Below are 72,089 nucleotides of genomic sequence, written 5' to 3' on the forward strand. Positions count from 1 at the left end.
GGGTGACTAGAGGAGAAGACATGATGTAACAGCAGAATAGTGACTGCAGCTCTGGAGTTAACTGGAGGATAAGACATAATGTAACAGCAGAATAGTGACTGCAGCTGTAGAAGTGATTGGAGGATAAGACATGATGTAATAGCAGAACAGTGAGTGCAGCTCTGGAGGTTACTGTAGGATAAGACCTGACGAAACAGAATATTAATTGCAGCTCAGGGGGTGACTAGAGGATAAGACCTTATCTAACAACAGAATACTGACTGCAGCACTGGAAGTGACTGGAGGAGAAGACAGGATGTAACAGAGTAGTGAATGCAGCTCTGGAGGTGACTGGAGAAGACATGGTGTAACAGCAGAATAGTTACTGCAGCTCTGAAGGTGACTGGAGGATAAGGTATAGTGTAACAGAAGAACAGTGACTGCAGCTCTAGAGGTGACTGGAGGATAAGAAATGGTGTAACAACACAATAGTGACTGCAGCTCTGTAGGTGACTGCAGGAGAAAACATGATGTAACAGCAGAAGAGTGACTGCAGCTCTGGAGGTGACTGGAGGATATGACATGGTGTAACCGCAGAATACTGACTGCAGCTCTGGAGGTGACTAGAGGATAAGACATGATGTAACAATAGAATAGTGACTGCAGCTCTAGAGGTGACTGGAGGATATGACATGGTGTAACAGCAGAATACTGACTGCAGCTCTGGAGGTGACTGGAGGATAAGACATGATGTAACAATAGAATAGTGACTGCAGCTCTAGAGGTGACTGGAGGATGAAACATGATGTAACTGCAGAATAGTAACTACAGCTCTGGAGAAGACTGGAGTGGAAGCCAGGATGTAACATCAGAATAGTGACCACAGCTCCGGAGGTGACTGGATGAGAAGACAGGGTGCAACAGCAGAACAGTGACTGCAGCTCTGAAGGTGACTGGAGGATAACACATGGTGTAGCAGCAGAGTAGTGACTGCAGCTCTGGAGGTGACTGAAGGAGAAGACAGGATGTAACAGCAGAAGAGTGACTGCAGCTCGGGAGGTGACTGGAGGAGTAGACAGGATGTAACAGCAAAATAGTAACTGCAGCTCTGGAGGTGAGGGGAGGATGAGACATGATATAACAGCAGAATAGTGACTGCAGCTCTAGAGGTGACTGGAGGAGAAGACACTGTAACAGCAGAATAGTGAGTGCAGCTCTGGAGGTGACTGGAGGATGAGATGATGTAACAGCAGAATAGTAACCGCAGCTCTGGAGGATAAGACATGGTGTAACAGCAGAATAGTGACTGCAGCTCTTGGGGTGACTAGAGGAGAAGACATGATGTAACAGCAGAATAGTGACTGCAGCTCTGGAGTTAACTGGAGGATAAGACATAATGTAACAGCAGAATAGTGACTGCAGCTGTAGAAGTGATTGGAGGATAAGACATGATGTAATAGCAGAACAGTGAGTGCAGCTCTGGAGGTTACTGTAGGATAAGACCTGACGAAACAGAATATTAATTGCAGCTCAGGGGGTGACTAGAGGATAAGACCTTATCTAACAACAGAATACTGACTGCAGCACTGGAAGTGACTGGAGGAGAAGACAGGATGTAAATGCAGAATAGTGACTGCAGCTCTGTTTGTGACTGGAGGATAAGACAGGATGTAACAGAGTAGTGAATGCAGCTCTGGAGGTGACTGGAGAAGACATGGTGTAACAGCAGAATAGTTACTGCAGCTCTGAAGGTGACTGGAGGATAAGGTATAGTGTAACAGAAGAACAGTGACTGCAGCTCTAGAGGTGACTGGAGGATAAGAAATGGTGTAACAACACAATAGTGACTGCAGCTCTGTAGGTGACTGCAGGAGAAAACATGATGTAACAGCAGAAGAGTGACTGCAGCTCTGGAGGTGACTGGAGGATATGACATGGTGTAACCGCAGAATACTGACTGCAGCTCTGGAGGTAACTAGAGGATAAGACATGATGTAACAATAGAATAGTGACTGCAGCTCTAGAGGTGACTGGAGGATATGACATGGTGTAACAGCAGAATACTGACTGCAGCTCTGGAGGTGACTGGAGGATAAGACATGATGTAACAATAGAATAGTGACTGCAGCTCTAGAGGTGACTGGAGGATATGACATGGTGTAACAGCAGAATACTGACTGCAGCTCTGGAGGTGACTGGAGGATAAGACATGATGTAACAATAGAATAGTGACTGCAGCTCTAGAGGTGACTGGAGGATGAAACATGATGTAACTGCAGAATAGTAACTACAGCTCTGGAGAAGACTGGAGTGGAAGCCAGGATGTAACATCAGAATAGTGACCACAGCTCCGGAGGTGACTGGATGAGAAGACAGGGTGCAACAGCAGAACAGTGACTGCAGCTCTGGAGGTGACTGGAGGATAACACATGGTGTAGCAGCAGAGTAGTGACTGCAGCTCTGGAGGTGACTGAAGGAGAAGACAGGATGTAACAGCAGAAGAGTGACTGCAGCTCGGGAGGTGACTGGAGGAGTAGACAGGATGTAACAGCAAAATAGTAACTGCAGCTCTGGAGGTGACTGGAGCATAAGACAGGATGTAACAGCAGAATAGTGACTACAGCTCTACAGGTGACTGGAGGATGAGACATGATGTAACAGCAGAACAGTGACTGCAGCTCTGGAGGCGACTGGAGGTGAAGACAGGATGTAACAGCAGAATAGTGACTACAGCTCTAGAGGTGACTGGAGGATGAGACGATGTAACAGCAGAATAGTGACTACAGCTCTAGAGGTGACTGGAGGATGAGACATGATGTAACAGCAGAATAGTAACTGCAGCTCTGGAGGTGACTGGAGGATAAGACGATGTAACAGCAGAATAGTGAGTACAGCTCTAGAGGTGACTGGAGGATAAGACATGATGTAACAGCAGAATAGTGACTACAGCTCCGGAGGTGACTGGAGGATGAGACATGATGTAACAGCAGAATAGTGACTGCAGCTCTGGAGGTGACTGGAGGATGAGACATGATGTAACAGCAGAACAGTGACTGCAGCTCTGGAGGCGACTGGAGGTGAAGACAGGATGTAACAGCAGACTGGTGACTGGAGGATAAGACAGGATGTAACAGCAGAATAGTGACTACAGCTCTACAGGTGACTGGAGGATGAGACATGATGTAACAGCAGAACAGTGACTGCAGCTCTGGAGGCGACTGGAGGTGAAGACAGGATGTAACAGCAGACTGGTGACTGGAGGATAAGACAGGATGTAACAGCAGAATAGTGACTACAGCTCTAGAGGTGACTGGAGGATGAGACGATGTAACAGCAGAATAGTGACTACAGCTCTAGAGGTGACTGGAGGATGAGACATGATGTAACTGCAGCTCTGGAGGTGACTGGAGGATAAGACATGATGTAACAGCAGAATAGTAATTGCAGCTCTGGAGATGACTGGAGGATAAGACGATGTAACAGCAGAATAGTGACTACAGCTCTGGAGGTGACTGGAGGATGAGACATGATGTAACAGCAGAATAGTGACTGCAGCTCTGGAGGCGACTGGAGGTGAAGACAGGATGTAACAGCAGAATAGTGACTACAGCTCTAGAGGTGACTGGAGGATGAGACGATGTAACAGCAGAATAGTGACTACAGCTCTAGAGGTGACTGGAGGATGAGACATGATGTAACAGCAGAATAGTAACTGCAGCTCTGGAGGTGACTGGAGGATAAGACGATGTAACAGCAGAATAGTGAGTACAGCTCTAGAGGTGACTGGAGGATAAGACATGATGTAACAGCAGAATAGTGACTACAGCTCCGGAGGTGACTGGAGGATGAGACATGATGTAACAGCAGAATAGTGACTGCAGCTCTGGAGGTGACTGGAGGATGAGACATGATGTAACAGCAGAACAGTGACTGCAGCTCTGGAGGCGACTGGAGGTGAAGACAGGATGTAACAGCAGACTGGTGACTGGAGGATAAGACAGGATGTAACAGCAGAATAGTGACTACAGCTCTACAGGTGACTGGAGGATGAGACATGATGTAACAGCAGAACAGTGACTGCAGCTCTGGAGGCGACTGGAGGTGAAGACAGGATGTAACAGCAGACTGGTGACTGGAGGATAAGACAGGATGTAACAGCAGAATAGTGACTACAGCTCTAGAGGTGACTGGAGGATGAGACGATGTAACAGCAGAATAGTGACTACAGCTCTAGAGGTGACTGGAGGATGAGACATGATGTAACTGCAGCTCTGGAGGTGACTGGAGGATAAGACATGATGTAACAGCAGAATAGTAATTGCAGCTCTGGAGATGACTGGAGGATAAGACGATGTAACAGCAGAATAGTGACTACAGCTCTGGAGGTGACTGGAGGATGAGACATGATGTAACAGCAGAATAGTGACTGCAGCTCTGGAGGTGACTGGAGGATAAGACAGGATATAATTTGGGGTTTGTACAAGCTAACGAGCTGCAGTACAGTGATGTGAGTTATTTGGCCCTTCATCCTGTTATTACATGGGGGGGAGGGGGGACTATTTAGGGGTAATCAGGTGGACTGGTTAATAGTTAATTACATCACATAATCTTCGTATCTCAGGAGAGGCTGTAAATGGTTAACTACTAGTCACATGACTGTTCCCTCCCACCTGTGCCCTTCACCTGGATGCCTCGCCCTACCAGGAGGAGCCGCCCCCGGCAGCTCCAGAGAACAGAGCAAGGCTCGTCCCATCTGATTAGGCGGTATCACTGCTTGCTGTGGATGGGGGCTGATGAACGCTCACGATGGACGTGGAGGTGCAGGAACATGGCTAAGAGGGGGCTGATGGCTAAGAGGGGGCTGATGGCTAAGAGGAGGCTGATGGCTAAGAGGGGGCTGATGGCTAAGAGGGGGCTGATGGCTAAGAGGGGGCTGATGGCTAAGAGGGGGCTGATGGCTAAGAGGGGGCTGATGGCTAAGAGGGGGCTGATGGCTAAGAGGGGCTGATGGCTAAGAGGGGGCTGATGGCTAAGAGGGGGCTGCGTCCCCAAAACGCGTAACGGCTGCCGGCCATAATATAATCAGTAAAGATGCATTTGGGATAATCCATTTGCTTTTCTGCGCTTCACACTCCAAGATCCTGGCCGGCCGTGCGCCAAAACACTGAGCGGAGCTGCTGGGCATCCACACGGGGCAGACCATCCTGGGAAAGAGCAGGTGCGCCGCAGAGAAGCCCACCACTAGGTGGAGTAAGAGCAGGTGCACCACAGAGAAGCCCACCACTAAAAGGAAGAGCAGGTGCACCACGGAGAAGCCCACCACTAGGTGGAGTAAGAGGAGGTGCACCACAGAGAAGCCCACCACTAGGTGGAGTAAGAGCAGGTGCATCACAGAGAAGCCCACCACTAGGTGGAGTAAGAGGAGGTGCACCACAGAGAAGCCCACCACTAGGTGGAGTAAGAGGAGGTGCACCACAGAGAAGCCCACCACTAGGTGGAGTAAGAGGAGGTGCACCACGGAGAAGCCCACCACTAGGTGGAGTAAGAGGAGGTGCACCGCAGAGTAGCCCACCACTAGGTGGAGTAAGAGGAGGTGCGCCACGGTGAAGCCCACCCCTAGGGGGAGTAAGAGGAGGTGCACCGCAGAGAAGCCCACCACTAGGTGGAGTAAGAGGAGGTGCACCACGGAGAAGCCCACCACTAGGTGGAGTAAGAGGAGGTGCGCCACGGTGAAGCCCACCCCTAGGGGGAGTAAGAGGAGGTGCACCGCAGAGAAGCCCACCACTAGGTGGAGTAAGAGGAGGTGCACCACGGAGAAGCCCACCACTAGGTGGAGTAAGAGGAGGTGCACCACGGAGAAGCCCACCACTAGGTGGAGTAAGAGGAGGTGCACCACGGAGAAGCCCACCACTAGGTGGAGTAAGAGGAGGTACACCACGGAGAAGCCCACCACTAGGTGGAGTTAAAAAATTCAATGCGCTTTTTTTCCCCGCAAGCTTGTGGGAAGATAAACGCATTGGATTTTTTTGCACCATTGGATGCTGCCACTTTAATTCTATTGCTGCTGCTTTTGGGGTTGGATCCGTACCCTGGTGGCTGTTGCATCCCAAGACAGTGTCCCAGCCTTATGGCAATAGGAGTGCTGCTTCTGTGCATATACTTCTACTAGGTGGAGTAAGAGGAGGTGCACCACGGAGAAGCCCACCACTAGGTGGAGTAAGAGGAGGTGCATAACAGAGAAGCCCACCACTAGGAGAAGTAAGGGCAGGTGCACCACAGAGAAGCCCACCACTAGGAGAAGTAAGATGAGGTGCACCACGGAGAAGCCCACCGCTAGGTGGAGTAAGAGCAGGTGCACCACAGAGAAGCCCACCACTAGGTGGAGTAAGAGCAGGTGCACCACAGAGAAGTCCATCACTAGGAGGAGTAAGAGCAGGTGCACCACGGAGAAGCCCACCACTAGGTGGAGTAAGAGGAGGTGCACCACGGATAAGCCCACAACTAGGTTGAGTAAGAGGATGTGCACCGCAGAGTAACCCACCACTAGGTAGAGTAAGAGGAGGTGCACCGCAGAGTAGCCCACCACTAGGAGAAGTAAGAGGAGGTGCACCACAGAGAAGCCCACCACTAGGAGAAGTAAGATGAGGTGCACCACGGAGAAGCCCACCGCTAGGTGGAGAAAGAGCAGGTGCACCACAGAGAAGCCCACCACTAGGTGGAGTAAGAGCAGGTGCACCACAGAGTAGCCCACTGCTAGGAGGAGTAAGAGCAGGTGCACCACGGAGAAGTCCATCACTAGGAGGAGTAAGAGCAGGTGCACCACGGAGAAGCCCACCACTAGGTGGAGTAAGAGGAGGTGCACCACGGATAAGCCCACAACTAGGTTGAGTAAGAGGATGTGCACCGCAGAGTAACCCACCACTAGGTAGAGTAAGAGGAGGTGCACCGCAGAGTAGCCCACCACTAGGTGAAGTAAGAGGAGGTGCACCACAGAGAAGCCCACCACTAGGAGAAGTAAGATGAGGTGCACCACGGAGAAGCCCACCACTAGGTGGAGTAAGAGGAGGTGCACCACAGAGAAGCCCACCACTAGAAGTAAGAGCAGGTGCCCCACGGAGAAGCCCACCACTAGGTGAAGTGGGAGGAGGTACACCGCAGAGGAGCCCACCACTAGTAGAAGTAAGAGCAGGTGCACCACGGAGAAGCCCACCACTAGGTGGAGTAAGATGAGGTGCACCATGGAGAAGCCCACCACTCGGTGGAGTAAGAGGAGGTGCACTATTGAGAAGCCCACCAGTAGGTGGAGTAAGATGAGGTGCACCACGGAGAAGCCCACTACTAGGGGGGACTAAGAGGAGTAGCGCCACGAAGAAGCCCACCACTAGGTGGAGTAAGAGGAGGTGCGCCACGGAGAAGCCCACCACTAGGGGGAGTAAGAGGAGGTGCGCCACGGAGAAGCCCACCACTAGGGGGAGTAAGAGGAGGTGCGCCACGGAGAAGCCCACCACTAGGTGGAGTAAGAGGAGGTGCACCACGGAGAAGCCCACCACTAGGTGGAGTAAGAGGAGGTGCGCCACGGAGAAGCCCACCACTAGGTGGAGTAAGAGGAGGTGCGCCACGGAGAAGCTCACCACTAGGTGGAGTAAGAGGAGGTGCGCCACGGAGAAGCCCACCACTAGGTGGAGTAAGAGGAGGTGCGCCACGGAGAAGCCCACCACTAGGTGGAGTAAGAGGAGGTGCGCCACGGAGAAGCCCACCACTAGGTGGAGTAAGAGGAGGTGCGCCACGGAGAAGCCCACCACTAGGTGGAGTAAGAGGAGGTGCGCCACGGAGAAGCCCACCACTAGGTGGAGTAAGAGGAGGTGCGCCACGGAGAAGCCCACCACTAGGTGGAGTAAGAGGAGGTGCACCGCTGAGAAGCCCCCCACTAGGTGGAGTAAGAGCAGGTGCACGGCAGAGTAGCCCACCACTAGGTGGAGTAAGAGGAGGTGCACCACGGAGAAGCCCACCACTAGGTGGAGTAAGAGGAGGTGCACCACGGAGAAGCCCACCACTAGGTGGAGTAAGAGGAGGTGCACCACGGAGAAGCCCACCACTAGGTGGAGTAAGAGGAGGTGCACCACAGAGAAGCCCACCACTAGGTGGAGTAAGAGGAGGTACACCACGGAGAAGCCCACCACTAGGTGGAGTTAAAAAATTCAATGCGCTTTTTTTCTCCGCATGCTTGTGGGAAGATAAACGCATTGGATTTTTTTGCACCATTGGATGCTGCCACTTTATTTCTATTGCTGCTGCTTTTGGGGTTGGATCCGTACCCTGGTGGCTGTTGCATCCCAAGACTGTGTCCCAGCCTTATGGCAATAGGAGTGCTGCTTCTGTGCATATACTTCTACTAGGTGGAGTAAGAGGAGGTGCACCACGGAGAAGCCCACCATTGGTGAAGTAAGAGGAGGTGCATAACAGAGAAGCCCACCACTAGGAGAAGTAAGAGCAGGTGCACCACGGAGAAGCCCACCACTAGTAGAAGTAAGAGGAGGTGCACAACGGAGAAGCCCACCACTAGGAGAAGTAAGGGCAGGTGCACCACGGAGAAGCCCACCACTAGGTGGAGTAAGAGGAGGTGCACCACAGAGTAGCCCACCACTAGGAGAAGTAAGAGCAGGTGCACCACAGAGAAGCCCACCACTAGGAGAAGTAAGATGAGGTGCACCACGGAGAAGCCCACCGCTAGGTGGAGTAAGAGCAGGTGCACCACAGAGAAGCCCACCACTAGAAGTAAGAGCAGGTGCCCCACGGAGAAGCCCACCACTAGGTGAAGTGGGAGGAGGTACACCGCAGAGGAGCCCACCACTAGTAGAAGTAAGAGCAGGTGCACCACGGAGAAGCCCACCACTAGGTGGAGTAAGAGGAGGTGCACCACGGAGAAGCCCACCACTGGAAGTAAGAGCAGGTGCCCCATGAAGAAGCCCACCACTAGGTGGAGTAAGATGAGGTGCACCATGGAGAAGCCCACCACTCGGTGGAGTAAGAGGAGGTGCACTATTGAGAAGCCCACCAGTAGGTGGAGTAAGAGGAGGTACACCGCAGAGTTGTCCACCACTAGTAGAAGTAAGAGGAGGTGCACCACGGAGAAGCCCACCACTAGGAGAAGTAAGAGCAGGTGCACCACGGAAAAGCCCACCACTAGGTGGAGTAGGAGGTGGTGCACCACAGAGAAGTCCACCACTGAAAGTAAGAGCAAGTGCACCACGGAAAAGCCTACCGCTAGGTGGAGTAAGGTGAGGTGCACCACGGAGAAGCCCACCACTAGGAGTAAAAGGAGGTGTACCGCAGAGTAGCCCACCACTAGTAGAAGTAAGAGCAGGTGTACCACGGAGAAGCCCACCACTAGGAGAAGTAAGAGCAGGTGCACCACAGAGAAGCCCACCAATAGGTGGAGTAAGATGAGGTGCACCACAGAGAAGCCCACCACTAGGAGTAAAAGGAGATGCACCACGGAGAAGCCCCCCTCTAGATGAAGTGAGAGGTGGTACACTGTAGAGTAGCCCACCACAAGTAGAATTAAGAGCAGGTGCACCACGGAGAAGCCTACCACTAGAAGTAAGAGCAGGTGCCCCACGGAGAAGCCCACCACTAGTTGAAGTAAGATGAGGTACACCGCAGAGTAGCCCACCACTAGTAGAAGTAAGAGCAGGTGCACCACGGAGAAGCCCACCACTAGGTGGAGTAAGAGGAGGTGCACCACAGAAAAGCCCACCACTAGGTGGAGTAAGAGGAGGTGCACCACAAAGTAGCCACCGCTAGGTGGAGTAAGAGGATATGCACCACAGAAAAGCCCACCACTAGAAGTAAGAGCTGGTGCCCCATGGAGAAGCCCACCACTAGGTGAAGTGAGAGGAGGTACACCGCAGAGTAGCCCACCACTAGTAGAAGTAAGAGCAGGTGCACCACAGAGAAGCCCACCACTAGGTGGAGTAAAAGGAGGGGCACCATGGAGAAGCCCACCACTGGGTGGAGTAAAAGGAGGTGCACCTCTGAGACGTCCACCACTAGAAGTAAGGGCAGGTGCACCACGGAGAAGCCCACCACTAGGTGGAGTAAGAGGAGGTGCAGAACAGAGAAGCCCACCACTAGGAGAAGTAAGGGCGGGAGCACCACAGAGAAGCCCACCACTAGGTGGAGTAAGAGGAGGTGCGCCACGGAGAAGCCCACCACTAGGTGGAGTAAGAGGAGGTGCGCCACAGAGAAGCCCACCACTAGGTGGAGTAAGAGGAGGTGCACTGCAGAGTAGCCCACCAGTAGTAGAAGTAAGAGCAGGTGCATCACAGAGAAGCCCACCACTAGGTGGAGTAAGAGCAGGTGCACAACGGAGAAGCCCACCACTAGGTGGAGTTAGTAGAGGTGCACCACAGAGTAGCCCACCGCTAGGTGGAGTAAGAGGAGGTGCACCGCAGAGTAGCCCACCGCTAGTAGAAGTAAGAGCCAGTGCACCACGGAGAAGCCCACCACTAGGTGGAGTAAGAGGAGGTGCACCACGGAGAAGCTCACCACTAGGTGGAGTAAGAGGAGGTGCACCACGGAGAAGCCCACCACTAGGTGGAGTAAGAGGAGGTGCACCACGGAGAAGCCCACCACTAGGTGGAGTAGGTGGAGGTGCACAACAGAGTAGCCTACCACTAGGTGGAGTAAATGGAAGTGCACCACAGAGAAGCCCACCACTAAATGGAGTAAGAGGAGGTGCACCACGGATAAGCCCACCACTATGTAAAGTAAGAGGAGGTACACCACGGAGAAGCTCACCACTAGAAGTAAGGTCAGGTGCACCACGGAGAAGCCCACAACTAAGTGGAGTAAGAGGAGGTACACCGCAGCGTAGCCTACCACTAGGTGGAGTAAATTGAGGTGCACAACGGAGAAGCCCACCACTCGGTGGAGTAAGAGGAGGTGCACTATTGAGAAGCCCACAAGTAGGTAGAGTAAGAGGAGGTGCACCGCAGAGTTGCCCATCACTAGTAGAAGTAAGAGGAGGTGCACCACGGAGAAGCCCACCACTAGGAGAAGTAAGAGCAGGTGCACCACGGAGAAGCCCACCACTAGGAGAAGTAAGAGCAGGTGCACCACGGAGAAGCCCACCACTAGGAGAAGTAAGAGCAGGTGCATCACAGAGAAGCCCACCACTAGGTGGAGTAAGAGGAGGTGCACCACGGAGAAGCGCACCACTAGGTGGAGTAGGAGGAGGTGCACCACAGAGAAGCCCAACACTAGAAGAAAGAGCAGGTGCACCACAGATAAGCCCACCACTAGGTGGAGTAAGAGGAGGTTCACCGCAGAGTTGCCCATCACTAGTAGAAGTAAGAGCAGGTGCACCACGGAGAAGCCCACCACTAGGAGAAGGAAGAGCAGGTGTACCACGGAGAAGCCCACCACTAGGTGGAGTAAGAGGAGGTGCACCACAGTAGCCCACCCCTAGGTGGAGTAAAAGGAGGTGCACCACAGAGAAACCCACCACTAGGAGATGTTAGAGCAGGTACAACACAGAGAAGCCCACCACTAGGAGAAATAAGAGTATGTGCACCACGGAGAAGCCCACCACTAGGTGGAGTAAGAGGAGGTGCACCATGGAGAAGCCCACCACCAAGTGGAGTAAGAGGAGGTGCGCCACGGAGAAGCCCACCACTAGGTGGAGTAAGTGGAGGTGCACCGCAGAGTAGCCCACCACTAGTAGACGTAAGAGCAGGTGCACCACGGAGAAGCCCACCACTAGGTGGAGTAAGAGGAGGTGCACCACGGAGAAGCCCACCACTAGGTGGAATAAGAGCAGGTGCATCACAGAGAAGCCCACCACTAGGTGGAGTAAGAGGAGGTGCACCACGGAGAAGCGCACCACTAGGTGGAGTAAGAGGAGGTGCACCACGGAGAAGCGCACCACTAGGTGGAGTAAGAGGAGGTGCACCACGGAGAAGCGCACCACTAGGTGGAGTAGGAGGAGGTGCACCACAGAGAAGCCCAACACTAGAAGAAAGAGCAGGTGCACCACAGATAAGCCCACCACTAGGTGGAGTAAGAGGAGGTTCACCGCAGAGTTGCCCATCACTAGTAGAAGTAAGAGCAGGTGCACCACGGAGAAGCCCACCACTAGGAGAAGGAAGAGCAGGTGTACCACGGAGAAGCCCACCACTAGGTGGAGTAAGAGGAGGTGCACCACAGTAGCCCACCCTTAGGTGGAGTAAAAGGAGGTGCACCACAGAGAAACCCACCACTAGGAGATGTTAGAGCAGGTACAACACAGAGAAGCCCACCACTAGGAGAAGTAAGAGTATGTGCACCATGGAGAAGCCCACCACCAAGTGGAGTAAGAGGAGCTGCGCCACGGAGAAGCCCACCACTAGGTGGAGTAAGAGGAGGTGCACCGCAGAGTAGCCCACCACTAGTAGACGTAAGAGCAGGTGCACCACGGAGAAGCCCACCACTAGGTGGAGTAAGAGCAGGTGCACCACGGAGAAGCCCACCACTAGGTGGAGTAAGAGCAGGTGCATCACAGAGAAGCCCACCACTAGGTGGAGTAAGAGGAGGTGCACCGCAGAGTAGCCCACAACTAGGAGATGTAAGAGGAGGTGCACCGTGGAAGAGCCCACCACTAGGAGGGGTAAGAGGAGTTGCACAACGAAGAAGCCCACCATTAGGTGGAGTAAGAGGAGGAGCACTACAGAGAAGCCCACCACTAGGTGGAGTAAGAGGAGTTGCGCTGCGGAGAAGCCCACCAATAGGTGGAGTAAGAGAAGGTTCACCGCAGAGTTGCCCATCACTAGTAGAAGTAAGAGCAGGTGCACCACGGAGAAGCCCACCACTAGGAGAAGTAAGAGCAGGTGCACCACGGCGAAGCCCACCACTAGGTGGAGTAAGAGGAGGTGCACCACAGAGAAGCCCACCACTAGGTGGAGTAAAAGGAGGTGCACCACAGAGAAGCCCACCACTTAGGAAAAGTAAGAGCAGGTACACCACAGAGAAGCCCACCACTAGGAGAAGTAAAAGCAGGTGCACCACAGAGAAGCCCACCACTAGGTGGAGTAAGAGGAGGTGTACCACGGAGAAGCACACCACTAGGAGAAGTAAAAGCAGGTGCGGCATGGAGAAGCCCACCACTAGGTGGAGTTAGAGCAGGTGTACCACAGAAAAGCCCACCACTGGGTGGAGTAAGAGGAAGTGCACCGCAGAGTAGCCCACAACCAGGAGATGTAAGAGGAGGTGCGCCGCGGAAGAGCCCACTACTAGGAGGAGTAAGAGGAGGTGCGCCGCGGAAGAGCCTACCACTTGGAGGAGTAAGAGCAGGTGCACCACGGAGAAGCCCACCACCAGGAGAAGTAAGAGCAGGTTCACTGCAGGGTAGCCCACCACTAGGAGAAGTAAGAGGAGGTGCACCGCGGAAAAGCCCACCACTAGGCGGAGTAAGAGGAGGTTGCGCCGCGGAATAGCCCACCACTATGAGAAGTAAGAGGAGGTGTACCGCGGAGTAGCCCACCACTAGGCAGAGTAAGAGCAGGTGCACCACAGAGAAGCCCACCACTAGGAGAAGACGGAGCAGGTGCACTGCAGAGTAGCCCAACACTTGGAGAAGTAAGAGCAGGTGCACCACGGAGTAGTCCACCACTAGGAGGACTAAGAGAAGGTGCACCGTGGAGTAGCCTACCACTAGGCGGAGTAAGAGCAAGTGCACCGTCGAGTAGCCCACCACTAGCCGGAGTAAGACCAGGTGCACCACGGAGAAGCCCACCACTAGGTGGAGTAAGAGCAAGTGCACCATGGAGTAGCCCACCACTAGGAAAGGTAAGTGCAGGTGCACCGCAGAGTAGCCCACCATTAGGAGGACTAAGAGAAGGTGCACCGTGGAATAGCCCACCACTAGGCGGAGTAGGAGCAAGTGCACCGTGGAGAAGCCCACCATTAGGGGGAGTAAGAGCAGGTGCATCGCAGAGTAGCCCACCACTAGGCGGAATAAGAGCAAGTGCACCGTGGAGTAGCCAATCACTAGGAGAAGTAAGAGCAGATGCACCGTGGAGTTGCCCACCACTAGGCGGAGTAAGAGCAAGTGCACCACGGAGAAGCCCACCACTAGGCGGAGTAAGAGCAAGTGCACCGTGGAGTAGCCCACCACTAGGCGAAGCAAGAGGAGGTGCACCGTGCAGAAGCCCACCACTAGGCGGACTAAGAGCAGGTGCATCATGGAGTAGCCCATCACTTGGAGAAGTAAGAGCAGGTGCACCGCGGAGTAGCCCACCACTAGGGGGAGTAAGAGCAGGTGCACCACGGAGAAGCCCACCACTAGGGGGAGTAAGAGCAGGTGCATCCCGAAGGGAATTAGAAGCCATTAAAAACAACTGATGACTTTATCCAACGAAGCCCAGCAGCTGGGATATTTAACCCAATGCAGCCCAACGGCTGGGATACTAAACTGAATGCGGCCCAACGGCTTGAATACTTAACCTAATGCAGCACGGCGGCTGGGGTACTTAACAGAATGTAGCCCAACGGCTGGGATACTTAACCCAACGCGGCCCAACGGCTCGGGTACTTAACCCAACGCGGCCCAACGGCTGGGATACTTAACCCAACGCGGCCCAGCGGCTGGGATACTTAACCCAACGCGGCCCAACGGCTGGGATACTTAACCCGACGCGGCCCAACGGCTGGGATACTTAACCCGACGCGGCCCAACGGCTGGGATACTTAACCCGACGCGGCCCAACGGCTGGGATACTTAACCCGACGCGGCCCAACGGCTGGGATACTTAACCCGACGCGGCCCAACGGCTGGGATGCTTAACCCGACGCGGCCCAACGGCTGGGGTGCTTAACCCGACGCGGCCCACCGGCTGGGGTGCTTAACCCGACGCGGCCCACGGGCTGGGGTGCTTAACCCGACGCGGCCCACGGGCTGGGGTGCTTAACCCGACGCGGCCCACGGGCTGGGGTGCTTAACCCGACGCGGCCCACGGGCTGGGGTGCTTAACCCGACGCGGCCCACGGGCTGGGGTGCTTAACCCGACGCGGCCCACGGGCTGGGGTGCTTAACCCGACGCGGCCCACGGGCTGGGGTGCTTAACCCGACGCGGCCCACGGGCTGGGGTGCTTAACCCGACGCGGCCCACGGGCTGGGGTGCTTAACCCGACGCGGCCCACGGGCTGGGGTGCTTAACCCGACGCGGCCCAGTGATTGGGATACCTAACTCGATGCTGCCCAGTGGCTGGGATACCTAAGCCAATGCAGCCCAGCGGCTGGGATACTTAACCCAAGCACTGCTGGTGTGCCGTCACATTGCATGATTACACAGTTGTTGTTGTGGTTCTGGCAGCCATTATATCCATATCCTAGGAGCAGATCTTCCCTGGACACCTCACATTCCCCCTATATCCCAGGTTTCATGCATAAACCGAGCCCAGAAAGCACAAAGATCTCGCACTGTAGTGAAGCGCCGAGTGCCGCTCCGATAAATACCAGTTTTACAGCGCACGGGAGGAAAGAAAATAAAAGTGTGCGTACAGTGTGAGGGGACAGTGGAGCTACGGAAGAGGGAAGGAGGTCGTGTCCTGAGCGAGGGGAGTGTCCTGAGAGAGGGGAGTGTCCTGAGAGAGGGGAGTGTCCTGAGAGAGGGGAGTGTCCTGAGAGAGGGGAGTGTCCTGAGACTGGAGCTGCAGCAGAGCGGACCAGATGCCCGCCGGATGGGAGAAGACTTGCTGCCGGGGATGTTGCTGAATAACCGGAGCGAGACTGGCTATTGTGTGGACAATACTGGATGCCGCTGAGGAAGTGAGGAACGGCTCTCTGTGGTACCGCACGCTGCTCTGGAGGGGCCCCTCGTCTGTCAAGGCTTTCTGGCTGATCATACAGCAGACCGGTCTATGTGCATGCAAGACACCATATTTAGGGCCAAGTTACTTGGGACTGCGCTTTGGCCTGTAGTTAGACCAGATAGGGTTATGGACCGCGTCAGGCCACATCCAGCCGTCAGTAAGAAGCTTCTGGGACCATTCCCCTGGCTATATGGCCGCTGTCCTTTATACACGTCCCTTATTGTATTGGGTCTGGGGGGATAGACTCAGTGTGGGTAAGTCTGTAAGCTGTTGTGCTCACCGCCCGTACTCAGATCACTCTCCCTTCGAGTAACGGTATTAATAGGTAACAAGGGGCCGGTTTATTTAGGCCTGCCCGTTAGGTAAAAGCATAGTCTATTATAGTAGCGCCCTTTGGGGAGTACAGCGCTGTACAGCACAAGGGCCTCCGCCATCTGGCTGAGTGTATGTGAGTTTTGTCGGGTTACCCATTGTTTGTGGTCACGTGGGCCACAGTGCTTTAGTAAAATTCGGTTTGCGCCTGAACTGGTGTCGGAGACGTTTTCCTTGTCCGTGACTTCGCTGTATCCTGGGGAGCCCACCCCGCTACACGGCTTACACTTATGCTCCCAGTTCTCTTTCAGCTGCCATCAAAAGGGAAATACACATCTTCTCTGATGCATCGATGGAAGCCTTAGCCGCAGTGGCCGATCTGAAGATCTCAGGAGCCAACAATGAGCTACACTGTGGATTCGTACTAGGTAAGGCCAAACTAACCCCAAAACCTGCGCATTCCATACCAAGACTTGAACTCTGTGCTGCCGTGCTAGCAGTAGAGATTGCCGAAGTGATAAGGGATGAAATGGACGTCGCATTTGATTCATTCACCTTTTACACAGACAGTAAGGTTGTTCTCGGTTATATACACAACCAAACAAAACAATTCTACGTGTATGTAGGACACCGAGTAGAAAGGATCAGAAGGTTCTCCACCCCTAACCAGTGGCATTACATCCCTACAGAACTTAATCCAGCCGACCGGGGAACAAGAGCCGCACCAACATCAGATCTGCTAGACCACATATGGTCTTCACCGCCAAGATTTCTATACGAAGATCCTTGTTTGTTACCTACCAATGCCATCTATGATCTGGTGGACCCTGCGTCTGACAAGGAGCTCAGAGCCCAAAGTTCTACATTTAACACTTCTGAAACGTCTAAGGTGAAGCTGGAGTCACATCGCTTCGAACGTTTCTCGACATAGAGGTCTCTTGTGCGAGCCATTGGCTGACTAATTCATTTTGCCCAGCGTTTTGCAAGTCACAGAGTTTGAACTTGCTGAACAAATCATCATCCAGTGTACACAACAAGACGTGTATCACTCAGAGATAGACAATATCTCGAAGGGCATCAGTCCACCCAAGAGCAGCGCACTCTATAAACCCAATCTCCAGGTTAGTGATCTTGTTCTTCTGAAAGACAAAGAGGCTCATCGGAGTGAATGGCCCATGGGTCTCGTCACCAAGGTCGTCCCTAGCAACGATGGGAAAATTCAAAAGGTGGGAGTCAAGGTGACAAAATGAGGCGCTGTACGAGTTTTCTTCCATTCAATCAGTGAACTAGTACTTCTTCCAAGGAAGGAAGTCACCTAAGGAAGCTATGATTAACCTACACAGCTCATGGCGGGGAGCATATCACCGCAGACTGCATCTGAGAGAACCTGAAGACGTCCACCTGTGGATTACTTCGCCACAACAGTTGGTTCGTTCATTTATTATTGCTTTGTATTTGTTTATTTGTTTTTTAGGTTGAACAAGAATTTCTGGACTTTGAAGGACATTATGTCACAACAGTCTTCAGTGAAATCTAAAGATTTCAGACGGGGAGTGTCATGTCTCATCTACCTGACTCTATTCATTGACATGTATAACCTGTACTGTATCTGCAAGTGTTTGCCTTCTTTAGTTTGTCCCTTCTGGTTCTCTGTACCCCCTGTGTTGTATAGCTCCTCCCCTTCCTCCTGCTAGGGAGTTTCCTGTCTATAGCCCACCTGTTAGGTCTCCACTCTGTGCCTTGGCTCATCATTCTTTTTACCTACTGCTGAAAGTGCATTCTACAAGATTTCTTCCTGAATCAACCCTGGAATCTTCTCACATGCCTCTGCCGTCGAGTTGGATGCTGTCTGACAACATATATCTTCTGTGAGTACTGGTCCATAACTACAAGAGCAGTTACCTCAACCAATACGCTTGCAACCATGTTATTGAGTAAGAATACTAATAGATCATAGACTGAACATGAGTCAACAAAGTGATGCAGCCGCCAAAAAGGTAAACACAATTCTGGGACTTTCCAACTCTACCACTCTATGATTCTACAATATAAGTGGTCCATCCTCCAATAATCAGAGTCTCCTCTCCATCACCTGCTCCATGCCGGAAGCCTTTACAATCTTCACTTCTCTCTGGTCACCAAGGAGTCAGACGCCAGTTTAGAAGTGAGATGTTAAAGGTTCTGTCTTGTTCTGTGCCATGTGACCATTGTAAATGGCCCCCATGGTCCAGACAAGATTTGTTGTGGTGATGCTCGGAGCAAGTGGGGGTAATTTAACCCGGCACTCTTCATCTGTGCTGTAGTCCCCTGGTTCCTTGTGCCCTTCTTCTGTATTCCAACATGGTGGTCATGCTCCTGTCCCCGGCTGGTGCATAACTTAGTCTCAGATGCTTCACATTGATGACTGGACAGCTCACTTCTCGTAGATGAGTCCAGGATGTCACCAGTCCTTGTATGGCACCTCGTAGTGAGTGTGTTCTATCTCTACGGCCGCAACCTTGTACAGCATGTACCTTCTCGTGGGACTTTATCTAGTGGTGTTGATCTCACACTGTTGGATGCCGAGAATTTGTTCCATTTGAACATCTGCTGTTTTTCCTGTGACGTCCGTTATCAGTCTGTATATAAGTAACCTTTGAGGTCTTCGGGTCTTTATGTTCCAGTATGGACAGTCTCCAGACGGTTCTCGTTGTCCTCCTTCTCTGCTCTGGGGCATACTGTGTGGTGCTGAAAAGCTTCACTGATGTCCCAGCTTGCCAGAACTTCTTCTATGAGGGGCAGGAACCATTGGGCTTGGCCTCCAACACTACTGCCAACATCTGTCAGCTCCTGAACGGGGCTTACCACTATGCCACACTCTACCATCGCCTGGCGCGTGTGCCCATCTACTCAGCATACATCTTGGAGGTTTCCACAACGTCTCGCCCTGATCTCTCCTCTAGCAAATGGTACTTGGAGCCAATGGTAAGAATGGGACCTTCCTAAAGACCTTCCGACCCGCTGCTGCGTCTTCTCATCTGACTGCACTGCTCTTAGTATTGTTGTTACCGGGGGCGGTTGAATATGGGGAAGTTTATACAAGTCTTTCTACAACCCCATTGTTGGGCAGCTGTGTAAAATATAGAGAAAAAGAATGTAATGATTTGTAGATCTTATGTCCCCATATTTTATTCCCACACAAGTTGGGGGGGGGGGGGGGGGGTTCGTTTCTATTTCATTTAAAGAATTAACTCATTTGGAGGTTAACGGCAGCAACCAATCCCACAAAACTTGGAACAGGAGTAACAAGAGGTTGGAAAAGTAAGCAATACCAATGATAAACAGCTGGAGGGTCAGTTTTCTACTAAGTCACATGACTGTGGATAGAAAGGGCATGATAGAGAGGCCGAGTCTCTCAGAAGCAGAGCTCATCAGAGGTCACCAATCTGGGAAAACTGCGGAACAATTTCAGAAATATATTCTTCAGTGTTAGAGCCCTTTTACATGCAAAGAAAATCACCCAAACGTCCTAACTAGAGCTGAGCGAACATACTCTGCTGAGCTTGATGCTCGTTCGAGTATTAGTGTACTAGATGGTGCTCGTTACTCGAGCCGTGTTCGGCCCCGCCCCAGTTTTTGGCTCCTACCCGCTGTGATGTGCCTGTTTTGGCCCCTCCCCACAGCAATGCAGCGCACATCATTGTCAAATTTTTTTTGAGAGAGAGAGAGACCGAGAGAGACCCGTAGGGAAAAAAAAAGAAAAAGCTCGGCCCCCGGCGTCCCACATACTAAAATGCTCGAGTCTCCCATTGGAGTCAATGGGGTTCGTTACTCGAGTAGAGCTCTCGAATTTTATGAAAAGCTTTTGGGCGCTCGCTCACCTCTAGTCCTAATGACTGAACGAATCAACGACGTTTCTAAATAAAATTACTTGCGCCTAATGATCTGTATTTTCCCTCATTAGCTAAAGTAAACTCCGTAGCAGCTGGGCAAGAGATTATCTGGCCAGCAGAGTCCATTGTCTTTTCCCCAATGAGTTCATTCTTCTCTCTGCACTCTATGTACAAATTCATCCTTAAACTGCTGAAAAGACTGAAGGAATTCTCAGCGGCTGCACAATGGATTTTATGCCGGTTAAAAACCAGCGCTGAACGACAATAGAACGGATGGTGCGTGACTGCCTGCCTTTACACGCAATGATTATCACTCACGTTCGTCTGTTTACACGCAATGATTATCACTCACGTTCGTCTGTTTACACGCAATGATTATCACTCACTTTCGTCTGTTTACACGCAATGATTATCACTCACTTTCGTCTGTTTACACGCAATGATTATCACTCACTTTCGTCCGTTTGAATGAATTTTGAGTGATAATTGTAACATGTAAAAGGGTCTTACAATTGACAAGTGACAAGGCCGATGGACAATACTGAATGCTGAAAATCTATGGGCCCTCAGGTGGTACTGCATTATATACAGACATGATTCTGTGATACCAATCACTGCAGGGCTCAGGAATGTTCCAGAAATCCCTGTTTGTGAGCACAGTTCTCTATACAGTCCACAAATAGAAGTTACGTCTGTATCATGCAAAGAAGAAGCCGTATATCAACACAATCCAGAAGCGCCGGCGTCTTCTCTGGGCCAAAGCTCATTTACAATGGACAGAGGTAGAATAGAAAACTGTTCTGTGGTCGGAGGAATCACAGAAATTCTGTTAGGAGACCAGAGACGCCGTGTCCTGCAGACCCCACAGGGACCATCCAGCTTGTTAGCATGTTGTACTGCTGACTCTCTGACTCTTTGGATGATATTTTGTGCTGTACTTGGTGGATATTTGAAGTTTTCACCGTTTTAGAGCTTATTTACATGAGTGTATATCGGTTGGGTTTCCACGCCCGGCCAATACACGCTTCCATCTAAGCAGTTCCCCTCTTTTCTCCCCCTCACTGGCTCTCTGCCTCTCTCCTCCAGTCCAGCATTTGCAATGGGAGGGGTTGGGACTGGGGCAGAGCTAAGCTCCTATCTGCCCTACCCACTCCTATTGCTGGCTATGGACAAGGGGTGGGGAGGGGACGAGAGCTTAGCTCCACCCCTGTCCTGCCGACTCCCGTTGCAAACCACTCAGAGAGGAGGATAGAGGCAGAGAGCCGGTGAGTGGGAGGGAAGGCGGGAACTGCTTAGATGGAAGCGTATATTGGCCGGCCGTGAAAACGCTGCCTGATATACGCTCATGTAAATAAGCCCTTATGCTGAGGAACATTTTTCTGAAATTATTCCCCAAGTTTGGGAAGCAGTTCCTCACTGATTGGTGACCTCCAACCATCTCTGCTTCTGAGAGACTCGGCCTCTCTAACATGCTCTTTTTATACAGTCATGTGACTTAGTAGAACACTGCCCCTCCGCCCGTTTATCATTGGTTCAACTTACGTTTCCAGCCTTTTGGGAGATGTGATGCCCCCCCCCCCCCCCCCTGATATGTTCTACAGGGAATACGACATGCTGAGATGAGATCCACAGATCGTTACATTCTCCCCTCCTTTATATTTTACACAGCGCCTTTGTCATTTGTCCCTGTTAGCTTATTGTAAAATCTAGTGGACAATAACTGTCATTTAAGAAAAGTTTGCTTTTGTGGTCCGGACGTCGACAATTAAAAATAGGATTTTGCATTTCGAATGTCTTAAAGACATACACAGTGAGAAGAGAAGTTACTTCCAATCATGACCCAAAGTCATTCCACAATGCAGAACATGTCCATACAGCTATCCGGTTCCTTTCGCTTGAGGATTGTGTAGTTGATGACTTTCACGGACGAGCCCCCAGATGTAGTCGCCCATTACATTCTCCTTGTATTGTCCTTGATGGTGATGCTCAGACTGCTGCATATCTTGGTGGAACCTTTCTCCTTGTTCCTCGGAGTTTGCTCTCATGTTCTGCTTGACTTTATGTAGATGAGAATCCAGGATGTGAACCTTGAGCGACATCCTGCAGCCCCTAGCCTGATATTTCTTCACCCTTGTTTCCACCAACTCCACATAGTTGTCTGCTTTGTGATTTCCCAAGAACCCCTGAACTGCGGCAACAAAACTGTTCCCAGCTGCTTTCTGTACTTCTGTGAATGTTGGACATTCTAAGATCCTCTTGATTTGTGGTCCCACAGAGATGCCAGCTTTTACCTTGGCCTCAGTCAGCTTTGGGAAGACGTTTAGTAGATATTTCATAGCTGTGGATTGTTTATCTAGAGCTGAGACAAACTGCTTTATGTGAAGAGGTGGCATCAGAATCATCTTGGGATCCACCAGGGGTTCCCACTTGACGTTGCTTCGTCCGACAGTGAAGTTGATACGCTCAGGCCAGTCTCGTTGATGGTAGTGTTCAGTTTTGGTTCTGCTATCCCAAAGACAAAGATAGCAAGGAGACGTTGTGAAGCCACCTTGAAGACCCATTAGGAAAGCAACCATCTTGAAGTCTCCAATGACCTCCCAACCATACTGATCATACTTCAGGACCCGACTGTCCTCCTCCTTTAGATGAGCAGAGTGAGCTGCTGGAAGGGGTTAATGGAAAGAAGCCGACATTGTCAGTGACCCGCGTGGACGTACCCCGCATGTAGGATGACTTCGGCTCAGATCTTTTCTCCCTGTGTAATTATCGACGTCCGACCACAACAGCTAACAGGAAATAAGAAGCCTTTAGTTAGGGCATCGGATAGTTTGGGTCATTGCAGATGACACTGGAGGGACCTGAGACGTAATGGGGGCGCTATATCTACTAAGGTTCACTCACAGGGCGTGCAGAGTCATTCGTGGAAATACCATTCGATGCGTACGCTTTGTCTGCACACGTACTGTCTGCATGTGCACTACATATCTATGCACACAAAAATACGAGAAAGTCCCAGACACAGCGCCCCCCTGTCCACAGGACGTGTGCAGTACTACAGATGAGCCACGGACACTGCCCCCCCTGTCCACAGGATGTGTGCAGTACTACAGATGAGCCGCAGACACAGCGCCCCCCCGTCCACAGGATGTGTGCAGTACTACAGATGAGCCGCAGACACAGCGCCCCCCTGTCCACAGGATGTGTGCAGTACTACAGATGAGCCGCAGACACAGCGCCCCCCTGTCCACAGGATGTGTGCAGTACTACAGATGAGCCGCAGGCACAGCGCCCCCCCTGTCCACAGGATGTGTGCAGTACTACAGATGAGCCGCAGACACAGCGGCCCCCTGTCCACAGGATATGTGCAGTACTACAGATGAGCTGCAGACACAGCGCCCCCCTGTCCACAGGATATGTGCAGAACTACAGATGAGCCGCAAACACAGCGCCCCCATGTCCACAGGATGTGTGCAGTACTACAGATGAGCCGCAGACATAGTGCCCCCCTGTCCACAGGATGTGTGCAGAACTACAGATGAGCTGCAGACACAGCGCCCCCCTGTCCACAGGATATGTGCAGTACTACAGATGAGCCGCAGACACAGCTCCCCCCTGTCCACAGGATATGTGCAGTACTACAGATGAGCCGCAGACACAGCTCCCCCCTGTCCACAGGATGTGTGCAGTACTACAGATGAGCCGCAGACATAGTGCCCCCATGTCCACAGGATGTGTGCAGCTCTAGTACCCTGTTGTATCGCCTCTAGCTTGGATACAAGATGTTATACGGGCAGGCATGGAGGCTCTAGTACCCTGTTGTACCACCTCTAGCTTGGATACAAGATGTGATATGGTCGGGCATGGAGGCTCTAGTACCCTGTTGTACCGCCTCTAGCTTGGATACAGGATGTGATACAGATGAGCATGGAGGCTCTAGTACCCTGTTGTACCATCTCTAGCTTGGATACAAGATGTGATACGGGCAGGCATGGAGGCTCTAGTACCCTGTTGTACCACCTCTAGCTTGGATACAAGATGTGATACGGGTGGGCATAGAGGCTCTAGTACCCTGTTGTACCAACTCTAGCTTGGATACAAGATGTGATACAGATGGGCATGGAGGCTCTAGTACCCTGTTGTACCGCCTCTAGCTTGGATACAAGATGTGATACGGACAGGCATGGAGGCTCTAGTACCCTGTTGTAGCGCCTCTAGCTTGAATACAAGATGTGATACGGGGGGCATGGGGGCTCTAGTACCTTGTTGTACCACCACTAGCTTGGATACAAGATGTGATACAGGGGGCATGGAGGCTCTAGTATCCTGATGTACCGCCTCTAGCTTGGATACAAGATGTGACACGGTGGGCATGGAGGCTCTAGTACCCTGTTGTACCGCCTCTAGCTTGGATACAAGATGTGATATGGGGGGCATGGAGGCTCTAGTACCCTGTTGTACTGCCTCTAGCTTGGATACACGATGTGTTACCGGCGGGCATGGAGGCTCTAGTACCCTGTTGTAAAATGTAGATGGGCAAATCATCATAATGTCATTGTAATGGTGCTCTGCCTCTCAAAGTCTAACTGGGTGAAATGTGTTCCCAGTGCATCACAGAGGTTTGGTGGCCGCCGGTCCACTGCACAGAAGTGGCTTCTAAGAGAGTTTTTGTAGGGCAGCGGGGCAGCAGTTTTCCGGCCTCTGATGGTGAGGCCCGCTGTTTAATCAGACTGCCACCATCATTATTTACATACCCGTTTCAGACGTAACCGCAGGCCGCGTCTTATAGCGATCCGACATTTCTGGTGCATTATGTTCTTGTTAATGAGCGTATAACAAAAGCTAATTAAAGGGAAACGTATAACAGGCAGCAGGGGCGGAGCTTCTCAGTAGGGACTCACGGCTCATACGTCTTCCATAGTTTCAGAAAACCGTAACAGAGCAAATGAACATTAAGGGAACGCGGTTGGTGAAACAATATCCCTAGAGAAGCGCTTGCTCTGTACACTGACGCCCCACTCTATGGTGGCCAACCACTGGCAAACACCTAATAAGCCCTCACAAGCTGGTTAGGTCTGCTACCTGTGTCTGCCGCCCGCTTGCTATTCCGGGCAGACGCGGGCATCGCTCTTCTTCTTCCATTTGAATGTACTCTTTGTTCTATTTGCTACCAGCAATGAAGGAGTTAACCCCTCTCGGCGCTCACCACCCAGCTGCAGCTCAAATAGCAATTACCCTCCTATTTATGTGAGCTGGGGATGAGTGTTTGCTTCAGACACCCAGCACTTCTATCTTGCTTCAGCCTGTGTGCGTCTGTCCATTTCCATCCAGTCTTCGCATCATTCCTGTTTCTGTGGTTGTCAGTCCTGTTCTGTGCTTTGAGAACACTGTCCCTGTTTCCTGGCAGGGATAATCAGCCCCACGGTTTCAGCACGGGGCCGTTCTTATCAGGATGCCTACCCTGCTTGTAGGCAGGGGTCTTCCCATCTTCCTTCTTAGCTAAGACATGTTACCCATCTGAGTTTTTTCTCCTTCGTTACCTCTGACCTTTGGGCTCAGCTGCCAGCCATACCAGCTCTGCTCTAAAAGCCAGGATGTGCTGGTTAGCGCAGTGGGTACACCCGCTGAGCCGTAACACCAGTAAGCAATGTTCCAAGCCACATTTCCCTCTTACTTGGGGGTCATCAGCGGATTCTCCACACATGAATTGTGTCTGGATTGTTACGTCTCACAACCGGCAGCTGACCCTTCCTGGTGGTCACAATGTGCGTTCAGCAGCCGTCTGTAAGCCCCCGACAGTGGCCCAGAAGGTGCGCACATGCCCACAGTCTTGAAGGGCCAGCATGTACCTAGCAAATCTTCCCCTGCAACCACCTGTCTGTATCACGGAGTATTGTGGTCTTTGGTTCTGATTAAGGTGCTATTCCGGTGGGTTCTGATTATGAGAGTCCTCCGTTTGGCTCCTCCTGACTACATTCCCTTCTGCACTCATGAGGGCTCGTTATACTGACTGCACATCGTCTGATGCCCGACCTCTGGCCTGCTGTAGTGCAGCGATGAACCTGTTCTCTGTGCCGCAACCTCCGCCGCGTTGTACCATGCTGTACCCATTCCGTATGTCCTGACCGCTGGCTGGTTCTGGCTTACAGCCCGCTCCGAGCAGGACTGACTACACTTCTGTTCACACCCTCCGGTACCACGCCTGGGTCTATGGTATCACCTGCCACCTTACTGGGACCGCTTCCAGGTCTCTGGAGGACAGCCGACACCGCCAGCACCCTCGCTGTTGTTGAGGGTCCTCAGAAAGTGCCCTACAGATGCCACAATCTCTTCCCTTGTTTTCAAAATGCCATCCGCGCAGGAGCCCCTTTATTTTCCGGAGGGACTGGAGAGTAAGGGGGCTCCAGCACCCCCCAATACCATCGCTGGAACAGTTGGTCCTGAGTTGGGGCCACATGACGGCGAGCGTTGGTATGCAGGACAGCTGGTCTCCCGCGATACAATGCCGGGCATAGATGGTGTTGTGCGAAAGAATGGTAATACTGGGCATCCACAGCAGCACAAGGAGGGGTGGCCAGTGACAGTATGACACCCGCCTGCTCTGGCATCTTCACACCCTTCCTTACACACTGCTATCCATCTTGCCACATTCCGGTATGTTAGTGCCTGTATGCCAAATTCTTCTCGAGGGCTTTGGTGACCTTTTTGTGCGTTTCCACCATGAGCGACTAAAGGTGACCATACGTTCCCATTTAGGGGGAACAGTCCCACTTTTGGACCCTGTGTTCTGTTGTACCCAGGGTCCTTACACAAGACAGTCTTTTGTCCTGCCTTTGGGACCTCTGGTCACCATGAAAGTGACTACCAGCCGGTGTGCCTCAGCTCCATAGCTGGTAATCACTCAGTGGTGCTGCTGCGGGATTTACATACTGATGGCAGTGTGTGCACCCAGGATCATCCTCCCCTGTCCTCTCCTCCTTGGTTCCATGTGGAAAGAGAGGAGAAGTAAGAAGGAGTCCTGGAGCACACACTTCTGCCTGCAGCAGCACTAAGCAGAAGAGCAGCAGCACTTTAACAAGGATGAGGTAAATATGTTAGTCTCAGAAGAGGGCTACTGGGGCTATTGTGGGGGTCACTATTACTACTGAGGCTACTGTGGGGGTCACTATTACTACTGGAGCCAACATAGGGAACATTACTACTGGGGTTTATATAGAGGACACTATTACTACTGAGGCTACTGTGGGGGTCACTATTACTACTGGGGCTACTGTGGGGGTCACTATTACTACTGAGGCTACTGTGGGGGTCACTATTACTACTGGAGCCAACATAGGGAACATTACTACTGGCGTCAATGAAGAGGACATTATTACTACTGGGCTACTGTGGGGGTCACTATTACTACTGGAGCCAACATAGGGAACATTACTACTGGGGTTTATATAGAGGACACTATTACTACTGAGGCTACTGTGGGGGTCACTATTACTACTGGGGCTACTGTGGGGGTCACTATTACTACTGGGGCTACTGTGGGGGTCACTATTACTACTGGAGCCAACATAGGGAACATTACTACTGGCGTCAATGAAGAGGACATTATTACTACTGGGCTACTGCGGTGGTCACTATTACTACTAGAGCCGAAATAGGGGACATTATTGCTACTGGGGCAAATATAGGGCTCACTATTACTACTGGGGTTTATATAGAGGACACTATTACTACTGAGGCTACTGTGGGGGTCACTATTACTACTGGAGCCAACATAGGGAACATTACTACTGGGGCCAATGAAGAGGACATTATTACTACTGGGGCTACTGCGGTGGTCACTATTACTACTAGAGCTGATATAGGGAGCATTATTACTACTGGGGCAAATATATGGCTCACTATTACTACTGGGGCTTATATAGGGGACACTATTACTACTGAGGCTACTGTGGGGGTCACTGTTACTACTGGAGCCAATATAGGGGATACTATCACTACTGAGGCCACTGTGGGGGTTACTATTACTACTGTAGTCAATATAGGGGACACTATTACTACTGGAGCCAACATGGAGGACACTATTAGTAGTGAGGGCCAATATAGGGTACACTATTACTACTGAGGCCACTGTGGGGGTCACTAGTACCACTGAGGCCACTGTCGGAGTCACTATTACTACTGGGGCCATTGTGGCGGGTCACTATTACTACTGAGGCCACTGTGGGGGTTACTATTACTACTGTAGTCAATATAGGGGACACTATTACTACTGGAGCCAACATGGAGGACACTATTAGTAGTGAGGGCCAATATAGGGTACACTATTACTACTGAGGCCACTGTGGGGGTCACTAGTACCACTGAGGCCACTGTCGGAGTCACTATTACTACTGGGGCCATTGTGGGGATAGGAAGCATAAGGGATGGTGGTCCGATGATAGGAAGTATAAGGGATGGTGGTCCGGTCATAGAAAGCATAAGGAATGGTGGTCCGGTGATAGTAAGCATAAGGGATGGTGGTCCGGTGATAGGAAGCATAGGGGATGATGGTGCGGTGATAGAAAGCATAAGGGATGGTGGTCCGGTGATAGGAAGCATAGGGGATGATGGTGCGGTGATAGAAAGCATAGGGGATGATGGTCCGGTGATAGGAAGCAGAGGGGATGATGGTGCGGTGATAGGAAGCAGAGGGGATGATGGTCCGGTGATAGGAAGCATAGGGGATGATGGTGCGGTGATAGGAAGCAGAGGGGATGATGGTCCGGTGATAGGAAGCAGAGGGGATGATGGTGCGGTGATAGGAAGCAGAGGGGATCATAGTGCGGTGATAGGAAGCATAGGGGATGATGGTGCGGTGATAGGAAGCATAGGGGATGATGGTGCGGTGATAGGAAGCATAGGGGATGATGGTGCGGTGATAGGAAGTATAGGGGATGATGGTGCGGTGATAGGAAGCAGAGGGGATGATGGGCCGGTGATAGGAAGTATAGGGGATGATGGTCCGGTGATAGGAAGCAGAGGGGATCATAGTGCGGTGATAGGAAGCATAGGGGATGATGGTGCGGTGATAGGAAGCATAGGGGATGATGGTGCGGTGATAGGAAGCATAGGGGATGATGGTGCGGTGATAGGAAGCAGAGGGGATGATGGTGCGGTGATAGGAAGCAGAGGGGATGATGGGCCGGTGATAGGAAGTATAGGGGATGATGGTCCGGTGATAGGAAGTATAGGGGATGATGGTGCGGTGATAGGAAGCAGAGGGGATGATGGTGCGGTGATAGGAAGTATAGGGGATGATGGTGCGGTGATAGGAAGCAGAGGGGATGATGGTGCAGTGATAGGAAGTATAGGGGATGATGGTGCGGTGATAGGAAGTATAGGGGATGATGGTGCGGTGATAGGAAGTATAGGGGATGATGGTGCGGTGATAGGAAGTATAGGGGATGATGGTGCGGTGATAGGAAGCAGAGGGGATGATGGTGCGGTGATAGGAAGTATAGGGGATGATGGTGCGGTGATAGGAAGTATAGGGGATGATGGTGCGGTGATAGGAAGTATAGGGGATGATGGTGCGGTGATAGGAAGTATAGGGGATGATGGTGCGGTGATAGGAAGTATAGGGGATGATGGTGCGGTGATAGGAAGTATAGGGGATGATGGTGCGGTGATAGGAAGTATAGGGGATGATGGTCCGGTGATAGGAAGAAGAGGGGATGATGGTGCGGTGATAGGAAGCATAGGGGATGATGGTCCGGTGATAGGAAGTATAGGGGATGATGGTCCGGTGATAGGAAGAAGAGGGGATGATGGTGCAGTGATAAGAAGCATAGGGGATGATGGTGCAGTGATAGGAAGCAGAGGGGATCATGGTGCGGTGATAGGAAGCAGAGGGGATCATGGTGCGGTGATAGGAAGCAGAGGGGATGATGGTGCGGTGATAGGAAGCAGAGGGGATCATGGTCCGGTGATAGGAAGCAGAGGGGATGATGGTGCGGTGATAGGAAGCATAGGGGATGATGGTCCGGTGATAGGAAGCATAGAGGATGATGGTGCGGTGATAGGAAGCAGAGGGGATCATAGTGCGGTGAAAGGAAGCATAGGGGATGATGGTCCGGTGATAGGAAGCAGAGGGGATGATGGTCCGGTGATACGAAGCAGAGGGGATGATGGTCCGGTGATAGGAAGCATAGGGGATGATGGTCCGGTGATAGGAAGCATAGGGGATGATGGTGCGGTGATAGGAAGCATAGGGGATGATGGTCCGGTGATAGGAAGCATAGGGGATGATGGTCAGGTGATAGGAAGCATAGGGGATGATGGTCCAGTGATAGTGTAAGGAGAATTTATGTGTTTATCAAAGAGAAGACGATCCCAGATCTCGTCCAGAAGTCTGGATCCAGGAGAAATACAAATCACACCAGCCTGTGCGGTATCAGATGATTTCTAATTTATTCTAAGGTGGTCAGAGCATATATAGCATAAATGACATCACAGCAAAAGTATATACCTCCAATACATAATAGGCTGAAACAAAAATGATTAACATAAGTTACACCTTCTAGGGTGTATCTATTACATACAATGAGACCGTTATGAATTCAGGAGAAAGGAATGCATGTAATGCCTTACAGTCCTACCCCCTGTAGTCTTATAGTTTCCTGTCTATAGATATGCATACATGGGGGGTCTAGTAGACTCTCATCTTTCCTGAGAAGACATGGAGGCCTAAAGAAGGGTTATATTTAACCCTTTCACTACTCATATTAGTATCATGCTCTACAATGCAATATAGAATAATTAACTGATACATTGATCTACAATTTTCTTAACATTCCCCACTTTAGATCAATACATCAACACAGTATAACAGTAATACACATATATAATGACTCTACCACAGACCCCCTGGCTGAGGCCCGAAGCTTTATTACCAGGACGCCTGGGTTCACACTTCAAGACTAAGTATGTAATTATTTCATATAAAAGCATTGCATTGATATATATATATAAGTCATTCCACCAATTGCATCCACAATTAGGCCCGTCCCCAAGAGAAGCTTGGCCTTGATTTATTATCCAATTGATGCTTCTTTCTTCATATATAAATCATTGTCCATCATGATATAAAATCGTACTTATTGAAATGTCCATCAGTTATTAGAGCGATCCTCCGGTACAATCAGGACACACTGGAATCAAAATGTCACACTTCAAAATCATCAAAGAAAAATGGCGCTTCCTTCATAGAACTTTTACCCATCACTTGTCAGACAGAGGTGGTCACCTGACCCAGTAAGCCATCTTGTTCTTCGTCATCTTGTATATTTTGGAACATAGTTTTAGTGATGGAAGTGTTAATAAGGTTTTGTAACAGTCCTCGAATACATGGAATACAACAACAACCGCAGAGTACTAGAATGGAGGCAAATACCGACATAGAGACTAATGTGGAGTATATGACTTGTGACCAGTGTGTCACAGACTAGTGTGGAGTATATGACGTGTGACCAGTGTGACCCAGACACTAATGTGGAGTATATGACTTGTGACCCGTGTCCGGACAAGTTTTCCAACCAGTCTGTGAATGGATCGTCTATGCCAGAGTTATCAGCTGGTTCCTTTTTTTTATGCATTTAACCCTTCCAGTGCTCAGGTATCATCTGGTGCCGTGTTATTAGGAATGATAGTACAACAATATCCTCCAATCATTTTACAAACTCTGCTAGTAACATAACAAGAGCCATTCTATTTTGCCATGCAATGAGTGAGGTAGGTCCTAGTTGTCCCTCTAGGCCCTTGATTGCATCTCTTGTATAATTAACAAATCTCTGTTGGTTATAGTATGTGTAATTAATCCAGTCTACATCTTTATTCACTGTTACCCACCATACAAGAAGAGACTCAAACCCCCTGCAGCTATCCGATTTCTCGCCTTACACTCGTCCGGTACCCCCCTTGGGACCCCGATGGGTCAGAGGAACCTTTGGGAGAGGTGTTCCTAGTTCTCCGGACACGGCCCTTGCTGTTGCCCTCGGAGGTCATGAGGTACACAGGCATTATCAGTTGTACCAAGCACAATCCCGTTAGGGGCTGTACCTGGCACCTGTTCTAGGCCCGGTCACCACACAACCATCACACGTCTGCGCGTGCTCTCTGTAGCTCAGGCCATATCCCAGAGACAGCGTGCCCTTACGGTTCTCCTCTCCGCACAGCATCCCTCAGGCAGTCTCCCGTAGTCTGCCTCAGTCCCATTACCAGGTAGCGCGAAGCAAGCATGACCCCAGGATCAGAGGCAACAGCAGGTATTTGGTCCCTGCCCACAGGTGGAAACAGCAAACTCAATGTATAACATGGATCACTTATCTGTGGGGGGTAGGTACAGTGAAGAAGCTTAATCACACATCTTACGTTCATCACAGCGTGAGGACTTGTCATTAACTTTTATCTATCGTGGGGTCAAGTCTTCCCATCTCATATAATTATTAACATTCTCTATACACAATATTTACTGCATAACATTAAGATTCACCCAACTACTACTGCTCCAATCATCTGCAGTCGCTTGGTCCTCCAACCTTAACAACCCCCCTCAGGAATTTCTCTTATCAGGGAGAGGTGATGGAGTAAGATAAACAGAGCTTTAGCTGTGGCTGGACTCCTACAGCTAACTGCAGCATCCTTGTGATATCCTCCCCTTAATAGGGACACTCAGCTCTCACATTATCAACAACTTCATTATTATTATATCTTACATGACATTATCACATTGAAAACACCATTTAACAATCAAAATCACTGCAAACCAATCACAGAACGGACATGTACACAAATAACAGCAAGAATGGACGTTCCCTGTTCACACAGGTTTATACTAAACTTCATTCCTGATCATCTTCATTACAGGTCTATTCATATCAAGCAAGCAGAGCATGGCTAGAGTCAGTCACATACCCCCTCCCTCCCTCACTGAACTCTAAAGCTGAAAGGTGGGGGCGAGGGTGAAAGAAGCACTCCCATGTAACAGACGATTTAACCATTTGTGAGCTGACCCCACCGCACAGAGCAGCACTCAGGCCGTTGTCATCTTCATCTAATACTACTGTAAACCTTCATTCCTTCACTGTGTGATCCCAGGACTGTCTGTATCATGTAATCATCCCTTCTGTCCTGCTGCCTATCCCTGGTCCTTGTCAGCAACACCGTCACCCATAGCAACCTGTCCCCTCACTACCGTCACCCATAGCAACCTGTCCCCTCACTACCGTCACCCATAGCAAGCTGTCACCTCACTACTGTCACCCATAGCAACCTGTCCCCTCACTACCATCACCCATAGCAACCTGTCCCCTCCCTACCATCACCCATAGCAACGTGTCCCCTCACTACCGTCACCCATAGCAACCTGTCCCCTCACGACCATCACCCATAGCAACCTGTCACCTCCCTACCATCACCCATAGCAACGTGTCCCCTCACTACCGTCACCCATAGCAACCTGTCCCCTCACTACCTGACACTTATCTGAAGGAGACCGTACATATTCCTCTGCTATGACTAAATATCCGGCAGCATCATACTGACCCCATCTTATAGCACACACTTAATAAGATAGACAACATATAATCAGCACACAGAGGACAGTGATGGAGGCTGCTGACTATTCCTATGCAGTTCAGAGAAGGCCCTAATCACTGGTGTTGTGTACTACAAGTGCAAGCATTGGGATGCCAGGTAGAAGGTACAGCTATGGGATGTAAGGAGCCAAGATGGCGCCTGGGCGGCGGCCGAAGGTATTACAGCAGGTACTAAAATGGCCGCAGGCCATGACTAGCACTAAGATGGCCGCCAGGGACGTGGCCTGACTAGGAGTACTATCAAGCCAGGCAAGCATCTAGCCACGCCTTACCCCTTTGTGTGCAATGCCAACAAGTCCCTCATCTGACACACATCTATAATAATCTTTGTGTATAGCGCCAACATATCCCGCAGCGCTTACATAGACGGGGGATACAGAAAGACAAAAGTACAAACATTACAGAACCACGGTTACATAGTAATCAGTTGGTGGAAACAATAGGGGTGAGGGTCCTGCTCCAACGAGCTTACATACTACAAGTAATGGGGTGAGGGTCCTGCTCCAACGAGCTTACATACTACAAGTAATGGGGGGATACAGAAGGTAAAGGGCTGGAGATGTGCAGGTATGGGGGGTGGAGATGTGCACGGTATGGCGGGGTGGAGATGTGCACGGTATGGCGGGGTGGAGATGTGCACGGTATGGCGGGGTGGAGATGTGCACGGTACGGCGAGGTAGAGAGTGAGAGATGCTATACACATAAACAATGGTCAGACATTTAGCCGTGTGACGGCAGAAACTGTGTGACTGCAGGGCTGGTTTATGACGGCTAGCAGGGATTGCAGTCAGTAGGTCAGGAAGCAGATCTACCAGTATGGCGCTCGTCACTCCTTCTATAGAAGTTACACTCAGAGCTCTCCCAGCATCCCCCATGTGTAGGACGGCGCCCCCTCCTGGTCTTATATCCCCTGTACTTTGTGTTTAGCTGTAGTCCATATATATGTGTTGGTATACTGAGGTGTCGGACGGCGCCCCCTCCTGGTCTTATACTCCCTCTACATTGTGTTTAGCTGTAGTCCATATATATGTGTTGGTATACTGAGGTGTAGGACGGCGCCCCCTCCTGGTCTTATACTCCCTTCTGCATTGTTTAGCACAAATAATACAAGACAAAAAAATTTTTTTTAGAGTAGTTTGTAAACCCCTAGGCTGTGAACACTGTCCATATGAGTGCCACCATCAGTAGTTTGTAAACCCCTAGGCTGTGAACACTGTCCATATGAGTGCCACCATCAGTAGTTTGTAAACCCCTAGGCTGTGAACACTGTCCATATGAGTGCCACCATCAGTACTTTGTAAACCCCTAGGCTGTGAACACTGTCCATATGAGTGCCACCATCAGTAGTTTGTAAACCCCTAGGCTGTGAACACTGTCCATATGAGTGCCACCATCAGTAGTTTGTAAACCCCTAGGCTGTGAACACTGTCCATATGAGTGCCACCATCAGTAGTTTGTAAACCCCTAGGCTGTGAACACTGTCCATATGAGTGCCACCATCAGTACTTTGTAAACCCCTAGGCTGTGAACACTGTCCATATGAGTGCCACCATCAGTAGTTTGTAAACCCCTAGGCTGTGAACACTGTCCATATGAGTGCCACCATCAGTAGTTTGTAAACCCCTAGGCTGTGAACACTGTCCATATGAGTGCCACCATCCCCCCTGCTGAGACATGACACAGCCCATGGCTCAAAACTGCTGCACATCTGAAGAACAATTTAGGTAAGATAGCTTTTTTTTTTTAACGGAGATGTACAGTCCATCTACAAAGAGTGTATTCAGCATCTACAAGAGATACCTCCTGCAGATCTGGTCTGAGTAACACCTCATGTGCCATCTCTCCTAGACAGTTGTATGGAGGAACGTCTGAAGAAATAGGCAGTAAGGTAGATGGATGGAGTGTAGTACATCCCATATGGAGGACCGTCTGAAGGTAGATGGATGGAGCGTAGTACATCCCATATGGAGGACCGTCTGAAGGTAGATGGATGGAGCGTAGTACATCCCATATGGAGGACCGTCTGAAGGTAGATGGATGCAGCGTAGTACATCCCATATGGAGGACCGTCTGAAGGCAGATGGATGGAGCGTAGTACATCCCATATGGAGGACCGTCTGAAGGTAGATGGATGGAGCGTAGTACATCCCATATGGAGGACCGTCTGAAGGCAGATGGATGGAGCGTAGTACATCCCATATGGAGGACCGTCTGAAGGTAGATGGATGGAGCGTAGTACATCCCATATGGAGGACCGTCTGAAGGCAGATGGATGGAGCGTAGTACATCCCATATGGAGGACCGTCTGAAGGTAGATGGATGGAGCGTAGTACATCCCTAGGTTGTCAGGTGTGGCTGTGAGCAGTAGTGTCCTGCAGGGGGAGGTCTACAAGGACTAAGATATGAGTATAACTAACTGCGTGCGGTCCTCAGTGTGTGTGGGGACAGCACTATAGTGGCAGAAGGTCTGACTACCGCTTGTACACAGGCTGGGAACGCTCGGCCACTGGATCTAGTCTGCTTCCCACCGTGTTCCTGAGTTAACACAGAGGTGATATATCCTTCTCCTGAGTCAACAGTTAGCACAAAGGGCTTGCTGTAGTTCAGCAGCCCCCCAGACTGATGTGCCCACCAGAGTCTGTTTTAACCTGACAAAGGCTTCCTCAGAGGCCCATCTCACTGGATCCTGCCGGCTGCAGCCAGAGGGTCATCATAGATGATTCTGGTAAGAAGCGCTGTCAGAGATGCAGAATTTGGGATCCAGGAGCTGTAGAAGTTTGTCTGTTACGATCGTGTGGGCAGGCAAAACACGGAACCCACATGATCATGACCAAAGGGGACGCACACGGGTATCACCAGGGTCACACGGGACTCACACCGGTTTCAGGCAACTGACCCTGTGCTAACCGGAGGTAGAAATGGCCCTACCTAAGCGGGGACATTGCCCTAATAAGGGCAGCCCAGCGGTCTTCGGATCTGGGCCCTAGCTGATCCTAGGAGCCACACACCAGAACAGGACGCATTCACATGCCACATGACAGACCCAGAATACACTGCATACAACATACAACCACTAGTACCAGATTGGAAGCTGAATATAAATACCAGGTATTAGTTGACATGTTGTACAAGATGTTGAAAGCTGGCAGGCCACTTCACGGCTCCTGGTTATACTGCTAGTCCCTACACTAACCAGGAGTCCAGCAGAACCGGACACCGTTCACACCGCACGCTGCGACAGGACACCGATAGCAGGACACACAGCAAGCTAACACAAAACTGACAGAATATAAACGTACAAATGGACATGAACCAAGTCACACTGCAAACCTCACCAGACAAGCATTCATGACTGCTCGCCTGAGGGGCCATATAGACTGACCAGGGGATTGGCTAGCAGACCGTACCACACCCAGCCAGCTCAATCATTAACCCTGTGAGTGCTGTGCTGCTGGAAACACAATAGAACAACAAATCCCAGCAGCACACGTAACATTGTCATTCCCAAAAAGTACATCATTTGCTCAAGGTTTTGGGACCTCCAGAATTGCTTGCCTACCTTCATCTGACAGGTTATACCCCAAATATTTAACCGTTTGCTGACCGTATTGGAGTTTCTACCTGTTTACTTTATGGCCTTGCTCATAAATAAACCTCAAGAGTACGACTGTGTCCCCCCACAATTCTCTCCACTGTCTGCTGCTGGCTACCAACATACAGTAGTCGCTGACTACCTCTAGGAGGCTGGAACTGGGCTAAGTGTATTGACATAGCCTGGGAGACAATTGTTGGAGATTCACAGCAGCCCTGAGGTACCTGGTGAAGGTATACCTAATTCTATCATAAGATCTCATCTCAACACATTTACTGGACATATTCGGGACTATATAATCTGACATTCACAGGCTTATTTGTCTCTAGGTCTGTTATAACTGGTTCAGAGAGGGATTCCCTGTGGGTCCGGCCATTAACCCCTCTTACCAGGATATGACTATTACTACATTTTACATTGGGTACATATTGGGATGTATTAATGTCCTGGTGGCTCCTGAGCCCACCAGGAAAGTAATCATCCGCCCATTCACCTGGAGATCTATCTCAGGCAGTGGAGATTGCCATGAGATCCTCCAAGTGTTGTACATCCACCCCTCCAAGTGTTGTGCATCCACCCCTCCAAGTGTTGTGCATCTACCCCTCCTAGTGTTGTACATACACCCTCCTAGTCATTTTTCCCCAAGGTGGCTGACAACATTGTTTCTCAGGGCACTCTCGGGCAAAATCACTAGACTTCCATTATTCAAACACACATTTAAATCCCCGAGCTGCATCCCACCTCTGCTTCTTCCTCTGTCTCTACTTTCACATCCTCTCGCTGTCCAATGACCTCTCTGACTTTCTTGAACCATCATATCACATTCTTCTCCCCATATAAAAAAACCTCACTTTCTCACCCTTTTCTTTGTAACACTTTTCTGCATGTTTTGCATATTGCAAAACATCCTGCAATGATCCCATCCTCAGGGTAACCATGTACCTCATTATATAACCTCCTGCAATGATCCCATCCTCAGGGTAACCATGTACCTCATCATATAACATCCTGCAAGGATCCCATCCTCAGGGTAACCATGTATCTCATTATATAACCTCCTCCAATGATCCCATCCTAAGGGTAACCATATATCTCATTATATAACCTCCTGCAATGATCCCATCCTCAGGGTAACCATGTACCTCATTATATAACCTCCTCCAATGGTCCCATCCTCAGGGTAACCATGTACCTCATTATATAACCTCCTGCAATGATCCCATCCTCAGGGTAACCATGTATCTCATTATATAACCTCCTGCAAGGATCCCATCCTCAGGGTAACTATGTACCTCATTATATAACCTCCTCCAATGGTCCCATCCTCAGGGTAACCATGTATCTCATTATATAACATCCTGCAATGATCCCATCCTCAGGGTAACCATGTACCTCATTATATAACCTCCTCCAATGGTCCCATCCTCAGGGTAACCATGTACCTCATCATATAACATCCTGCAATGATCCCATCCTCAGGGTAACCATGTACCTCACTATATAACCTCCTCCAATGGTCCCATCCTCAGGGTAACCATGTACCTCATTATATAACCTCCTCCAATGATCCCATCCTCAGGGTAACCATGTACCTCATTATATAACCTCCTCCAATGATCCCATCCTCAGGGTAACCATGTACCTCATCATATAACATCCTGCAATGATCCCATTCTCAGGGTAACCATGTACCTCATCATATAACCTCCTCCAATGATCCCATCCTCAGGGTAACCTTGTACCTCATTATATAACCTCCTGCAATGATCCCATCCTCAGGGTAACCATGTACCTCATTATATAACCTCCTCCAATGGTCCCATCCTCAGGGTAACCATGTACCTCCCTATATAACCTCCTCCAATGGTCCCATCCTCAGGGTAACCATGTACCTCATTATATAACCTCCTCCAAGGATCCCATCCTCATGGTAACCATGTACCTCATTATATAACCTCCTCCAATGGTCCCATCCTCAGGGTAACCATGTATCTCATTATATAACCTCCTGCAAGGATCCCATCCTCAGGGTAACCATGTACCTCATTATATAACCTCCTGCAATGATCCCATCCTCAGGGTAACCATGTACCTCATTATATAACCTCCTCCAATGGTCCCATCCTCAGGGTAACCATGTACCTCATTATATAACCTCCTGCAAGGATCCCATCCTCAGGGTAACCATGTACCTCATTATATAACCTCCTGCAATGATCCCATCCTCAGGGTAACCATGTATCTCATTATATAACCTCCTGCAAGGATCCCATCCTCAGGGTAACCATGTACCTCATTATATAACCTCCTGCAATGATCCCATCCTCAGGGTAACCATGTATCTCATTATATAACATCCTGCAATGATCCCATCCTCAGGGTAACCATGTACCTCATTATATAACCTCCTCCAATGGTCCCATCCTCAGGGTAACCATGTACCTCATCATATAACATCCTGCAATGATCCCATTCTCAGGGTAACCATGTACCTCACTATATAACCTCCTCCAATGGTCCCATCCTCAGGGTAACCATGTACCTCATTATATAACCTCCTCCAATGATCCCATCCTCAGGGTAACCATGTACCTCATTATATAACCTCCTCCAATGATCCCATCCTCAGGGTAACCATGTACCTCATTATATAACCTCCTCCAATGATCCCATCCTCAGGGTAACCATGTACCTCATCATATAACATCCTGCAATGATCCCATCCTCAGGGTAACCATGTACCTCATTATATAACCTCCTCCAATGGTCCCATCCTCAGGGTAACCATGTACCTCATCATATAACATCCTGCAATGATCCCATTCTCAGGGTAACCATGTACCTCACTATATAACCTCCTCCAATGGTCCCATCCTCAGGGTAACCATGTACCTCATTATATAACCTCCTCCAATGATCCCATCCTCAGGGTAACCATGTACCTCATTATATAACCTCCTCCAATGATCCCATCCTCAGGGTAACCATGTACCTCATCATATAACATCCTGCAATGATCCCATTCTCAGGGTAACCATGTACCTCATCATATAACCTCCTCCAATGATCCCATCCTCAGGGTAACCTTGTACCTCATTATATAACCTCCTGCAATGATCCCATCCTCAGGGTAACCATGTACCTCATTATATAACCTCCTCCAATGGTCCCATCCTCAGGGTAACCATGTACCTCCCTATATAACCTCCTCCAATGGTCCCATCCTCAGGGTAACCATGTACCTCCCTATATAACCTCCTCCAATGGTCCCATCCTCAGGGTAACCATGTACCTCACTATATAACCTCCTCCAATGGTCCCATCCTCAGGGTAACCATGTACCTCATTATATAACCTCCTCCAATGATCCCATCCTCAGGGTAACCATGTACCTCATTATATAACCTCCTCCAATGATCCCATCCTCAGGGTAACCATGTACCTCATCATATAACATCCTGCAATGATCCCATTCTCAGGGTAACCATGTACCTCATCATATAACCTCCTCCAATGATCCCATCCTCAGGGTAACCTTGTACCTCATTATATAACCTCCTGCAATGATCCCATCCTCAGGGTAACCATGTACCTCATTATATAACCTCCTCCAATGGTCCCATCCTCAGGGTAACCATGTACCTCCCTATATAACCTCCTCCAATGGTCCCATCCTCAGGGTAACCATGTACCTCCCTATATAACCTCCTCCAATGGTCCCATCCTCAGGGTAACCATGTACCTCATTATATAACCTCCTCCAAGGATCCCATCCTCATGGTAACCATGTACCTCATTATATAACCTCCTCCAATGGTCCCATCCTCAGGGTAACCATGTACCTCCCTATATAACCTCCTCCAATGGTCCCATCCTCAGGGTAACCATGTACCTCATTATATAACCTCCTCCAAGGATCCCATCCTCATGGTAACCATGTACCTCATTATATAACCTCCTCCAATGGTCCCATCCTCAGGGTAACCATGTACCTCATTATATAACCTCCTGCAATGATCCCATCCTCAGGGTAACCATGTATCTCATTATATAACCTCCTGCAAGGATCCCATCCTCAGGGTAACCATGTACCTCATTATATAACCTCCTGCAATGATCCCATCCTCAGGGTAACCATGTATCTCATTATATAACATCCTGCAATGATCCCATCCTCAGGGTAACCATGTACCTCATTATATAACCTCCTCCAATGGTCCCATCCTCAGGGTAACCATGTACCTCATCATATAACATCCTGCAATGATCCCATTCTCAGGGTAACCATGTACCTCACTATATAACCTCCTCCAATGGTCCCATCCTCAGGGTAACCATGTACCTCATTATATAACCTCCTCCAATGATCCCATCCTCAGGGTAACCATGTACCTCATTATATAACCTCCTCCAATGATCCCATCCTCAGGGTAACCATGTACCTCATTATATAACCTCCTCCAATGATCCCATCCTCAGGGTAACCATGTACCTCATCATATAACATCCTGCAATGATCCCATTCTCAGGGTAACCATGTACCTCATCATATAACCTCCTCCAATGATCCCATCCTCAGGGTAACCTTGTACCTCATTATATAACCTCCTGCAATGATCCCATCCTCAGGGTAACCATGTACCTCATTATATAACCTCCTCCAATGGTCCCATCCTCAGGGTAACCATGTACCTCCCTATATAACCTCCTCCAATGGTCCCATCCTCAGGGTAACCATGTACCTCCCTATATAACCTCCTCCAATGGTCCCATCCTCAGGGTAACCATGTACCTCATTATATAACCTCCTCCAAGGATCCCATCCTCATGGTAACCATGTACCTCATTATATAACCTCCTCCAATGGTCCCATCCTCAGGGTAACCATGTACCTCATTATATAACCTCCTGCAATGATCCCATCCTCAGGGTAACCATGTATCTCATTATATAACCTCCTGCAAGGATCCCATCCTCAGGGTAACCATGTACCTCATTATATAACCTCCTGCAATGATCCCATCCTCAGGGTAACCATGTACCTCATTATATAACCTCCTCCAATGGTCCCATCCTCAGGGTAACCATGTACCTCATTATATAACCTCCTGCAAGGATCCCATCCTCAGGGTAACCATGTACCTCATTATATAACCTCCTGCAAGGATCCCATCCTCAGGGTAACCATGTACCTCATTATATAACCTCCTGCAAGGATCCCATCCTCAGGGTAACCATGTACCTCATTATATAACCTCCTCCAATGGTCCCATCCTCAGGGTAACCATGTACCTCATTATATAACCTCCTCCAATGATCCCATCCTCAGGGTAACCATGTACCTCATTATATAACCTCCTGCAATGGTCCCATCCTCAGGGTAACCATGTACCTCATTATATAACCTCCTGCAAGGATCCCATCCTCAGGGTAACCATGTACCTCATTATATAACCTCCTGCAATGGTCCCATCCTCAGGGTAACTATGTATCTCATTATATAACATCCTGCAATGGTCCCATCCTCAGGGTAACCATGTACCTCATTATATAACCTCCTCCAAGGATCCCATCCTAAGGGTAACCATATATCTCATTATATAACCTCCTCCAATGATCCCATCCTCAGGGTAACCATGTACCTCATTATATAACCTCCTGCAAGGATCCCATCCTCAGGGTAACCATGTACCTCATTATATAACCTCCTCCAATGATCCCATCCTCAGGGTAACCATGTATCTCATTATATAACCTCCTGCAATGGTCCCATCCTCAGGGTAACCATGTACCTCATTATATAACCTCCCCCAAGGATCCCATCCTCAGGGTAACCATGTACCTCATTATATAACCTCCTCCAATGATCCCATCCTCAGGGTAACCATGTACCTCATTATATAACCTCCTGCAAGGATCCCATCCTCAGGGTAACCATGTACCTCATTATATAACCTCCTGCAAGGATCCCATCCTCAGGGTAACCATGTACCTCATTATATAACCTCCTGCAATGGTCCCATCCTCAGGGTAACTATGTATCTCATTATATAACATCCTGCAATGGTCCCATCCTCAGGGTAACCATGTACCTCATTATATAACCTCCTCCAAGGATCCCATCCTAAGAGTAACCATATATCTCATTATATAACCTCCTCCAATGATCCCATCCTCAGGGTAACCATGTACCTCATTATATAACCTCCTGCAAGGATCCCATCCTCAGGGTAACCATGTACCTCATTATATAACCTCCTCCAATGATCCCATCCTCAGGGTAACCATGTACCTCATTATATAACCTCCTCCAAGGATCCCATCCTCAGGGTAACCATGTATCTCATTATATAACCTCCTGCAATGGTCCCATCCTCAGGGTAACCATGTACCTCATTATATAACCTCCTGCAAGGATCCCATCCTCAGGGTAACCATGTACCTCATTATATAACCTCCTCCAATGGTCCCATCCTCAGGGTAACCATGTACCTCATTATATAACCTCCTCCAATGATCCCATCCTCAGGGTAACCATGTACCTCATTATATAACCTCCTGCAATGGTCCCATCCTCAGGGTAACCATGTACCTCATTATATAACCTCCTGCAAGGATCCCATCCTCAGGGTAACCATGTACCTCATTATATAACCTCCTGCAATGGTCCCATCCTCAGGGTAACTATGTATCTCATTATATAACATCCTGCAATGGTCCCATCCTCAGGGTAACCATGTACCTCATTATATAACCTCCTCCAAGGATCCCATCCTAAGGGTAACCATATATCTCATTATATAACCTCCTCCAATGATCCCATCCTCAGGGTAACCATGTACCTCATTATATAACCTCCTGCAAGGATCCCATCCTCAGGGTAACCATGTACCTCATTATATAACCTCCTCCAATGATCCCATCCTCAGGGTAACCATGTACCTCATTATATAACCTCCTCCAAGGATCCCATCCTCAGGGTAACCATGTATCTCATTATATAACCTCCTGCAATGGTCCCATCCTCAGGGTAACCATGTACCTCATTATATAACCTCCTATTCCCTTCTGATTATACTATAGAAGGGATCTACCATCTCCTCCTCACGCATTCGCTTCATGCAATATAAGACAACAATACAAATAGTACATTATGTTAGTAGGCGGCCGCCCTCTTTATATTCTTAGTTACTCTATAACACAATATCAAAGAGAAAGTAATAGAAAGATAAGAAGTAAAGTTCCTGGACACCCCTGTGTCCCATGACGTCATCTAACCACTTTTTACGTGTCGCACGGAGTTAATTCTTTCCTGTAGCCTTCTCACAATGGCTATGGTCTCACATAGACTACTGCTATTGTCCCTTGACAACCTATTCGTCTATGATTGCCTCTCATTTACAATACACATTGTAAATTCTACTAACACTAAAGTATACAGAAGAAGAAGAAGAGAGAAGAAAAGTTTAACCATTGTTATACTTACTACACGTTATCTGGGAGGCTTCCAAATTCTCCGGCTAGTTCGGAAAAACGTCACTGTTTCAGACAGGATGCCCGACTGGCCTCTAATTACGTCTAAGCAAGACGGAGGTCTTTTACTGATCGGAGAGTACTTCAGACCCACCTTTTCACAGCCAGGCTGTCCTCTCCCTCTGCAGTGAGTGATTCCGGCTCGAAGGACCAAAAATGTAAGGAGAATTTATGTGTTTATCAAAGAGAAGACGATCCCAGATCTCGTGCAGAAGTCTGAGCCCAGGAGAAACACAAATTACACCAGCTTGTGCGGGATCAAGTGATTTCTTATTTATTCTAAGGTGGTCAGAGCATATATAGCATAAATGACATCACAGCAAAAGTATATACCTCCAATACATAATAGGCTGAAACAAAAATGATTAACATAAGTTACACCTCTTAAGGTGTATCTATTACATACAATGAGACCGTTATGAATTCAGGAGAAAGGAATGCATGTAATGCCTTACAGTCCTACCCCCTGTAGTCTTATAGTTTCCTGTCTATAGATATGCATACATGGGGGGTCTAGCAGACTCTCATCTTTAATCTATTTTCCTGAGAAGACATGGAGGCCTATAGAAGGGTTTAGTTTAACCCCTTCACTACTCATACTAGTATCATGCTCTACAATGCAATATAGAATAATTAACTGATACATTGATCTACAATTTTCTTAACAGATAGAAAGCATAGGGGATGATGGTCCGGTGATAGGAAGCATAGGGGATGATGGTCCGGTGATAGGAAGCAGAGGGGATGATGGTCCGGTGATAGGAAGCATAGGGGATGATGGTCCGGTGATAGGAAGCATAGGGGATGATGGTCCGGTGATAGGAAGCAGAGGGGATGATGGTCCGGTGATAGGAAGCAGAGGGGATGATGGTCCGGTGATAGGAAGCATAGGGGATGATGGTCCGGTGATAGGAAGCATAGGGGATGATGGTCCGGTGATAGGAAGCAGAGGGGATGATGGTCCGGTGATAGGAAGCAGAGGGGATGATGGTCCGGTGATAGGAAGCATAGGGGATGATGGTCCGGTGATAGGAAGCATAGGGGATGATGGTCCGGTGATAGGAAGCATAGGGGATGATGGTCCGGTGATAGGAAGCAGAGGGGATGATGGTCCGGTGATAGGAAGCATAGGGGATGATGGTCCGGTGATAGGAAGCATAGGGGACGATGGTCCGGTGATAGGAAGCAGAGGGGATGATGGTCCGGTGATAGGAAGCATAGGGGATGATGGTGCTGTGATAGGAAGCAGAGGGGATGGTGGTGCGGTGATAGGAAGTATAGGGGATGATGTTCCGGTGATAGGAAGCATAGGGGATGATGGTGCGGTGATAGGAAGTATAGGGGATGATGTTCCGGTGATAGGAAGCATAGGGGATGATGGTGCTGTGATAGGAAGCATAGGGGATGATGGTGCGGTGATAGGAAGTATAGGGGATGATGGTGCGGTGATAGGAAGTATAGGGGATGATGGTCCGGTGATAGGAAGCATAGGGGATGATGGTGCGGTGATAGGAAGTATAGGGGATGATGGTGCGGTGATAGGAAGCAGAGGGGATCATGGTCCGGTGATAGGAAGCATAGGGGATGATGGTGCGGTGATAGGAAACAGAGGGGATGATAGTGTGGTGATAGGAAGCAGAGGGGATGATGGTGATGTGATAGGAAGTATAGGGGATGATGGTGCGGTGATAGGAAGTAGAGAGGATGATGGTCCGGTGATAGGAAGGATATGGGATGATGGTCCGGTGATAGGAAGCAGAGGGGATGATGGTGCGGTGATAGGAAGTATAGGGGATGATGGTCTGGTGATAGGAAGCAGAGGGGATGGTGGTGCGGTGATAGGAAGCAGAGGGGATGATGGTGCGGTGATAGGAAGCAGAGGGGATGATGGTGCGGTGATAGGAAGCACAGGGGATGATGGGCCGGTGATAGGAAGCAGAGGGGATGATGGTGCGGTGATAGGAAGCACAGGGGATGATGGGCCGGTGATAGGAAGCATAGGGGATGATGGTCCGGTGATAGGAAGCATAGGGGATGATAGTCCGGTGATAGGAAGCAGAGGGGATGATGGTCCGGTGATAGGAAGCAGAGGGGATCATAGTGCGGTGATAGGAAGCAGAGGGGATGATGGTGCGGTGATAGGAAGCATAGGGGATGATGGTGCAGTGATAGGAAGTATAGGGGATGATGGTCCGGTGATAGGAAGCATAGGGGATGATGGTGCGGTGATAGGAAGCATAGGGGATGATGGTCCGGTGATAGGAAGCAGAGGGGATCATAGTGCGGTGATAGGAAGCATAGAGGATGATGGTGCGGTGATAGGAAGTATAGGGGATGATGGTGCGGTGATAGGAAGCAGAGGGGATGATGGTGCGGTGATAGGAAGCATAGGGGATGATGGTGCGGTGATAGGAAGCAGAGGGGATGATGGTGCGGTGATAGGAAGCATATGGGATGATGGTGCGGTGATAGGAAGTATAGGGGATGATGGTGCGGTGATAGGAAGTATAGGGGATGATGGTGATCCGGTGATAGGAAGTATAGGGGATGATGATGCTGTGATAGGAAGCATAGGGGATGATGGTGCGGTGATAGGAAATATAGGGGATGATGGTCCGGTGATAGGAAGTATAGGGGATGATGGTCCGGTGATAGGAAGCATAGGGGATGATGGTGCGGTGATAGGAAGTATAGGGGATGATGGTGCGGTGATAGGAAGTATAGGGGATGATGGTGCGGTGATAGGAAGCAGAGGGGATGGTGGTGCGGTGATAGGAAGCAGAGGGGATGATGGTGCTGTGATAGGAAGCAGAGGGGATGATGGTGCGGTGATAGGAAGCAGAGGGGATGATGGTGCGGTGATAGGAAGTATAGGGGATGGTGGTGCGGTGATAGGAAGCAGAGGGGATGATGGTGCTGTGATAGGAAGCAGAGGGGATGATGGTGCGGTGATAGGAAGCAGAGGGGATGATGGTGCGGTGATAGGAAGTATAGGGGATGATGGCGCGGTGATAGGAAGTATAGGGGATGATGGTGCGGTGATAGGAAGCAGAGGGGATGATGGGCCGGTGATAGGAAGCATAGGGGATGATGGGCCGGTGATAGGAAGTATAGGGGATGATGGTGCGGTGATACGCATCTTATTGCTTTCATTGCGTTCTCTCTAGTTGGCTGGAATCTCCGAGAAGGAAATGCTGCAACCCTCCAACAAAACAATGCAGCTGAACATGGAAGACGTGCTGGAGAGTCAAGCGGTCAACGATGATTATCGGAACTCTGGTTATAGCCGCGGTCATGTGAACCCCAGCTCGCACCACAGCGGTGTGTCTCAGCTCTCTACCTTCACCTACACCAACATGGCGCCCCAGGAGGCAACATTCAACAGCGGGACCTGGAATCGGTACGAGACGTTTTTGCGAGACAAGATTCTGACCTCTTGTGAACAAACCCACGTCCTGAGTGGGGTCATCATCTCCGGGTCCCATCCCTGGGAGGGCGTGTGGCTACGGAACCGCGTCAACGTCCCTACCTATTACTGGAGTGCCTTCTGTTGTGTGAAATCAGATGGAAGTAGGAGGGCAGAAGGAAGATTAGGCCACAATACAAGTCCCTATGATACGGTGACCATGGACATTCCAGAGCTGGAAGTCATGCTGAGCAAAGTGTATGGAGGGCAAGTGTCGCTGTTTTCTGGGGGTTGCCAGTAAGATGGAGGAAGGGGCCAGTAACATGGCCACTCCACGTAGTCGCTTCCCGGGTACAGTTTATCCCCATCACTGAGCAGATCCTTCCATCCATTAAACCCCTCCTCACACCATAGAGCACCCTGCACCCCCAGAAACACGTCAAGCACTGTCTGGTGCTCCTTATCCCTCATACAGGGCCAGGAAGCAGAGATCTGGGCTGCTGTATGCAGGACCCTCTGCTGGTAGGAGGTATAGTATGACAACCACAGTAATCACTGTACATCACTAATGACCCTGTAGAGACACATTCCTGGTAGTCAGTGACTACCTTCTTCTGGCTACATCAGCTCTGCATATAGAAGCCCACACCTCAGCTTCCAGGACTGGGGTCAGTGTGACCAGGAAGTAAGAAGGGAAAGGAATTACATTTCTGTGTCCTCTCACCTCTCTTCTGTCTGCTCTCCATGTCCTTTCACCTCTCGTGTCCTCCTACCTCTCTTGTGTCCACTCTCCGCGTCCGCTTGATTTTCTTTTGTCCACTCTTTGTGTGTTCTCACCTCTCTTCTGTCCACTCTCCGTGTCCTCTCACCTCTCTTCTGTCCACTCTCCGTGTCCTCTCACCTCTCTTCTGTCCACTCTCCGTGTCCTCTCACTTCTCTTCTGTCCACTCTCCGTGTCCTCTCGCTTCTCTTCTGTCCACTCTCCGTGTCCTCTCACTTCTCTTCTGTCCGCTCTCCGTGTCCTCTCACTTCTCTTCTGTCCGCTCTCCGTGTCCTCTCACTTCTCTTCTGTCCGCTCTCCGTGTCCTCTCACTTCTCTTCTGTCCGCTCTCCGTGTCCTCTCACTTCTCTTCTGTCCGCTCTCCGTGTCCTCTCACTTCTCTTCTGTCCGCTCTCCATGTCCTCTCGCTTCTCTTCTGTCCGCTCTCTGTGTCCTCTCGCTTCTCTTCTGTCCGCTCTCTGTGTCCTCTCGCTTCTCTTCTATCCACTCTCCGTGTCCTCTCACTTCTCTTCTGTCTGCTCTCCGTGTCCTCTCACCTGTCTTCTGTCCACTCTCCGTGTCCTCTCACTTGTCTTCTGTCCACTCTCTGTGTCCTCTCACCTCTCTTCTGGCCCCTTTCCATGTCCTCTCGCTTCTCTTTTGTCTGCTCTCTGTGTCCTCTCACCACTCTTCTGTCTGCTCTCTGTGTCCTCTCACCTCTCTTCTGTCCACTCTCCGTGTCCTCTCACTTCTCTTCTGTCCGCTCTCCGTGTCCTCCCACCTCTCTTCTGTCCACTCTCCATGTCCTCTCGCTTCTCTTTTGTCTGCTCTCCGTGTCCCCTCATTTCTCTTCTGTCCACTCTCTGTGTCCTCTCACGTCTCTTCTGTCTGCTCTCTGTGTCCTCTCACCTCTCTTCTGTCCACTCTCCATGTCCTCTCGCTTCTCTTTTGTCTGCTCTCCGTGTCCCCTCATTTCTCTTCTGTCCACTCTCTGTGTCCTCTCACGTCTCTTCTGTCCGCTCTCCATGTCCCCTCATTTCTCTTCTGTCCACTCTCTGTGTCCTCTCACGTCTCTTCTGTCCGCTCTCCATGTCCTCTCATTTCTCTTCTGTCCGCTCTCCGTGTCCTCCCACCTCTCTTCTGTCGGCTCTCCGTGTCCTCTTACCTCTCTTCTGTCCGCTCTCTGTGTCCTCTCGCTTCTCTTTTGTCTGCTCTCCGTGTCCCCTCATTTCTCTTCTGTCCACTCTCTGTGTCCTCTCACTTCTCTTCTGTTGGCTCTCTGTGTCCTCTCGCTTCTCTTCTGTCCACTCTCTGTGTCCTCTCACCTCTCTTCTGTCCACTCTCCGTGTCTTCCCACCGTGGACCTCGGGTATAATCACCATCTCAATAAACCAGTTTTTGGCAGCCATTGTCTCTGTCCTGTCTTTTGCGCCTGGAGCTGAGCGGCCACCGTTTCAGTTCATCAGTGACAATGTGTCAGCGGTGACCACAGAGGACACATCACATTGTACAGGCATTATACTGGGTGCTCCGGAGGTAGCTGGAGTGGGTGCTGTCAGTTTACACTTGGTCACAGTGACAGCTGCTCTGACAGCTATGGCGACATGCTCAGCACGCGGTTGGTAAGAGTCTCTGCATAGTTTAGGTACGGACTGCTGATATCTGTGACGCCAGTGCCTTTATATGAGAAAGACCTTACTGATGGTAATGATATAACGAGACCCGTCCAATTGGATGCCAGTAAGCTGGAGGCCTGCAGTTTACTATGTAATGTCAGGTCATAGAGACAGTTCACTCTGGTGGATTTGGGAGCAATGATAACAACCACCGTTACATTGTATCCACATTGACAGTGTCAGCTTCTTCTCTTAGGGTGAAGGTTATTTGGATACATTATTTCCCTTTCCTGTGTCCGGGCCGTCAGCGACAGGCTGGAGGGGCTCCTGCAGGGTAGATTATCACCCACTGTTAGTTAACTGCACAAGGGGAGGTAACACTATTATGATGACCTCTCTTTCTGCTGGCTCTGATGGAGGAGAGACTCCACTGCTCTCCGTGCTTCCTCCCTCTGTCTCTTCTGATGATGCCCTCGCTGTCTCACCGCACTACATCCCTCTCCTGCTCTTGTCTTTGCATCTGCCCTCCTCTGCTCCCAATCTCCAACTGACAACTGACTCCTGCAGTTTATGCACACTTGAAATTATTTTCCCATGCGGGCTCTAGTGCTGCTAAGCAACCAATGACCAATCACAGGCCTGTTATCTCCTGCCTATCCTGTCTTCCAATCAGTAAGCTGTTGCTGGGGTAGATATTCCAGGAATAGTAGTTTCTATCTCAGGTGGGGCCCCTCCTAAGTCCCCTAGAGGCTCATAGATCGCAGGAACCTGTTAACTCTTTTGACTACCCTGTAGGATCCTCCAGGTCACCACATAGTGGAATAGGGGTGGAATTCTGGCTGCAGCAACGTACAAACCTGGTTCAATATCAGTGGAAGAAATCTGCGGTGGAGTCGGCTCATATGGGGGGTCCGCTCCTATGGGGGGTCCGCTCCTATGGGGGTCCGCTCATATGGGGGGTCCGCTCATATGGGGGGGTCTGCTCTTCCTGTTGTATAATGACAAATTGTTCATTTACTGCAATGAGTGACATCTGTGATGGAGACCAGCAACAAGGCCACGTGAGCATTTTGGGGTGGATTCTCATGAGCTCATCCCCTCCCACTACATCACAGCACATCACTGCTGTCAGTCACTGGTTAACTCCACCCCCTAGGTCTGCCTGAGTGACCACACCTGGGTAACTTACTTCTGACTGTACCCCCAAGATACAGCGCCACTGGTCCACAGGATGCGTGCGGTACTGCAAGTCAGAATCAGCGCCCCCCACCCACCACCCCCCATCCTGTCCACAGAATGTGTGCAGTATTGCAGGTCAGTTCCAGAGACAGCTCTGATGTGTGCGGTATTGCAGGTCAGACCCCAGACACAGCGCCTCCTGTCCACAGGATGTGTGCAGTACTGCAGGTCAGACCCCGAGCCAGTGCTCTGTGGTCTGTTCCCTTGTGTGTAGCAGGAACGCTCTGATATGTAGGCCATATACCACAGAACCTGTAGGACATTTGGCTCACGACCTCTAGTATATAGAGCCGTTACCATCTACAACCCCCATCCCAAAAATGTGTCTGCTGCATACAATGTAAAGATATGCAGATCTCATCTAATGAGAATATATATCAGGGGCGGAGCTTGTTTCATCTCATCTAACTGGAACAAATATCAATATCAAGATTATCAAGCCCTTGTAGAACCGATTCAGCTAGAAGAGCAAACTTTCATCATGGCGGCCAGAAGTGAAGCAACTGTCTCAGCTGGAAGAATACCCGTTTGCATACTAAATACGGGAGAATCCCCAGTACAACCTAAAAAGTATCATCCAGGGGGGCAAATTTCATGTCTACACGCAGATGTTCTTACCCCATCTAGTGTGGAAGAGCAACAAGCCACACAATATCAGCAGAGATCACCTTCTGAACCCCACGCCCCCTGGTGGTCAGATTTACAAGTGGTTACCTGCAAGTGCCAATGGTTCAAGAAGACAGAGAGAAACAGCCTTCACTACCCCTATGGGACTTTTCGAGTTCACTAACATGCCATTTGGACTTTGTAAAGCTGCTGGCTTGTTTCAACGCCTCATGGAAAGATTCTTTGGGCATAAGAATTTCGAAACACTCCTTTTTTATTTGGACAATGTCCATATAAAAACATCTGAGGAACCTTTGCAGCACCCGGTGGAAGTGTTTGAAATCCTAATCAAGCATGGATTGAAAATTAAACCTTGCAAGTGCCGCCTACTCCAAACCCAAGTGCGCTATTTAGGCCACATAGTGAGGTCTGAAGGCATTAGACCGGACCCTGAAAAGACAGACATCATACAGAATTGGCCAACACCTCAAACTATAAAGGATGTGAGAAGCTTCCTCGATTCGCAGGATACTACAGACGCTTTATACCAAATTTTGCAGGAATAGCAGAGCCCCTAGAGGAAATGATTAGGGGGTGCTCCAAAGAAAAGATGGAAAGAGCCATTTATGTTCATTGCCAACAAGAACAGGAAGATGCATTTCAGCTACTCAAGAGTTAACTCATTCCCCCTCCAATACTGGGATGTCCAGATGATAGTAAACCTTTTTGGCTGTACAGGGATGCAAGCCTAAAGGGATTAGGGGCAGTCTTAGGCCGAGTACAAGATGACAAAGAGAGAGTCATTTCCTTCGCAAGTCGCTCACTCAAAGAGGGGGGGAAATGATCAAATCTTCAGCTCCTTCCAGCGGGAATTCCTAGCCTTCGTGTGGGCCATCACTGAAAAATGGAGGGACTATCTAGCTGCTGCTGCTTTTGTGGCTTACACAGATAACAACCTCTTGGCTGACTTGAATTCTGCTGAGTTGGGAGCGCTTGAGCAGAGGTGGACCTCATGGTTGTCCAACTTCAATATCACCACTAAATATAGATCAGGCAAGAAAAATGGAAATGCTGATCCCTTATCCCGATTGCCCACGGCTACAGATTCTTCTCCAGAAGAAGATAAATGGGAAGAGATTGGAATGCCCAATTTCTGCACCACTAATGTCCAACAAAATGCAATCCGAGCCACCAACACCACCGTTCAGATAGCAGAACAATGGAAGAGATCCACGAGTTCCTGGTACCCTTCCCTCAAGGATCAATAGAGGAAAGATCCTGAAATCCATAGATTATGAAGACAACGGAAGAGGTTATTTGTAAAAAGAGGCCTCATATACCAAGGAACAAGCAAGCCTATGACAGGAAACAGAGTGGACCAGATCCTAATCCCTAGAAGACATGCGTACTTTATTCTAGCGGTGTATCATGATCAGTCCGGACATAAAATAGAATGCACTATCCACAGAAGGTTCTACTAGATACGAATGAGACGGGATAAGGAAACATGATGCCTAGAATGTGAAACGTGTGCAAAAAGAAGATCGAACATGCCTGACCAAAAAGCTCCACTACATCCAACAGGGACTAAGCAATAGAGATGAGTGAGCACCAAAATGCTCGGGTGCTCGTTGCTCTAGTCGAACTTTCCGCAATGCTCGAGGGCTCGTTTCGAGTAACAAACCCCATTGAAGTCAATGGGCGACCCGAGCATTTTTGTTTGGGACCGATGCTCCGCATAGGGGATGACTTGTCAAACAACAGAAAACATCAGAAAGTCATGGAAACACCACAGAAACGGATAGGGAAGGGCAGGGGCAGCATGCATGGGTGCATCTGAGGGTCCCAGGTCCCACTATTAAGCCAAAATGGGGGCAAGAGTCTGGCGTCACCCCCCTAACAATTTACTTTCGACAAACCTCATTAGCAAGGCACATGCGCTGGCACATCTTAGCTAAGCACCACACTACCTGCAACCAAGGACATTCACTGCCTGCGGGTGACGCCGCTGCCTCTTCTCCTGGTTTACACTCTGGCAATGCTGCCCAAACCCCCGCACAACCCTGCATCCACAGCGCACCCAAAATTTTCCCTGCGCAGCGTTCAGCTGCCCACATGCCACACGCTCACTTCATAGCCACACCAACCTCATGTCTATGCGCATACTAGATGAGGAGGAACCGGAGGCACACACTGCAGAGGGGTTGCAGGGAAGGGCAGCGACCCTCTTTGGAAGTGTGGATGATAGCCCACAATGCTGTTGAGGACTGATGATAAATTGCAAACAATCATCCTTCCAATCCCGTGCCATGACCGTCACAAAATTGTCAGGAGCCGCAAACGTGGGCATAAAGGGGACTCAGGTGCCAGCACTTGTACACATCTCCACAATGCAGCAGCGCATACTAATACAAAGATTGGTTTACCAAGAATAAAGGGGTACCCCTGAAACATTTGTTTAACATAGAGCTCATACTTGCTTAATGGTATCCAGGTGGCGGTCCACCAACAGACAAGCTACCACCTATCGCAGCCCCTGCCTCTCCCCAAGTGGCTTATTAACCAGTGCCCCAGGGAAAGACAGCATGTACTATGAAGACCAGGCACAGTTGCACCCCGCCCAGGACCTCGGCCTCTGCCCACACACTCATTCAGATGCCCAGGTCCACATCCTTGTCCTTGACCCTTACCCCTAGTCTTCATCATGTGGTATAATGCACTGTGTCAAAATGCTACGCAAACTGCAAGATATTATACATACACAAAGCCAAAAATACACAGTGTAAAATGTGCACAGTCTTGTTATATGGTGTGGATCAACGGGACACACTGGGACCTGTTATACAAATGCTTTCAGCCAAAAACAAATAAAAAAAATGAAAAATGAAAGGAGTCTTGTTAGTTCCTATCTAGTCTGTGTACACCAGTAGCAGTACACTGTATAGAACAGGTAACAGTATGCAGTATACAGCCGGGATGCTTGTGAATGCTTTGTGTGCACTACTGGTCCAAGGCAGCCAAACTGATGATACATACAATGAGAGGAGTTGTAGTCCTATAACGGAGTGTTGGGTTCCAATTATTCCAATGCCATGCCACCTCCGTCACAAAATGTTATGAGCCACAAACGCCAACATAGGGGGGGACTCAGAGGCCAGTAAACGTGGGCATAAAGGGGACTCAGAGGCCAGTAAACGTGGGCATAAAGGGGACTCAGATGCCTGTAATTCTACATTTTTAATGAGCAGAACAACCCATTTTAAAAAGAAGACATTTTTTTTAACCAAGATTGCAGGTGAGAACCTGAAAGATTTTTTGAGCGAGAGTACAGGGTATTTGTGTACCAAGAGTATAGGCGAACCCCTGACACATTTGCTTACCCAGAGTATAGGCGGACCCCAGTAACATTTCTGCAGCAGAAGTATAGGCGGACCCCAGTAACATTTCTGCAGCAAGTGTATAGGCAGACCCCAGTAACATTTCTGTAGCAGAAGTATAGACAGACCCCTGTAACATTTCTGTAGCAAGAGTATAGGCAGACCCCAGTAAAATTCCTGAAGCAAGAGTATAGGCGGACCCCAGTAACATTTCTGTAGCAAGAGTATAGGCGGACCCCAATAACATTTCCGTAGCAAGAGTATAGGTGGACCCCAGTAACATTTCTGTAGCAAGAGTATAGGCAGACCCCAGTAACATTCCTGAAGCAAGAGTATAGGCAGACCCCAATAACATTTCCGTAGCAGAAGTATAGGCAGACCCCAGTAACATTTCTGTAGCAAGAGTATAGGCGGACCCTAGTAACATTCCTGTAGCAGAAGTATAGGCAGACCCCTGTAACATTTATGTAGCAGAAGTATAGGCAGACCCCTGTAACATTTATGTGGCAGAAGTATAGGCAGACCCCAATAACATTTCTCTGTCAAGTGTATAGGCGGACCCCAGTAACATTTCTGTAGCAGAAGTATAGGCAGACCCCTGTAACATTTATGTGGCAGAAGTATAGGCGGACCCCAGTAACATTTCTGTAGCAGAAGTATAGGCAGACCCCAGTAACATTTATGTAGCAGAAGTATAGGCAGACCCCTGTAACATTTCTGTAGCAGAAGTATAGGCAGACCCCTGTAACATTTATGTAGCAGAAGTATAGGCAGACCCCTGTAACATTTATGTGGCAGAAGTATAGGCAGACCCCAATAACATTTCTCTGTCAAGTGTATAGGCGGACCCCAGTAACATTTCTGTAGCAGAAGTATAGGCAGACCCCTGTAACATTTATGTGGCAGAAGTATAGGCGGACCCCAGTAACATTTCTCTGTCAAGAGTATAGGCAGTCCTCAGTAACATTTCTGTAGCAAGAGTATAAGCGGACCCCAGTAACATTTCTGTAGCAGAAGTATAGGCGGACCCCTGTAAGATTTCTGTAGCAAGAGTATAGGCAGACCCTAGTAACATTCCTGCAGCAGAAGTATAGGCGGACCCCAGTAACATTTCTGTAGCAAGAGTATAGGCGGACCCCAGTAACATTTATGTAGCAGAAGTATAGGCAGACCCCTGTAACATTTATGTGGCAGAAGTATAGGCAGACCCCAATAACATTTCTCTGTCAAGTGTATAGGCGGACCCCAGTAACATTTCTGTAGCAGAAGTATAGGCAGACCCCTGTAACATTTATGTGGCAGAAGTATAGGCGGACCCCAGTAACATTTCTCTGTCAAGAGTATAGGCAGTCCTCAGTAACATTTCTGTAGCAAGAGTATAAGCGGACCCCAGTAACATTTCTGTAGCAGAAGTATAGGCGGACCCCTGTAAGATTTCTGTAGCAAGAGTATAGGCAGACCCTAGTAACATTCCTGCAGCAGAAGTATAGGCGGACCCCAGTAACATTTCTGTAGCAAGAGTATAGGCGGACCCCAGTAACATTTATGTAGCAAGAGAATAGGCGGACCCCAGTAACATTTCTGTAGCAAGAGTATAGGCGGACCCCTGTAACATTTCTGTAGCAGAAGAATACGTGGACCCCTGAAAAATTTCTGTAGCAAGAGTATATAAGGACCCATGCAAAATTTTAATAGCAAGAGTATAGGCGGACCCCAGTAATATTTCTGTAGCAGAAGTATAGGGAGACCCCAGTAACATTTCTGTAGCAGCAGTATAACATAGTAACATAGTAACATAGTATGTAAGGCTGAATGAAGACAATGTCCATCTAGTCCAGCCTGTCTATCCTCCTGTGTTGTTGATCCAGAGGAAGGCAAAAAACCCCAAGGCCAGAAGCCAATTAGCCTTTTTGGGGAAAAAATTCCTTCCCGACACCCTAATGGCAGCCAGACTGTTCTCTGGACCAACCCCTAATAGTTCCTACCTGCCTGTATACCAGGATTGACAATTAACCTAAGATTTATATCCTGTAATATCCTTCCTCTCCAGAAAGGCATCCAGTCCCTCTTAACCTCCTCTATGGATCCTGCCATCACCACGTCCTCAGGCAGAGAGTTCCACAGTCTAACTGCTCTTACAGTAAAGAACCCCCTTCTATGTTGGTGATGAAACCTACTTTCCTCTAGACGTAGCGGATGCCCTCTTGTTACCGTCGCAGTCCTGGGTATAAACAGATCCTGGCAGAGATCCTTGTATCGTCCCCTCATGTATTTATACAGAGTTATTTGGTCGCCCCTTAGCCGTCTGTTTTCCAGGGTGAATAATCCCAGTTTTGGTGCCTCTCTGGGTATTCCAGTCCCATCATTCCATGTATTAGTTTAGTTCCCCTTCTTTGAACCCCCTCCAGCACTGTAACATCTTTCCTGAGCCCCGGTGACCAGAATTGTGCGCAGTATTCCATGTGGGGCCTGACAAATGCCTTATATAGTGGGAGGATAATGTTCTCACCCTCGCCCCTATACCTCTTTTACTGCACCCCAAGACTTTATGTGCCTTTGCAGCGGCTGACTGGCATTGGTTACTCCAGTTTAGTCTATTATCCACTAATACCCCCATAGGCAGACCCCTGTAACATTTCTGTAGCAGAAATATAGGCGGACCCCAGTAACATTTCTGTAGCACGAATATAGGCGGACCCCTGTAACATTTCTGTAGCAAGAGTATAGGCGGACCCCTGAAACATTTCTGTAGCAGAAGTATAGACAGACCCCAGTAACATTTCTGTAGCAGCAGTATATACAGACCCCAGTAACATTTCTGTAGTAGCAGTATAGGCAGACCCCTGTAACATTTCTGTAGCAGAAGTATAGGCGGACCACAGTAACATTTCTGTAGTAACAGTATAGGCAGACCCCTGTAACATTTCTGTAGTAACAGTATAGGCGAACACCTGTAACATTTCTGTAGCAAGAGTATAGGCAGACCCCAGTAGCATTTCTTTAGCAAGAGTATAAGCAGACCCATGCAATATTTCTGTACCAAAAGTATAGGCAGACCCCAGTAACATTCATGTAGCAAGAGTATAGGCGGACCCCAGTAACATTTCTGTAGGCAGAAGTATAGGCAGACCCCAGTAACATTTCTGTAGCCAAAGTATAGGCGGACCCCAGTAACATTTCTGTAGCAAGAGTATAGGTGGACCCCAGTAACATTTCTGTAGGCAGAAGTATAGGCAGACCCCAGTAACATTTCTGTAGCAAGAGTATAGGTGGACCCCTGTAACATTTCTGTAGCAGAAGTATAGGCGGACCTCAGTAACATTTCTGTAGCAGAAGTATAGGCGGACCCCAGTAACATTTCTGTAGGCAGAAGTATAGGCAGACCCCAGTAACATTTCTGTAGCCAAAGTATAGGCGGACCCCAGTAACATTTCTGTAGCAAGAGTATAGGCGGACCCCAGTAACATTTCTGTAGGCAGAAGTATAGGGAGACCCCAGTAACATTTCTGTAGCCAAAGTATAGGCGGACCCCAGTAACATTTCTGTAGGCAGAAGTATAGGCAGACCCCAGTAACATTTCTGTAGCCAAAGTATAGGCGGACCCCAGTAACATTTCTGTAGCAAGAGTATAGGCAGACCCCAGTAACATTTCTGTAGCAAGAGTATAGGCGGACCCCTGTAACATTTCTGTAGCAGAAGTATAGGCGGACCTCAGTAACATTTCTGTAGCAGAAGTATAGGCGGACCCCAGTAACATTTCTGTAGCACGAATATAGGCGGACCCCTGTAACATTTCTGTAGCAAGAGTATAGGCGGACCCCTGTAACATTTCTGTAGCAAGAGTATAGGTGGACCCCTGAAACATTTCTGTAGCAGAAGTATAGGCAGACCCCAGTAACATTTCTGTAGTAAGAGTATGGGCAGACCCCTGTAACATTTCTGTAGCAGAAGTATAGGCAGACCCCAGTAACATTTCTGTAGCAAGAGTATAGGCAGACCCCAGTAACATTTCTGTAGTAACAGTATATGCAGACCCCAGTAACATTTCTGTAGCAAGAGTATAGGCGGACCCCAGTAACATTTCTGTAGCAAGAGTATAGGCAGACCCCAGTAACATTCCTGTAGCAAGAGTATAGGCAGACCCCAGTAACATTCCTGTAGCAAGAGTATAGGCAGACCACTGTAACATTTCTGTAGCAGAAGTATAGACAGACCCCAGTAACATTTCTGTACCAAAAGTATAGGCAGACCCCAGTAACATTTCTGTAGCAGAAGTATAGGCAGACCCCTGTAACATTTCTGTAGTAGAAGTATAGACAGACCCCAGTAACATTTCTGTAGCAGAAGTATAGGCGGACCCCAGTAACATTTCTGTAGCAAGAGTATAGGCGGACCCCAGTAACATTTCTGTAGTAGAAGTATAGACAGACCCCAGTAACATTTCTGTAGCAGAAGTATAGGCGGACCTCAGTAACATTTCTGCAGCATTCTGACACAGAGGAAAAAAATACTGCAGAGTGAAGCATCGGGACCCTCTGACCATCAGGGGGCAGCATTCCCACAGAGAGGAAGATAAATCCTGGTGGATGAAGCATCTGGACCTTTTGACCAGCAGGGGGCAGCATTCCTACAGAGAGGAAGAGAAGTACTGGGGGTGTGAAGCAGCTGGGCCAAGTGACCAGCAGGGGGTGAGAAGTGATTCTCCATCCAAGCATTCTCTTCTTTCTACATGGAGCTATATTATTAGTAATCGTCTCCTTTTCCTGTCATGTGACCATAAGGCATATATTTATATTCCACAACACTTCTGCTCTTTTCACAACCTGATTGGTAGTTTAGGTTGGATCAAGTAGAAGTGTTGTGCTTAGAGATGAGCGAGCATACTTGTCCGAGCTTGATGCTCGTTCGAGTATAAGTGTACTCGAGATGCTCATTACTCGAGACAATTGATTTCCTTCCCTGCATGTTTAGCGCCATTTTCTACCCAATAGGTATGCAGGGAACGCATTACCACTTCCTGCTGTGACGTGCCAGCCCTATCCCACCCCCCTGCAGTGAGTGGCTGGTGAGATTAAGTGACCGCCGAGTACTTATGTGAAGGTATATGTATATATTGCCATATGTTTTTTATGCTTTATACCTATATGCAAGTTTTATTCAATTCCAAATAAGAAAAAACTTATATGTTGCCTTAACATCAGATATTCCAAGGCTTTGCAAGGCTGAGAGAGATGTTTCTAGAAATTCAGAGATGATACCGAACCAGACACGAAGGCCGCGTGTACTTGGCTGTTTTCCCGGAGGCGCCAGTATCAAGATAATGACTGTTATATGATTTTCAGTGTCTCAGGCCGGAAATCCGGACTTCCCATATATGGAGAATGCATGCTTGGCCGCTTTCTTAGAATTGAGTGGGTGATTCTTTGCACTGGAGTTAATTGAATACGTGATTTTCTGTACATAAGCCAGAGGCGCCGTAGCAAGATAACAAATGTTCAACTATGCATCTGGACTTTCACTGTCTCAGGCCGGAAATCTGGACTTCCCATATATGGTTATTAGCCCATCACCCATTGCTGGTGATGAGACAAAGGGTATAAGATCTCATGTAATCTGTAATAAAGGAGAGCCATGTCCCCGTGTGAGGAACGATACCAGACCTCCGTGTGGTGTTTTCTTCTTATCGCCGGCAGCGGGGCAAGTGGGGTGGGCCCGATTGGTGCTGTACTTAGAATTTTACCCTGACAAATGGCGCAACCAACTGGGGTGACAAAGCCAGAGCCTACAACACATTCCACCCGGATCCACGCCACGGAAAAGCCGTCCTGCTGCAAACCAAGCCTGATCAACTCACAAGAACTCCAGGTAAGACCAGCATATATTTATGTTGTGTTTTACGCTGAGAGTCTTGCAGCAGGACTGACTATCTGTGGTTTGTGACCGGACGGGTTGGGTTAAGAGTTCTACACGGTAACTCGTGTGGGCTCCGGGTTTGCCGTCACGGACCACTGACCGTGATATGCGCACCAATCGGTCACCCGGAAACTAGTCTGTAGTTTATTTGTACTTTGAAGTCCGTAGCGTTTTAGCGATAGTGGTGATTGTTTGATTGTTTGTTGTATCTGCAGAATTTTTTTTTTCTCTTACTTTTCATTTGGTCTCACAGACGAAGGAACCCTCCGTTTGAGTTTATTTAGTCGTTAATGGTTTAGCTGAGAGGGAAGCACTCTGTGAGACAGGTCCCATAGACGAAGGAACCCTCCGTTTGAGTTTATTTAGTTAGTTGATGGTTTAGCTGAGGAGAGGGATGCACTCTGTGAGACAGGTCCCATAGACGAAGGAACCCTCCGTTTCAGTGTAGTTTAGTTGTTGATGGTTTAGCTGAAGAGAGGGATGCACTCTAAGGGACTGGTTCCATAGAAGAAGATGCCTTCGGTTGTTTTGCCATATATAAGGGGCTGACAATTTGAAAATTAAGAGGGATGCATTCTATGGAGCATGTTATTTTTATTGTTGTTGATGCGTAAGACCTTATTAAAGAAGACAGAGCCCCTCAAGGGCTGCCGCCGTGCAGATGAATTTGTAAACTGTAAGAAAATTCTAATGAAAATGTGTGACATCGACCCGCACGGTAGATTACAAAAAATGGTGTCTGGGAGGAGGTCTTTAGGACCGAGAGGTGCCTTGGAAGATCAAGGTTTTCTAGAAAGTGCTGGAGGAGGAGGAGAGAGAGAGAGACAGTCAGAGAAAGTTAGGTATGTACACATTATTTGTTTAAGAAAGTATCCGTAAGTGAAATGTTGAAAAGTACAGTAAGTGATCAAGAGGGCGTCAGGAGAGTGTCTATTAAAGGTTATATTGGCAGTTAGGTAGGGGAGAGAAATAAGGGGAGCAGGCAAAGTCGAGAAGAAAGTTACAATGCATGTCATTTGTTGGCAAAGAGAGAGTAAAAGGTGTATAATATGTATAATCCATACCAGGTGGATATATATATGTGTGTATATATGTATATACTGTATGTGCAAATAGTTAACTGAGCTTGCTTTTAGGGGAGAAGAGTTTTGTTGACATGTAGCTGTAGAGTCTGTGTAAGCTTTTCAAGGTCGGAAGATAACAGCGAGAGAGAATGAAGTGCTGACCCTGGAGAATGTCTCTGCTTGCTTAAAATGAATTGAAATGAATTTAATTAGTTATACTGTCTTAGTAGGCAGGGAAATATAGCAATTTCTAAGGTATATTCTTACTTATACAGGGGTTGAAAATGAATGTTGCAAGGTCCCAGCATATGTGTTAATTATGAGTTCAAATGCAGGGAATAGTTTAAGCTAAAACAATTCAGTCTGTGTTTCATATTCGTAGAGAGATAAGAGATGTTTTAAAAAGGTGGGGGCTTTCAGATTCACTCCAAATTCAGGGTCACAGAAACTAAAATACTTCAGCGTTTAATACAGCATATAATAGCTTCAGTAAATAAGAAAGATAGAATATCTCAGTCACTCAGCAAACTTTTTCACATAATTTGTCAAAAATAGCGCTCAATCACAATCTCATCCCAATAGAATCATGTACTTTATAACATTATAGCACTCACCTCAATGTTTTTCAACTGATGTATGTATGTTTGTCAAACTTTTTTGTCTGTGCATCTGTATGTACTGGTACACCTTCAATAGGGGGTGACGGAGCAGACTTGAGAGCATGGATGGATGAGAGTTAGTGACCCGTGTTCGGGCTGTGGTGGAATGTGTGATGCAGGTAATGACTGGGGATAAAAGTCCTCCGCATGCATGGGACTTTGCTTGGTTGAGATGTGGACGTGTAGACGGTTAAGCTGAAATTAAGTTGAGAAGACGGACGCAATGTGCCAATATCGAAGGGGTGGAGCTAGATGATGTAATAGTACGTAATAATGTTTCATCCCTCCTGCACAAGGGAGGGGGGAGAATTTTGAGCAGCTAGTTTTTTTGTTTTGTTTTTTTCTCTCCTGTCTCAGATTTTGATAAGAAATTGCAGGCAGGATCAGACTAATAATGAATTCACTTAAAGGAATATCACATTTCAAATATGAATAGATGTCTTGTAGATTATTCTTCCCCGATGTAACTCATGTCTGTTATTGGTGCTAACATCTTACAGGCCTTATCTGCTTCCATCAAATCTTTTTACAATGTTATACTACCTTGAAACCGGGTACTATTGTTCCAATTGAGTACCCTGGTTTAAAGGGGGGGAGGAGAAGGCATAGGTGATCTAGGTATTGCAAATCAGCCATTTTTAAATTCAGCCATTTTTAAATTTTTTGCAAGCCATTTTTAATTTTTTTGCAACAAGGTTCTGATCTTTTTGAAATAGAATACCAGCCTGATTGTCTAGCAGTGATGCAACAAGAAAATTTAAGTTTTAAAAAGTTACTGAAAGCCCTTGTTAATAATGCATATTTTGAGTTGTTTTTTATAGATGGTACCCAGGGTGATTGACAACTCCACTCCGGTTATGCAGTCATAACACAACAAGATGTCCTAAAAGCAGAACCTCTGCCTCCGCATGTCGCAGCACAAGAAGCGGAGTTACAGGCCCTCACTGAGGCGTGTAGAGTGGAGGAAGGTAAGACGGCAACCATTTACACTGACTCCCAGTATGCATTTGGCATAGCTCATGATTACGGCCCAACATGGAAGGCCAGACAGCTTGTTACCTCAGCAGGACAGCCAATTAAGAATGATGCAGCGGTGCAGAGTCTCATGGAGGCCCTACTTCTACCTGACAAGGTGGAAAGCTCACACCAATTCCTACACCGGAGAAACAAGAGGCAATGCCATCACAGACCACACAGCAAAAGCAGCGGCCCTCAAGCCGTGGAAGAAAGAAGAAAAGAAGAATTTGACAATAACTTTGGACTTTGACTACACTTGGACTTTGATATGAACTTGGACTTTGATAAAAATTTGGACTTTGATAAAAATTTGAACTTTGATATGCTAAAGACTTTACAGTTACAAGCCAGCAAGGAAGAAAAGGAAAAATGGACTAAAACGGGACGGCGTATGGTGAACAGTCAACAGCACTTGCCTACCATGGTCCCTGTGCCCCATGATGGCCCAGCTGACGCACGGAAAGACGCACCTCTCAAAGCAGCAATGATGTCGACACTTGAACGAGGACGGGTGGCTCCTGGGGTTTCTGTAGCTGCTGTATCATTTGTCCAGTTTTGCATGATCTTTGCCGTAAGCAACAGGGCAGAAGTAAATTTGCCACATAACACTTGCCTAGACCACTCTACCCATTTCAGGGATTGCAAATTGGCTACACTCAGCTCCTACTTGTTGGGAAGTATGAATATGTGCTTGTTGTTGATTTCTTTTCAGGTTGGAGACCTACCCTGTTACCAAAGTAAATAAGCAGGTAACCGCACAGAAGCTCATGAATGAGGTAATCTGCAGATATGGGGCACCGGAAGTGATTGAGTCAAACAAAGGTACACACTTCACAGGTGAAATAATGCAACACATCATGTCTGCTTTGGGTATTTTCCAGGTTTTTCACACACCCTACCATCCGCAGAGTAGTGGGAAAGTAGATACAAAAGGTGATGGAGGAAATGGGCAAATCTTGAATTGAGTGTCTTCTATTAGTTTTTCTTTTTCCCAGGAGGGTACATGCCACAGTAGCAGAGTTTGGGGAATGATTTTCTTGTTAATTTTGTCATCGGAACGATAGTGCCAACCAGGTACGTTACCAGAAGAATGGAGAAATGTACTAGTACTTCGCCTGCCCCGGTCTCATAAGATGGACTGTCAGTGGAATTCCCATTTGCCTAGGGAAAGTGCAGAAGACCTTAGGTTCGAGCGAGGGCACACCCTGCGGGGTGTTAACTTGTACAGATAGAGGGTATGGATGCCCGGAAGTAAGCCCAGGGAATCGATGGCCTCCTTCTGAGGTGAGGTAGGGATCCCCCCCCCCCCCTTTTAGGAGTAGGGACTTACGGGCAAGTGGAGAAACCCTGACGCAAGGGAGGGGCGACCAAGGAAGAGTGCAAGGCCTGGTACTTGATCTCCATATTAAGTTTTTTAGGGGGGGTTGTGAGGGTATATGTATATATTGCCATATGTTTTTTATGCTTTATACCTATATGCAAGTTCTATTCAATTCCAAATAAGAAAAAACTTAATCTGTCGCCTTAACATCAGATATTCCAAGGCTTTGCAAGGCTGAGAGAGATGTTTCTAGAAATTCAGAGATGATACCGAACCAGACACGAAGGCCGCGTGTACTTGGCTGTTTTCCCGGAGGCGCCAGTATCAAGATAATGACTGTTATATGATTTTCAGTGTCTCAGGCCGGAAATCCGGACTTCCCATATATGGAGAATGCATGTTTGGCCGCTTTCTTAGAATTGAGTGGGTGATTCTTTGCACTGGAGTTAATTGAATACGTGATTTTCTGTACATAAGCCAGAGGCGCCGTAGCAAGATAACAAATGTTCAACTATGCATCTGGACTTTCACTGTCTCAGGCCGGAAATCTGGACTTCCCATATATGGTTATTAGCCCATCACCCATTGCTGGTGATGAGACAAAGGGTATAAGATCTCATGTAATCTGTAATAAAGGAGAGCCATGTCCCCGTGTGAGGAACGATACCAGACCTCCGTGTGGTGTTTTCTTCTTATCGCCGGCAGCGGGGCAAGTGGGGTGGGCCCGATTGGTGCTGTACTTAGAATTTTACCCTGACACTTAAACTGGTCCCACCCGCGGCTCGCCTCACACACACGCTGGCAGAGATCAGGGATAGTGCTGCTGCTGATATAGGGACAGTGTTAGTGTAGGATCCTGTCCTCAAGAACCCCAACGGTCCTTTTTAGGGCTACATCTGACTGTGTGCATTACTGTTGTGTCTGGCTGGGAGCAGTAGTGCACCATTTTTATTTTTTTTTCATCTTGGGCTGTACAGGCCATTTCAGCTATAGCGTTCTCAGTCTGCAGTGTATTATACAGAGTATAGGGAAAGTGTTAGAGTAGGATCCTGTCTTCAAGAACCCCAAAGCTCCTTCGTTGGGCAACATCTGACCGTGTGCATTTTAGTTGGGGCCTGCTGGGAGTTGTAGTGCTTCTATTTTTGTATTACGCATCTAGGCCTGTTCGCAGCCTGTCAGTAATAACGTTCTCAGGCTGCAGTGCCGTACAACCAGCTCTCACCGGGAAACTGCACTCTAAGGGCGAGCACCCACTGGCGTTTGCGTTTTCCGCGGGAAAAAACGCAGCGTTTTCGCAGCGTTTCCCCGCGCGTTTTTCGCGGCGTTTTTCGCGGCGTTTTCGCGGCTTTTCCATTAATTTCCATGGAGAAAAATAAGGACACATGTGCAACTGACAGTTCCTATGTTAAAAACGCAAACGCAACGCAAAAAAAACGCCAGTGGACAGGAACACATGTTATCTCTATGCCTGTGCAGGAAAAACGCAAAACGCAAAACGCAGGTAAAAAAACGCCAGTGGGTGCTCGCCCTAACATCTCCTAGCCTGCTGCGAACTACCTCATTTGTACCGTTCTGTCTGCAGTGCATAACAGAGTGTTGGGGCACAGCCACTTGTATAGGGAAAGTTATATACACTATATAGTCCGTATCCTCCGTGCAAAAACCCCAAAGCTCCTTCTTAGGGCTACATCTGACCGTGTGCATTATAGTTGTGGCCTGCTGGGAGTTGTAGTGCATCCATTTTTGTATTGCTCATCTAGGCCTGTTCCCAGCCTGTCAGTAATAGCGTTCTCAGCCTGCAGTGCCGTACAACCGGCTCTCACCGTGATACTGCTCTCTAACATCTCCTAGCCTGCTGCGAACGACCTCAGTTATACCGTTCTCTGTCTGCAGTGAATTATACAGCGGTCTCACCGCTAAACAGTACTGTAATATTATCGGGGCCACTGCAAAGTATTTCAGCTCTGCCGCTGTGCAGAGCGTCTCACAATACCCTTTCCTTGGTGGGGTTGAGATCGCCGCAGTTACCAGCACTATCCACTGGCTTTAGAGTCTTCTCCCACTCCACACAGCCTCTCTTATCTACAAGTCTCTGCGAGCGGTAAATTACCCCTAGGTATCAGCGCAAGACACAAGTGACAGCATAGAGCCTCCGCTATCTACAAGTCTCTGTGTGCGGTGAATTAAGCCACAGTTGTCAGCGCTGTACAGTGGGGTAATTTATTTGGGCCCTGCTCTATTCTTAATCCGCCATGATGAGGAGTAGGAGTAAGGGTCGAGGTCATGGGTGTCTAAGTGAGGGTGTGGGCACAGGCCGAGTTCCTGGGCATAGTGAATCACAGCCGGCTGCTGCGGGATTAGGAGAGAGGCAAGTTTCTGGGGTCCCCAACTTCATATCACAATTTATGGGTCTACGTGGTAGACCTTTATTACCAACAGAGCAGTGTGAGCAGGTCCTGTTGTGGATGGCAGAAAATGATTCTCGCAGTGCATCGGCCACCCAGTCTTCTACGCAGTCCACTACTCCCAGCCTAGGGACTGCAACTCTGAATCCTCTGGCTGCTCCTCCTTCCTCCCAGCTTCCTCACTCCATTACAATGACATATTCTGAGCAGGCAGACTCCCAGGAACTGTTCTCGGGTCCCTGCCATGAGTGGGAAAAAATGGTTCCTTTCTCACCTGAGGAGTTTGTCATGACTGATGCCCAACCTTTGGAAAGTTCCCGGAGTCCGGGTGATGAGGCTGGGGACTTCTGGCAACTGTCTCAAGAGCTTTTTGTGGATGAGGATGATGACACACAGTTGTCTGTCAGTGAGGTAGTAGTAAGGGCAGTAAGTCCGAGGGAGGAGTGCACAGAGGATTCGGAGGAAGAGCCACTGGACGATGAGGTGACTGACCCCACCTGGTTTGCTAAGCCTACTGAGGACAGGGCTTCAGAGGGGGAGGCAAGTGCAGCAGCAGGGCAGGTTGGAAGAGGCAGTGGGGTGGCCAGGGGTAGAGGCAGGGCCAGAGCGAAGACACCCCCAACTGTTTCCCAAAGCACCCCCTCGCGGCAAGCCTCCATGCAGAGGGCTAGGTGTTCAAAGGTGGGGATGTTTTTCAGTGAGAGCGCGGACGACTGACGAACAGTGGTGTGCAACCTGTGTCGCGCCAAGATCAGCCGGGGAGCCGCCACTACCAGCCTCATCACCACCAGCATGCGCAGGCATATGATGGCCAAGCACCCCACAAGGTGGGACGAAGGCCATTCACCGCCTCCGCACTGCCTCTCCCCCTGTGCCCCAACCTGCCACTCAGATCCAAACCCCCTCTCAGGAAACAGGCACGAGCGCCTCCCGGCCTGCACCCACACCCTCACCTCCACCGTCCTCCATTCCATCCAGCAATTTCTCTCAGCGCAGCGTTCAGCTCTCGTCAACACAAGCGTTGGAGCGCAAGCGCAAATACGCCGCCACGCACCCGCACGCTCAAGCTTTAAACGTGCACATTGCCAAATTAATCAGCCTGGAGATGCTGCCGTACAGGCTTGTGGAAACGGAGGCTTTCCAAAACATAATGGCGGCGGCGATCGCGCACTAATCAGTTGCCAGTCGCCACTATTTTTCCCGGTGTGCCGTCCCAGCCCAAACCAGCACCAACATAAATCGTGACCTCGCCAACGCGGTTACTGGGAAGGTCCACTTAACCACGGACACGTGGAGAAGTACTGGCAGGCAGGGCCACTATATCTCCCTGACGACACATTGGGTGAACTTGGTGGAGGCTGGGACCGAGTCACAGCCTGGGACAGCTCACGTCCTACCCACCCCCAGAATAGTGGGTCCTACCTCGGTGCTGGTATCTGCGGCGTTTTATGCCACCTCCTCCAAAGCCTCTGCCCCCTCCTCCTCCACCACCTCTACCTCTCAATTAGGAAGTGTGAGCATGTGCCAGCAGTTGGTAGTGTGCGGCTCGGCAGCATAGTGGTGGGTAAGCCTCAGCAAGCCGTGCTGAAACTAATCAGCTTAGGTGACAAGAGGCACATGGCCCTCGAGCTGTTGCAGGGTCTGACTGAGCAGACCGACCTCTGGCTTTCGCCGCTGAGCCTGAGGCATGGTCGTATGTGACAACGGCCGTAACCTGGTGGCGGCTCTGCAGCTCTGCAGCCTCACACACGTGCCATGCCTGGCCCAAGTCTTCAATCTGGTGGTTCTGTGGTTTCTGAAAAACTACCCGCACTTATCTGACCTGCTCGGCAAGGTGCGCTGCATCTGCGCACATTTCAGCAAGTCCACCACGGACGCTGCCACCCTGAGGACCCTGCAACATCGGTTTCAGCTGCCAGAGCACCGACGGCTGTGCAACGTGCCCACATGCTGGAAGTCTACGCTGCACATGTTGGCCAGGCTGTATGAGCAGCGTACAGCAATAGTGGAATACCAGCTGCAACATGGGCGGCGTAGTGGGAGTCAGTCTCCGCAATTCTTTACTGAGGAGTGGGCCTGGATGGCAGACATCTGCCAGGTCCTCAGCAACTTTGAGGGGTCTACCCAGATGGTGAGCGGCGTTGCGGCAATCATTTGCGTTACCATCCCGCTGCTTTGCCTGCTAAGAAGTTCGCTGCAAAGCATAAAGGCCGACGCTTTGTGGACGGAACAGGAGACGGGGGATGACAGTATGTCGCTTCACAGCCAGATCACCCTCATGTCTATATCTGAGCGCATTTTGGAGGAGGGGGAGGAGGGGGAGGAGCAGCAGGAGGAGGGGAAAGAGACAGCTGGGCACACTGTTCAGCGTGTATGGGCTGTAGAGGAGGAGGAGGAAGATCCTGAAAGTCATCTTCCTAGTGAGGACAGCGATGTGTTGCATACTGGTACCCTGGCACACAGGGCTGACTTCATGTTAGGCTGCCTTTCCTGTGACCCTCGCATTAGACGAATTCTGGCCAACATGGATTACTGGGTGTACACTCTTCTCGACCGACAGTATAAGGAGAACCTTTCCACTCTTCCGAAGAGGAAAGGGGTACGAGAGTGATGCAATACCTCAGTGCCCTGGTGGAAAAAGTGATGCTAAATTTCCAGTCTGACAGTGCTAGTGGCAGAAGTAGTATTTCCGAGGGCCAAGTAGCAGGGGAGGCGTGGGGATCCGACAGGATGCCCAACGCAGGCAGGGGAACACTCTCCAAGGCCTTTGCCAGCTTTATGGCTCCCCAGCAAGACGGTGTCACCACTTCCCAGTCAAGGCTGAGTCGGAGGGAGTACTGTAAAAAGATGGTGAGGGAGTACATAGCCGACCGTACCACCGTCATCCGTCATGCCTCTGCTCCATACAACTATTGGGTGTCAAAGCTGGACACGTGGCACGAACTTGCGCTGTACGCCGTGGAGGTTCTGGCCTGCCCTGCCGCTAGCGTCTTGTCAGAGAGGGTGTTTAGTGCAGCTGGGGGAATCATCACGGATAAGCGTACCCGCCTGTCAACTGCCAGTGCCAACATGCTTACACTCATAAAGATGAACAAAGGCTGGATTTTCCCAGACTTCTCTTCTCCACTGGCGGAAAGCATCGGAACTAGAGATGAGCGAGCACCAAAATGCTCGGGTGCTCGTTACTCGAGACGAACTTTTCGCGATGCTCGAGGGTTCGTTTCGAGTAACGTACCCCATTGAAGTCAATGGGCGACCTGAGCATTTTTGTATTTCGCCGATGCTCGCTAAGGTTTCCTTGTGTGAAAATCTGGGCAATTCAAGAAAGTGATGGGAACGACACAGCAACGGATAGGGCAGGCGAGGGGCTACATGTTGGGCTGCATCTCAAGTTCACAGGTCCCACTATTAAGCCACAATAGCGGCAAGAGTGGGCCCCCCCCCTCCCAAAAACTTTTACTTCTGAAAAGCCCTCATTAGCATGGCATACCTTTGCTAAGCACCACACTACCTCCAACAAAGCACAATCACTGCCTGCATGACACTCCACTGCCACTTCTCCTGGGTTACATGCTGCCCAACCGCCCCCCCTCCCCCCCACAGCGCACACCAAAGTGTCCCTGCGCAGCCTTCAGCTGCTCTCATGCCACACCACCCTCATGTCTATTTAGAAGTGCGTCTGCCATGAGGAGGAACCGCAGGCACACACTGCAGAGGGTTGGCACGGCTAGGCAGCGACCCTCTTTAAAAGGGGCAGGGCGATAGCCCACAATGCTGTACAGAAGCAATGAGAAATAGAATCCTGTGCCACCGCCATCAGGAGCTGCACACGTGGGCATAGCAATGGGGAACCTATGTGTCACACACTATTCATTCTGTAAAGCTGTCTCTGCATGCCCCAGTCAGACTGGGGTTCTTTACAAGTGGAAACAGATGCA

General features: G+C 49.3%; 1 protein-coding gene across 1 annotated transcript; it reads left to right on the forward strand.

The window, feature by feature from the left end:
• Positions 1–18,804: 18,804 nt before the first annotated feature.
• LOC136627206 (endonuclease domain-containing 1 protein-like) lies at positions 18,805–49,100 on the forward strand. The gene is made up of 2 exons (XM_066602135.1): positions 18,805–19,104; positions 47,936–49,100. The coding sequence occupies exons 1-2, from the start codon at positions 18,805–18,807 to the stop codon at positions 48,473–48,475; spliced, it is 840 nt and encodes a 279-aa protein (XP_066458232.1). The 3' UTR covers positions 48,476–49,100.
• Positions 49,101–72,089: the final 22,989 nt, after the last annotated feature.

Source organism: Eleutherodactylus coqui, chromosome 5 (genome assembly GCF_035609145.1).
Source record: "Eleutherodactylus coqui strain aEleCoq1 chromosome 5, aEleCoq1.hap1, whole genome shotgun sequence".
Taxonomy (NCBI): Eukaryota; Metazoa; Chordata; class Amphibia; order Anura; family Eleutherodactylidae; genus Eleutherodactylus; species Eleutherodactylus coqui.

Bases quoted from the DNA above. Each gene is read 5' to 3' on its own strand.
- LOC136627206 (XM_066602135.1), top strand. From the start codon at position 18,805: ATGGACAGTCTCCAGACGGTTCTCGTTGTCCTCCTTCTCTGCTCTGGG. The intron at 19,105-47,935 runs GTAAGAATGGGA...CGTTCTCTCTAG, and splicing joins AATGGTACTTGGAGCCAATG to TTGGCTGGAATCTCCGAGAA.